Below are 72089 nucleotides of genomic sequence, written 5' to 3' on the forward strand. Positions count from 1 at the left end.
TGGGCTTGGACTTAAGAGGACAGCCAGAAAACCAGAGGGTTTAGTAAAACATAAGTGCTAAAAAAGTGCATTCAATAAGTGCTAGTAAAAAACACAACATGTTAAAATATACACAGTTTGTGAAAATAAAAATCATAAGATAAATGGGGTTAAGATTATAGTTATCATAAGAATATTTGTGCCAACATACATGCTAAACACGGATGTGTGATTGAAAATGTATCATTTAAACTCTGTGACTGACCATAGTGAGAAGCAGATGAGTCCATCGCATGCAACCATTAGTTAATGCTTTTTCTATATAGGATGAAATAACAGTGTTCACCTGTAAACCATTCTAAAGTGCGCTAAGGCCTGTTTGTCACAGACACGTCCCAGAGTGCCGGGGGATATTTTCCCTGCAGCCCGTGGCAAATGCACACTTTACTTATTCACTTTTTATTTTCCATTTTGTCTTCATTCCTTTTTAGTTCTTCTTTCAGTCTTCTTGTAACATTTTTCATTCGTCGTTTGTCTTTTTCCCGCCTATTGGCCTATTGTAATCTTTTGTCTACTTTTACTCGCGACATTAAACCTCATAACTTTTTCAAAGTTAAAGCCGAACTCTTTGTTTCTTTAGCTGTTAAGGCAATCACCTAATAATGTTTTTGTAGACATTTTCGACCGGCCATCTTTGGACCAAAATCCTGCAGCCAGCCTCAACCCATCTGTTTGGGTGAAATAGCCACCAAAAGAGCTGCTCCTCGTCTGTTACCGACACCAAAGGACCAGCCCCTGAAACATCTCTGTCCAGTTTTGGCTCTCAGCACCGCAGCTTGGCTGGTTCTTCCGGTTGGACTGCAGTGCAGATCGGAGCAACGAGTGACAGCCAGGGTCTATTTGGGTCAGTTCGGGACAGTCTGTCATCGGAGAACCACTGGCACAGAAGAAGGCATCCTCCACGCTGCATTTGATAAGAGTTGGTGTCGTAGGCTATAACAATTTCAATTCTCATTAGACTCCCTTAGTCATTAATTCAGGAAGTTAACACTACATTCGCATCCTCATTCTCTTCAAAACTACTCCTCACTATTATCCTGCTGTGGCTTCTTCATCCAGTTGTTTGTATTACTTCATATAATCCATATCATTCACCATATCATTCATTATTCATAGCTATTCTCATTATTATGCCAAATAAATAATACTTTACACTTAAATCATTGTCAGTGTCCTTTTGAGCTGGAAATAGACGATCACTGTATCAAGACCTTATGGTTCAGATGATGAGACTGATCTACCATTAATTCATTAGTTATTAATAAATCAGCATAAAAAAAGGAATAAATAAAATTCTTGAATTCTGACCTGCAAGTCCACTGCAGCAAGCTGGACTGCTCTAAAACAGGTAACAGCCTTGAATTATCAGATGTACAAGCTTCCATTTTGTGAATGACAGACAGAGCAATTGTTCACAGGATGGAGATATAATGTGACCTAACTTTACAGGTGTAACAGAACTCAGTTCTGACCATACTGTAGATATGTATAATGTTGCTTGAGGTCAGAGGCGAAATACATCTGCCATTTACAATCAATGCAAAGTAAAACTCTGCTTTAGTCTGGTCGGAAAGGGATAGTTTGTATTGTAAGTCAGACTTTCAGTAGTTTGTGGAAGAGACAACAAATACAAGAAAATAAAAATGAGTGATAATGAAAGCAGCAACAGAGAAATACTGTTCAGTGTGGAAACGAGGATAAGAATCAGAGTATACAAATTAAGTATTATGGCAGATGGAGCCTGAATGGACTAGAAGTGGGGAAACTTCTGTGGAAACTACATTTTTTGTTGTTTGCAAAGTGGTTCCATTTATTTGTAGGTATTTAGTGCTATATTACCTGATGGAGTACAGCAGGGCTCTTCAGCAAGTAGTGTCCTGGACCAGTGTGTGGACTGTTGTTTATGGTTGAGAAAATATAGGGCCAATGGAAAGGGCTGTCTGCCCCTAAAGCAAAGTGGTGAAAACATTCAAAATATAGCAAACACTTAAACTGATATTGATTATTTTAGGGGTGGCTTCTTTTAGGTGGCTAAAACATTTCCCTTCTGACCTTGTTCACAACAGTACATTGCTTGGCATCTGTACCAGTACTCCTATTACTCCACACTGGAGGTGTGCTGACCACCACCTACCGACTATGTACAACCCCATCCAAACTATCAGTCATACAGGGCAAGAAACATCAACAGTCAGGCAATCAGACCAATTGTTAACAAACAGTTTAACAGTTGAATAACAACAGCAGTCATTGAAGACTTGGACATACAATTTGTTTTCCATTTTATGTATAGTTTTACCATAAGTTTTTTCTGTGCACACTGGGTTATCAAAGTGTTTCCACAAATCAGTAACCAACCAAATACATTCAACCCTTCAAACAAGCATCATTGAAGGCATGTATCCACACTGACAATGCAGTTGTTGTTGTTTTTTTGTTTGTTTTTTGTTTGTTTGTTTTTTAGATTATTTTTCTTTGTCATTTGTGTTTTATCGAGATAGTGATAACTGGAGAGAGACAGGACAGGCAGGGGAGAGAGACACAGGGGAATAACATGCAGCAAAGAGCCCAGGCTGGTATCTAACCCAGGCTGCTGCTGTAAGGACTCAACCTTAATACATGGTAAGCAGTCCACCAGATGAGCTACCAGTGTACCCCAGTGAGCTAAACTTTAAAAGAAAACAGTTTATCTTCTGAAAGTGCTTCATAAAGTAATGTTCATCAGATGAGGCAGCATGCATTGATGTGAAGTGATCTCCTCCAGCCTGGACCTCTCTGCCCTGCTTTACATCCTGGACTCTTCTGCCTTCCTCTGGTCAGCTCTATGAACTGCTGCTGAGTCTCCGACGCAGCAGTGAGGCAGGCTTGCTTTCGGTGTCCTCTGCGTCACTTTCACATTGTCTCTGGAGAAATGGGTTAGTACAGTTGCATTCTAATCTGATGCACACTTTTGGGACTCATATACATTTGTACAACTATATCTTGTAAAGTTTACAACGTGCATTTGACCAAGACCATCAAAACTCTGTGCTCATGTTGCACAGGACTTTGACTTTCAAAATAAACCTTTTAATACAGGGAGTCTTTGTTCTGGTTTTGCTCCACCCATGACTTAGCTATTATTTTCTCCTTTTGTACCGGTTTTAATGCAGAAATATTATCAAACAACATATCACACATACTGTAACTAACCTGGGCACCATTGCAGTCAAAAACTGTAAGTAGAAAAATACATTACTGAATGGTGCTCATCATTCTGTTGCTTTAAACAAAATTATTTGCAACTTTGTGTTTTTCAACCCTTTCACTTCACTACTAATTACCTACTATTTTTTAAAAATATGGTAATACTGGACGGAGTAATTGTCTTTAAATGGAACAGATACAGCATTGTGTACAATGCAGCATGATAACACATGCTAACAATAAAACTTGACAGTATTAGGCGATATATTTTTAAGTAATACATCATGACAGGCCCTGATATACACTCATTATACCACAGCTAAGGGGCGTTCTTCGGCCCAACGCGTAGTGGACAATTGGACAGTCTCTGTCCAATGTCCTCTTAAAAATCTACTCTTTGTTGATAAACTAAAATGTAATGGAAAGCTTTGCTGCAATCCGATTACAATTAATACTGTTAGAGCATGGAGGATCACAAGGCATATGGAAGGCAGATCAGGGCTTACGTCAGTTTTCACCCCGATCACTGATAACCCTGACTTACTCCCAGGTACCTTGGACAGTTAAGGGAATTTCTTCCTTGATCTTTTTGATGGTCCCACCCTCATGACTTTCAATCAAATTATGGACAAATATGGCATATCAAGAAATGATCTTTTTCATTATGTTCAGGTCAGAGATTTTATTATAAAAGACACATTGCTGTTTGCTGATATGAATGTCACACAAACAGAAAAACAAGTGCTTCTTTCTCAGGGGGATGCTTCCATTAGAGCCTTCTATGCTGGTCTGAGGGATTGCTCAAATTTCAGTGCTCGGGCGCTGGGAGTGATCTGGGAGAGGGAACTGGGTGTTGTGATAACTGAGGAGATGTGGGAGGACATCTGGGATAATGCAAGGAAAATAACAGTTTGTAATCGGACAAGAGCGATGCCACTTAAGATACTGCATAGAGCACATGTCGCTCCAAACCGCCTCTCCAAATACAGACAGGATGTCTCTCCATCTTGTCTTAAATGTAAGGCAGGAACTAGTGATCTTACCCACTGTTTCTGGTCTTGTGTAAAAATACAAAAATATTGGAATGATGTCTTATTTGAAATACAAAAGGTTCTGAAGAAGGAACTTGAACTTGACCCAGTTCCCTTTCAGTCGATTCACTCGGTACAACACATATTGTATGGGATATCACGCCCCCACGTGGCCTGACTGAAGACTTTTAGCTCTGAAGCTTTTTTGTCCTGTTCTGACAGGCCATCATGTCCTGATCAGGACAGACAACACGACGGTGGTTTCCTACATAAACAAGCAGGGAGGGACACGCTCCCTGCCCCTATTAAAACTGTCTCACTCTCTGTTGCTCTGGTGCAGTACTCATTTTCTGTCCCTCAGGGCCACACATGTTCCAGGGCACTTGAACCTGGGGCCGGATCTTCTCTCCAGGGGAGGTCCTCTGGTGAGGGAGTGGAGATTGCACCCACTGATGGTGTCTCAGATCTGGAATCAGTTCGGCAGGACAGAAGTGGATCTTTTTGCCTCCAGAGCAAATACCCACTGTCCCCTGTTCTTCTCCATAACAGACCGCAGCGCTCCCCTGGGAACGGATGCGCTAGCACACACATGGCCCAAGACGCTGCTGTATGCATTTCCCCCAGTGGAAATGATTTTGTCTGTTCTGGAGAGGGTGCACCAGCAGGGGCTCTCCTTGATCCTGGTGGCCCCTCGCTGGCCGGCGAAGTCATGGTACGCAGAGATGATCAGTCTGCTAGCGGCAAGCCCCTGGCAGCTCCCTCTTCGCAGGGACCTCCTCTCTGGTGTCAGGACCGAAATGTACTCCCATTTCAGTGCTCTATGGTGGATGTTTTAACATTCCTTCAGGAGCTGCTGGATAAGGGTCTCTCTTTCTCAACGATTAAGGTCTATTTGGCAGCTATATCTGCATGCCACATCGGTTTTGATGGAGTGACGCCAGGCGCTCACCCTCTTGCTATGCGCTTCCTGAAGGGAGTCCGCAGGCTGAGGCCTGTGTTTAAACCCAGCGTTCCCTCATGGGATTTAGCGTTGGTGCTTGAGGCTCTTTGTGGACCCCCATTTGAGCCTATTGAGTCTGCAGATATGAAATTTCTTTCATACAAGACTGCACTGCTACTTGCTTTGACTTCTGCAAAGCGAATGGGTGACCTTCATGCTTTGTCTGTGCATCCCTCTTGTACCCAGTTCACTCAGGATGGATCTAAGGTTACGTTGCGCCTGAATGCGGCGTATTTGCCTAAGATTATCCCCGCAGCCTATAGCTCTATGGCTTTTGAGCTCTTGAGCTTCTGCCCCCCTCCTTTTGCATCTGAGGAGCAGAGGAGGTTACATTCCTTGTGCCCTGTGCGTACACTACGCACTTACATAGGCCGCACCCAAGGTGTGCGTTTATGTGACCAGTTGTTTGTCTGTTTTGCTAATCCGGCTAAGGGTAAGGCACTGTTTAAACAGCGGCTTTCCCACTGGATTGTGGAGGCTATCTCCCAAGCATACAGCAGCAGGGGTCTTTCGTTGCCCCAAGGTGTGAGGGCACATTCAACCAGGGGCATGGCGGCCTCATGGGCCTTGTTTAAAGGGGTTTCAATGAGTGATATCTGCGCTGCAGCTAGTTGGTTGTCATCGCACACTTTTGCTCGGTTTTATTGTCTGGACGTGACAGCCCCTTCAGTGGCTCACTCTGTCCTTTCTGCTGGGTCTACGATGCACTAGAGTATTGGAGGTTTGGCTCTGTTTGGTGGCTGCTCTGCAGGGCGTGTATACATGTCCCATACAATATGTGTTATACCAAGTGAATCGACTGAAAGGGAACGAAATGTTATGAATGTAACTTCTGTTCCCTGAAGGAGAGGAACGAGGTACAACACATATTGTATGGGATATCACGCCCCCGCGTGGCCTGACTGAAGACACCTCTATTCACGCCTTTACGGCAGATGACCTGTGGTGACGTATGTGAGGCCCCGCGTGCACCACCACAGTCATCCTTCAGTTCGATAACCGCTCTTCACCGAGCCCAGCTGCGCAGCGGGGCAACGTGGTGTTGTACCTCGTTCCTCTCCTTCATTCGTTCATTCACTCCTACGTTCCTTACATTCACTCCTACGTTCCTTACATTCATAACATTTCGTTTCCCTCCTTCTGGGTCTTCCCAGTGCCCGTGTAACTGATACATATCAGAAAAAACTATGTAATGTTATGACATTTTGTGCCAGGAAAAATTTTCTTCAGCACTGGACTTCAGATAAAGCCCCCTCAGTTGTGGGATGGCATAGGACAATAATGGAATATATACCTCTGGACTTTCTGACCTGTCTCCTGTACTACAAAACTAATGCCTTTGAAAGAATATGGAAACCATTTCTTGATTATATCAATGTAAATATTTCTGCTATAATGACAAGGGCATTTGTATAAAAGCTGTATTTCTCTCTATTTAGCTCCCATTGTATTGTATTGTATTGTATTGTATTGTATTGTATTGTATTGTATCTCACTTACCTGGAACTGGTCTTTCTGTTTGTGATTTTGATTTTTAGGTTGTTACTCCCAGCTTGTTTTTGTTTTTGTTTGTTCCTATCTTGTGTTTGTTTGCTTATTGATAAAAATGAATAAATACGTTAAAAAAAAATTAAGTAGATTTCTTGCTGAAAAAAGAAAAAAGAATGTTTTCATACTACTAGTATGTAAGTTGAGTGAGATAAGTGGTCTCACCTGTACCAGATCTGGATCTGAGCTGCCCTTCAGCAGTTTCAACTGGACCAGCCGATTACACATCCACACCATGTTATAGGACATCTAGGAGGGGCAGGAGGGGTGAAGAAAGAATGTGTTACCTACAATGCAACCAACCAGAATTTTTAGTTTATTTATTTTGTTAACAGGATGTGTTATACAAACATATATTTTTCCCTTCATTCTCAGTTAGATGCTTAATCCTAGATACTTCAGAACTTGTACCTGTTACCATTCTTCTTCCAGCAGATCAGTTTCAGTTTCAATGAATATACTAACCTTAGTGCTCATAGTCCATTTCTCTCTCGAACCCTCTGTTTGTGCCCCATAAGTCCAGGTGTGTGCTTTTTTGGCAGGGACCAGACCAGAGCTTTCTTTCTCTCTTCTCTCTCAGGCTTCTCTATGCTGGACCACCAGCTATCCTGTGACCTGTCTCTCCCCTGGCTGTCAGTGACTCATTCCAGATGTTTAGGATCTGGATCTTCGTCCTGCAGGAGATTCAGTCCCTCCTGTTCTCTCTCTCTCTCCCTTGTGTGCACGTTATCCTTGTCTCTCTCTTCCTCTGTTTCTTTCCTTTGTCCTATCTGCGTGAAAGGAGGTTGTACGACTGAAGTCTGTATGGCAACACCTGAAGTTGCTCAATGTCTGTCTGAATCCATTCTTCATATTTGTTTACAGTCTATCTGAAATTTTGTCATGGCTGTCCATATACAATTTTTTTTTGTTGGTCTAGTTTGTATACAAAACATTCTGTCCATCCTGGGAGATTGATCCCTCCTCTTTTGCTCTTCCTGAGGTTACTTACAGATTTTCTCCATTAAAGGTTTTTTGTGGGGGAAGAGTTTTCCTACCAAATCAAGCATCTAAGGATATGATGTGCAGACTGGAAGGCCCTTTGAGGCAAATTTGTGATTTGTGATACTGGGCTATGCAAAAAAAAAAAAAACTGACTTGATTGCAGGGACTCTGGCTTGGTTGCGCATTGCAAAGACAACTGGCTATATCTGCAGAAAGGAACAAGGTTCCCTTGTTCTTGTACTATTGGCTCCTACTGGTCAGTTGGGCCACCTGCACAGTAAATGTTACACCCCCTGTGGAACTGGGGAAAGTCTGACCCACCCATACGTTATACCTGTTGAAGCCAATTGATGGAAGGTGCAGTTGATGGAATTGATTGAAGTATGCAGTTCAGCAATCCAACAAAGACTTCATCTGAAACATACTGACAACTGACAACTTTAGCAGTGACTGTCTCTGGTTTAAGTCTGGCCTGACCTTTGTTGCATGTTGTTTCTCATCTCTCCCCTCATCTGTCTACTGCCTGCTCTCTAATAAAAGTAGAAAATGTGCAAAATTCAAATTATTATTTATAACATATTCATTTGGCATACATATCCGGACTCACCTTCCATTTCCTTCTGGCGTTGAACTTCTTAAAGTTCTTCATATTGATTGAGGATCGATTCCTATTGGCCACCTCTTTGCGTGTGATGGGCTGCAACAGCAACATTTTTACTCAGTTACATGCAGTAGCATCCAGCAGCATGATGCAGTAAACAACTAAAGCAGGTCTGTGGGCCTTAAAATGGTAGAAGACTTATAGTAACCTTAATCCATGGATGAAGCAGACACTCCTCAGCTGTTAGTCTTTCGCTGTAACACAAATCAACACATAAGTAATGACACCAGATCAGTAGAGTAGTTTTTTTATATTACATATCACATCAGGCAGCTTTTTGCATTGAGATGGAAAATAATGTTATTGGTTGTTATTACATGAAAGTGTGTTTGCCAGGGTAAGTACAGCTCATAAGCCTCTGTATCTGCACCGCCACTGGCTGTTTGTTTTACAGATCAACCCCCAAAAAACACAGACACAACCAAAACTACACATAATACAGCCTGTGGGGTTTCTGTGGAACTGAATCAGAAGCAAACTCATTTAAACATACTTCTAACTCCTCCTAATTTGAACCTTGAATCTAAGGCCACTCCCCTCAACATTCACTTCTGGCGGCAAGACACTGTCAGTGCTTTCTTGTGCCTTCTGAAATTTATTGGTGTCTGCCCTCCCCAATACATGACATAATCACTGTAGTGGATATCAAACATTCTCCTGTACTACTAGGTACTGTTGGGACCACACCACAGAGACAAACAAAGGCAGGCCTGCATGTATACTCACATGTCTGAACAAAGGCCTACATGCAGATTCCAAAGCCCGATAACAAACTCAGAACAAAGAAGTAACACCAGAATCCCGCCATGCCTTGCAAATCACACGTAACAGCCAGATTTGGCCTTGAACCAAATCCCACAACGCAGCCATAACACCATCAATGGTAATCGCCGCTCATCGCTTCCCCTCATCTTTCCAGTGCAGCATGAATTGCTACAGGTGACACCAAGTATTAATCAAACATTTGTATTTTACTAGTAACCTAGGCAACATTTTAAGTAACCTAGCAAGTAACCTAGTAACCTAGCAAGAGGAGTAACAGACTGTCTGTATTTGCTGAACACATGTGGATTGCTCAGCACATTATACTGGTAGTGTCCTGCACCATTAGGCTTTGTTGTATTTTGTGTTAGAGTTCTGCCACTGTGGTAAAGCCGCTAAGTTGCATTTTATCAGATGAAAGGCTAGTGCCACAGCTGACAGAATCTGAGCAGAGATCACTTGCTGGGTTTCTGTGTGATGAAGAGACAGTTACTGTGTCTTTCCTTGGCAGTTGGAAACTATCTTTGCTTTGCATTGAATGCCTTTCTCTCTCTCTCTTTTAGAAACACACACACAAGTTTACATATAGGCACACACACACACACACACACACACACACACACACACACACACACACACCTAAGGGCAGATAGTGGTTGTACAATTTGGTGTCGTTCACCACCATCTTCTGCTCAGAGGCCTGCAACACATCCTCCATTGTGCTTCTCATCTCTGCATCAAGCCTCGCAGTCTTGAAACTCCCATGATGTAGCCTCTGACGTGGCCATGCCCGCCATCTTGTCTCTCTCCTCCCTTTCCCCTCTCTCTCTCTCTCATTGACATTTAAGTGAACAACCCCTTTTGTGACTGTATCCACTGTTCGGTTATTGTTCCCCAATTCCAGGGTGGTGCTTCTTTTATTATTAATTCATATAAGTAAGTTTATTAACATTAAGGTAGTTATTGGTATCAATTGCTATCCTTAATATTTATTAATAACCAAACTTGCTCTGACCAAATCCCAACAGTACCAGACACCATTGTATTCGAAAGTGTACTCACAGCATCACCCATATCTCAGTCTTCATTATATTCCGCAGTTCACTTAAGGTCACAAAAAAAATAAAATGCATAGCAACAAGAATACATAAAAGATATGTAATTATAGTGATAAGGAATGCACAGTAAATGTGATCAATCAATATTTATTGATTAATACCTTGTCCATTCAAATTTAGGCTTTTCCCATTACAGCTCTGAAGGAGTGGCCCATGTGAGAACGGCTCCCATGGGAAAGCACTCCAGGCTTTTGTCACATGGAAGTGGGCAAGGTTTCACCTGAACTGAGTTGGAAAAAGATAGATGACCCTAGGGGTGTCGGAAATTTTTGTTTACCCATCAGTCACACTAACTGGCAGGGTTCAGGGGATGCAATATTTATGGCTGACATTTTTAGAAATCAGTTTCATTTTAGGAAGGTCTTTGGGTATTGTGATGTTTTGGGGTTCACTCTGCTGTTTTGTTGTTTTCTTTTTTACCATGGTCATGTCTGTGCTGATATTAAAGTGTGTACAATGTGTGCATATGCACTGTATATACTGTATGTGTGACTACTTAAGTGGAGATGCAGATGTTTGTTTGGATCAACAATTGAGTGAGAAATGTTGTGCACTTTCTATAGTTAAATGTGAAACTTATAATATAGCATATTATATAACCCATAATAATAAATAATATTACAGCAGGATAAACAATTCTATCTATATAATCAAAGGATATTTAAACCTGCAGTAAGCTCTGTTGCTGGTGGCTTGATTAAAACTACAAAATTGAAAAATATTAAATTCAAAAATGTGTGTTCACAAATGCAGAAACACAACTGGAGGTGTGGCTGGCAGGCGTATTTAGTGGCAGGCAGTGCAGCTGAATGGCACGCAGCAATTATCTCCACCAGTTTTAAGCTCCGCATTTGTTGCTCCTGGTTGTGAGATCGTTTTGGTATCTTGTATTCAGCACATGAACTCTATACCTTGTTTCGTCGTTCCTGGTGAAATTTTGCTGCGACACAGCCGCTACTTATTCTGAGAGTGTTTTTGTATATTTAGATTCCTGCCTGCCTGCCTCCTTAGTTTTGTATGGTTTCGTTTTTGGGACACTCTTAGTTATCTTGTGTTTTATGGTTTTTACCTCCAGTGGGAGAGAGTTTTGTCATTTGCCTTTTTATTTTACTGAATAAAACCATTAAATGGCTCTTCTGTGTTTGTCCTCTGTGCCTTAGCGTTTGAGTCATATTGTTAAGTGGTCTACAGACCTAACAGGAACATCTGGAAGATTACATCAATGAATGCCTCAACAGAATCTGCACCATGAAAAAGGACAGCAAAAACAACACGAAAACAGGCAAAACTAGCTTCATGCCAAGCAGCAAGAAATCCCTTTCAGGTTCACTCTCCAACCCAAGTACAACACCATTAACATCCCTGAAAACACCATCCTGCACAGAGGTAAGTGACATATTCATCTAATTCTCATCATCACTACAGTTTGGCATTCAGCACCATCATTCCGCAGAGACTAGTTGAGAAGCAATTATTCAGTTAAATAATTCTGATTTGGCCTGGTTGTCTAAAGGTGATATGTTGAGTTGTCACTTTGATGGGAATATTGTAGTTTTGGCAAAATTGGCAGCCAAGACAGTATAGAGAGACTACACAGTATTCCTTATAACAGGGCACTTCACTTATGTTAAGTGACCATCCTGGTTGTTGTTGTTGTTGTTATCTAGTGTCTTGGAAGTTCATATATGCTATATGTAATGTAATATACAGTACTGTGCGAAAGTTTTAGGAGAAATGCTGTAAACTAAGAATGTTTTCAAAAATGTAAGTGTTAAGAGTTTATTTTCGTCAATTAACAAAATGAACAGAGTGAACAGTAGAGAAATCTAAATCAAATCAATATTTGGTGTGACCACCCTTTGCCTTCAAAACAGCATCAATTCTTCTAAGTACACTTGCACACAGTTGTTGAAGGAACTCGGCTGGCAGATCGTTCCAAACATTTTGGTGAATCACAGATCTTCTGTGGATGTAAGCTTCCTCATATCCTTCTGTCTCTTCATGTAATCCCAGGCAGACTCGATGATGTTGACATCAGGGCTCTCTGGGGGCCATAAAATCACTTCCAGGATATCTTGTTCTTCTTCACGCTGAAGATAGTTCTTTATGACATTGGCTGTATGTTTGGGGTCATTGTCCTGCTGCAGAATAAATTTGGGGCCAATCATAAGCCTCCCTGATGGTATTGCATGATGGATGGAAGTATCTGCTTGTATTTCTCACACCATTAATCCTAACCAGATCTCCAACTCCATTTGCAGAAATGCAGCTCCAAACTTGCAAGGAACCTCCACCATGTTTCACTGTTGCCACTGACACTCATTATTATACCGCTCTCCAGCCCTTTGGCGAACAAACAGCCTTCTGCTACAGCCAAATATTTCAAATTTTGACTCATAAGTCCAGAGCACCGGCTCCATTTTTCTGCACCCCAATTCCTATGTTTTTGTACATTGTTGAGTTGCTTGGCCTTGTTTCCATGTCGGACATATGGCTTTTTGGCTGCAACTCTTCCATGAAGACCACTTCTGTCCAGACTTCTCCTGACAGTAGATGGGTGTACCTGGGTCCCACTGGTTTCTGCCAGTTCTGAGCTGATGGCACTGCTGGACATGTTCCAATTTCGAAGGGAAACACGCTTGATGTATTTTTCATCTGCTGTTTCCTTGGCCGAATACTGCGTCTACGATCTTCAATGTTGCCAGTTTCTTTGTGCTTCTTCAAAAGAGCTTGAACAGCACATCTTGAAACCCCAGTCTGCTTGAAATCTTTGTCTTGTCATGGTGTATGGCCTGTGACATTAAACTGTCTTCCACAACTTCACCTTGGTAGCAGAGTTACCCTAACCCTTTACCCAAACCGAACCCTAACCCAGAGTTTAAGCCTCCTACACAACTGTTTCTGTTTCAGTTAATGACTGAACAACCCACAGGTGAAATTTATGATAATTAGCACCTGTTTGATATAATTGGTTGATCATACACCTGACTACAATCCTACAAAATCGCTGACTTTGTGCAAGTGTACCTATAAGAATTGTTACTGGTTTGAAGGCAAAGGGTAGTAACACCAAATATTGATTTGAGCTAGATTTTTCTTCTGTTCGCTCACTTTGCATTTCGTAGATAACAATAATAATAATAATAAACAATTACTATTTACATTTTTGAAAGTATTCTTAGTTTACAGCATTTTACCCACCTGCCTAAAACTTCTGCACAGTACTGCATAAGGTATACATCAACAGTACAATGGCAACACAATTAACAAAAAACTATTATTGAAATCACAACATGGTCAAGTGCACTATCCAAATCCTACAAGCAGCAATTTAGGTAAGGTAAAGGTAAGGTTTTAAACTATACCATTATAAATGAAGCATTGTGGTATTACAGAAGTGCCCCGGACTAGATATCATATTCTCCAGATATAAGGGAACATGCTTGTTAAGTACAGACCTCAGCAAAAATGACATCATCATTTTTATATTTTTTTCAGTGAAAACAAAATGCAGGTCGCCGGTTCGATCCCCGGGTCGGACAGGGCCTTTCTGTGTGAAGTTTGCATGTTCTTCCCATGCATGCCTGGGTTCTCCCCGGGCACTCCGGCTTCCTCCCACAGACCAAAAACATGCTCATTAGGTTAATTGGTGGCTCTAAATTGTCCTTAGGTGTGAGTGTGAATGGTTGTTTGTCTCTATATGTTGCCCTACAATCGACTGGCGACCGGTTCAGGGTGTACCCCGCCTCTCGCCCGTTGACAGCTGGGATAGGCTCCAGCCGCCCCCGCAACCCCGAAATGGATAGTCGGTATAGAAGATGAATGAATGAATGAACAAAATGCAAAAACTAGTATCCCTACTAAATCATGACTCATCGCAAATGGCATATCTGTAAAAATAATATGAATAATAGAATTTTTTGCATTTTGTTCAGCCATTGTGGCAATGTTTTGCTATTTCACTCAGTAGGAATAAAAAAGCACTGTCACTGCCATCAGTTATTCCAGTATTCCTATTGAGCAACTAGGGGAATACGTCTTACACTGATGACAAATCCTGATTACAAATTCTGTAACTATACTACTTACTTGGGATTTTTCACCAAAAGTTTCTGGATGAAGTCTTTGGCCATGGAGCTGGTCATGCTGAAATGCTGTGCATCGAACTCATAGTTCATAGCAATGATGTTCCTCAGAGTATCTTCATTAGTTTCACCTTGGAAAGGTGAAAAACCGCTCAATCTGAGGACAGTGTACACAGCAAGAGTGAGACTACAGTTTATCCACATATTTTTGAATACACCTCTAAAAAAAACTACATTTTGACCAAAAATCTCCGAATAGCAATTAAATGAGAAGATAATTTTAACGCTGAAGGCCATAATAAACATGATGGAAAAGATCAAAAACCAGTGAGAATACATTGCAGTAGATGTTTCCATAAGATCATGAAATGTTTTAAATGTATACAACAACATATTTAATGCCTACGAGCACTCACAAGCTATCTGACACACAAAGACTTACAACTTACAGTATGTAGGTAATTACTCCGATGCTCCTGGAGGAGAAAAAAACACAAGACACAGGAAACCGTTGTGTGGTCTAAACCTTTTCACTACTATATGACAAATGTTGGACACATACAGTATTTACCTGTTTGGACATTCCCTCAGTTATTCAGTGTGATACTGTATTATTCTATTGGTATTTCAAAATGTTAGTAGAATGGGCATCCTGGCATCTGTGTAACTGAGATCTTGGGCAGTGAGTGCAGCTCAGAACAGCCACAAACATGATACTAGCACAATAATTTACTCCCTCTTATACAGAACACTCACCACATATCTGCTGTTGTGCTCAAAGGTTCATAGTTGATCACCTCAGGAGCTGAGGAGGGGGGAGAGAGAGACAGAGAGAGAGAGAGAGAGAGAGAGAGAGAGAGAGAGAGAGAGAGAACCCAAAACCACCTTGAAATCTTGGTGATTGTACAGGTCAGGTTGAAGATATGTGTGAAGCATCCACATTTTAGAATATGTAGCTTCTTGGTAGCAACTTCCATCAGAATCAGACTGATTGTTTCTCTCAATGTACTTACACACTAATAGACATACAGTCCACCACAAGCTCATTAGTTTCGTTGATATTGATATTGAGATCCCACAAGTGACTGTCATTACACCATGTCATTACACAAAGTTCTCAGTAAAACATAGTCTCTAAATGAAGACAGCATGTTTCTCATTGTAAATTAATCACATACTCAATAGAGTGATAACATCTGGCTTTTATAACATCTAACTTTTATTATTATTGTTCTAATAAAGTCTTCACTACATACAGTATATTGTAAGAGTCTGGACAGACATGGATGTAAATTTTAAACATACAACCGCAAGATGCTAATTCTAGTTATGAATTCAAGAAACTGAACTTTTATATCACTGGGTGTATATATCATTACTATATATACTCGTACATATAGTTATACTATATGTTTATGAATGACTTAGTGTGCTTTTGAAGAAAACTCACAGATATCTAAAAACCAAAACCCTCAATAAAAACATCATGTCAAATGAAGGTTTACCCATCCTTACCAATGTACTGTGGCGTACCACTTGTGCTCCTGTACTCCTCCCCCTGATGAAAATGGTGGGCCAGACCAAAGTCAATGAGTTTGATGTTGGGGTGTGGTGACACTTTATCTGACAGCATGATGTTTTCTGGCTGAATAGAAAGAATTATGCTGTGATAGTGGAAGCATATATTTTAATATAATTTCCTAACAAAAAAAGCAAAACATGAACAGAAAGCAGAGAGGCAATTTAGTTCAGTTTACTCGTACCTTGAGGTCAAAGTGAGCAATGTTCTTTCTGTGCATAAATCTTAGTCCCTCCAGGATCTGCTTCATGAACTCAATGGCCTCACTCTCCAACAGATTCTCTTTCTCAGCAATGAAGTCAAACAACTCCCCTCCACCAACACTGAAAAAACAGACGTGTGTTGTAGTGCAGTGTTTCTCTATATTTGAGAACCAGAATACATGCAGACCTTATTGATAATTACTGTTATTCCTCACAATCACACATTGGCAGTGACTCCTTTATATTTTATGTTGAACAGTTTAAAATATGGAACCTACAAACATAGTACATTTTTTTCAGTTCTCGGGGCAATTAAAAAACAGCTGGCAACAAAAACTGTGAAAATATGTTCCCTGGAGCCAGAGGCTGAATGGATTTCAAGTCCTCTATGAAATGCTTTGAGATAGCTATCTTACAAAATCTTAAAACCAGACCTTCTGCATTTCACACAAATCTGTGGATGATGCCATAAACCAAGCCCTGCAATACCTCAGCTCTCCTTTAAATACTGTTATCCCTCACCTACTGTTAAAAAAAAAGCATGCACCTCAAAGTCTCCACCTCTGTCTGTTGGAGAATTCAGAACCTCCTTTCCAACAGGAAACAGTTTGCCACATCTCAGAACCACTACACTACAGCACCGGTACCCCGCAGGGCTGTTTTCTCTCTCATCTGCTGTACTCACACTCCAACAATGATTGGAGGCTGAAGCAAGTGCGGCTGGTCCAATTTTACATTTCTATTATGAATCTATTATCACCTCTTCAGTGTCCTCCTGGCGATGCACTGCTCATTGCGCAGTGTGCAAAGAAAATCATTAGATGTTGGTTCATCCCTATGACAGAGCTGTACTTATCCATGACCAGGAAGAGAGTACAGAAAATCTTGGTAAACCCAACTCACCATCTAAGCTTTCAGCTCAGCGGACACTGAGAATGAGAGCCAAAAAAAATAGGACAGCAAGCTACCTCAACAGCTTCTTTTACCAGGTTATAACCCTCATACACAACCCCCATTTCTGTCTACCACTTGCATCCCACTACATAAATTGACACCCATCACAGTTCCTTGATCTCCTCCATTCTCTTTACTTGCACATTATGCATTCTGTACTCAAATACTGTTGCACACTGAATAATTTCACTATGTTTTAATTTAAATCGCTGATTGCACTAAAGTTTTTTGACATTACTTTGCTGTTCTGGGATATTCTCCAAAACAAAATTACTTGTTCACATGTATTTGGCAAACAAAGTCTGATTCAGATTCCTAAACACCAGTGAGCAGTGGACGTTACTGTTTAGCACAGATATCTCCAGCTGCTGCTTCAACAATGTCTGGTTAATATGCCTAGTTACGTGACTCAAGAGTCATGTAATTAGTCTAATTATGATGGACATGCAACAGCTCATGCAGGTTCCCAAGGATACTGGCTGCACCTGGACTGTGCCTTCTACTGTGCCCTGTCTGTCTTCAATTGCAACTGCTTATCAGGCATAATTCTACTATTATTAATTTTTTTTTATTATTAGTCAAATGTCTATTATTATAGCTGATATTATTACTATCATTGGTGTGCATCTCTCTCTACCTTTCTATCCATCTACCAATCTACTACTCTCCCTCTCTTCACCTGGCCTACTCTCAGTTTAGTTTTAGGGTGCGACTGCTTTTGTTGTACATGGGAGAGTTGTGAGCCTCACTTATCAAAACAAGTATAATTAATAACATTGTTTAACAGAATGTAATGTTAAAATTTACTGACACAAGTAATTGGAGCAGAGCCATCAATCACAGTAACACCTGTGCTTTTCCTGCTAAGTCCTTGACATATGATCCACAGATGCACACTGGATTAGTCCATAAAAACAAAATCTCACACACACACACGCACACACACACACACACACACACACACACACACACGTGCGTCAACTCACAGCTCCAGAATGAGCACCACTTCAGCTCGACTCTCGAAAACATCTTTGAGAGTCACAATGTTTGGATGTTGAACAGCCTGGAGAATCTCCACCTCTTGCTCTACACTGGTCCTTTCCAGACCCAGACGACTGCAAGCACTCTTCCGAATCTTCAGGAACTTGCCTGCCCAACAAGTGCCAGTGGACCGCTCACAAACCTGTCGAACCTGAGCAAAATGCCCCCTGGATGTAGCAAGAAGATAATTCATAGTAAACACCAGGTTTGAAATATAGCAACAACAAACTTTTTTTTTTTTTTTTGAGGCAAATCCCCAAAAGCTCAGCAAAACTGCACTGAATTCCAAAAGTCTCATTTAAAAAGTAATTCTTCAGACCAACATGAGAGAAAATGCAACTTCCCCCATTAATCCACTATTGCATTTCCATGCAGAAATTTGAAGAAAAGAAATAATAAAAAACCTTTTAAAAAGATTGCTAGGTGGGCCAACATCAGCGACAAAAATCACATGCAGTTGTGTCTATAAATTTTTGGACACTGACAAGTTTACCATTGTTTGTCGCTGTTCTCTAGCTTCTCGGATCTATCCTCACTTTCAGCTTTAAAAGTGAAAGTGAAATTTTAAAACTTCACATTCTTTTTGGTGACAAGTGTAGGAATAATAACTTTTTATAAACATTAAAATGTAGCGTAGAGTGCAGTACAACAATGACCCGGCTACAGTTCTTATATTACCGACTCAGTATGCATGTTACAGAACCTCCTATTAGTCACAAGCAAAAAATATATGCATTCTTCTGGCAACAGTAAAATTTCCAAAATACATATCTGGTCCCGTGCACAAAAACAATGCATATGCAATTTTCCACACATGAACTGGTATTTATAAAATAGTAAGTATGCAGAGAGAATGTGCACAACTCAAGCACACGTCAGACCAGCACATATCGTTTGCATGATATGAGGTTGGGGAGATAAAAAATTAAGGTGACTAACAGGATGTTGTTAGTTAACAAGTTTATCCTTATTCTTATTTACATTTAACACATTTTATTTCCTTGAGCTTTTCATTCGATGAAATTTCATTTGATGATTGAGGTATCATTACTGCTGAAGATGGCATCCATGAATGATAATACCAGTTCCATAAACAGCCACAGCTGTGCATGCTGCTCTTGTTGTTAAACAACCTCACAGATGTAAAACAACCAGTGAAACTGCATTTTATTGTTCCTTTCATTAAAAGACTGCTGTGGAAGACAAAGGTATTCATGTGAAAATATGTGATTAAGTGCATGTCTTTGTCCATTTATGGTTATCTGTAGAAATGTGGGAAAGTCTCGAGTTTCAGTGGAATCACATACTACTTTATAAACTTTATATACATATATTTTAAATTACTTAGTTACATTTGGAAATACTGGATGTTATGGGGTTGGTTAAAAATCCAAGAGACTGTCTAATTTGGCTTGTGATGGCTTTTTTTGAATGTTTTTTTGGATGAAACTCAGCTTAGTTTTTTGTTTAGTTTGAAAATGAGCAATTTACCTACATAGTCATTGTTTCATTTATAATCCAAGGTGCTGGTGTACAGAAGAAACACAACAACAAAATCTATAAATGACCAAATACTTAATGACTGCATTGTGGTAAACATGGCTTGATACTGGTCGAGCTTAAAAACAACCAGCCATATCCATACCTTCCGAGAATTTCCCCAATCTCATAGAAGTCTGCCACATTTTCAGGCTTGAAGACTGCCATGTTGATTTGCTTCACTTTGATCTCTTGGTCCTTTGTTGGTCCCCTCCTGGTTATTTAACAGTCATCTTCAAGTGGCTCATGATCCTTCAAATTGTACATACACCAAAGTTGGACCTGAGTATGAATAACAGATTTAAATTACACACAATATGGTGTTCATTTTTTTATTTTATGGTGTACATTGTTTTCTTGGTGTACACGCTGTTAACATTTAACTATTCTGAGAATAAGGAAAATGACAAGATGAGACAGCAATTAACCCGCTAGTCTCCCAAGGGATTCTTTAAAATCTAAACTCTGGTCTCATTGGCTCACACATCTCTTTGAATAATAACTAATAATAATTGACATTAGAAACAGGACGTGAAATCTGAAGTTTTATAGTTTTAGATATAGTGGTTTATCATTATCTAAAAGGTCAGAGATAAGAGATGAAGATAAAGTTTAGAAAAAAGTGTATGTTTCCACACTACAAACAGCAGCCCAGATATAGAAATCTGCTCACATCTATTTAAAAAAAAAAAGAAAGAAAGAAAAAAAGAATCAATATGGTGTACCTCCTACCTGTGTACAAACCTCCCATACACAGGCAGCCAACTGTCACTCGCAGAGTTAAAAGATGGTCAAACCAGCCTGATGAGGCTTTGAAAGACTTAGAATACGACAATGTGGGAATTACTCTGAGATGCTCATAAGAAGTACACTGGCAGTCTCACAAACAACATAAGTTTATCAACTACAGCGTGGAGAATGCACAGGACTGTACAGTGTTTTTCCAACAACGTACCCTAGATTAGTTCTAACATAAAGGCCTAAAAGAGGGCTTATAGATCAGGAAACAAAGATTAGCTGAAAAATCTGCAGAAGGAGCTGAGGAGGAGAATGAGGCAGGTAAAAAAACATCGACACGAGAAATTAGTTGAAACAGAACAACATTAGCGGAGTCTGGAGGGGCCTTACAATCATCTCTGGCTACAACGAACTCAACTACCAGTCAGTGGGGGGGGGGGGGGGGGGGGGGTGGATGGATGGATGGATGGATGGATAGATAGATAGATAGATAGATAGATAGATAGATCCCCAAGGGAATTTCACAAATGCCAGCATATTCTACAAATTAAAGTGAAAGGCCTGCAATAAATAATCCAAAGGCACAGCAAGCAAAGAATTACAAATTAAAAGTATAAATGTCCAAATGTCCAGTGCAAACAGAATTAAAAGTGAAAATGTCCAGTGCAACAGAATGCAAGTTTAAATGTCCAGTGTTCAAATGAGTTTAAATAAGATGTCCAGAGTTCAGAAAATTGAGGAATATTGACATTAATGTTTAACGTGTGCCCCCCCCCCCCCCAGGACAGTGCCTGTCACTGAAGCTGCTCCAGCTGTGCAGCAGGAGCTCTGTGTCCACAACAGAGCCTGCCTTCCTCACCAGTTTGTCCAGATGTGTAGCATCCCTCTTTTTGATGCTGCCTCCCCAGCACACTGCTGCATAGAATAGACTGTCACCACAGTCTGGTAGAACATCTGCAGCATCTTTTTGCAGATGTTCAAGGACGCCAGCCTTCTGAGGAAGTACAGCCGGCTCTGTCCTCTCCTGCACAGAGCATCTATGTTGGCAGTCCAGTCCATTTTATCATCCAGCTGCCCTCCCAGGTATTTATAGGTCCATACAAACTCCACACAGTCCCCTTTGAGGGTCACAAGCTCCGGATGAGGCCTGGGCCTCCTTAAGTCCGCCATCATCTCCCTGGTCTTGGTGGTGTTGAGGTGTAGGTGGTTGGAGTCGCACCATGTGACAAAGTCCTGGATCAGTGTCCTGTACTCCTCCTCCTGTCGACTCCTGATACAGCCCACGATAGCAGTGTCGTCTGCGAACTTTTGCACGTGGCAGGACTCTGAGTTGTATTGGAAGTCCGATGTGTACAGGGTGAACAGGACTGGAGACTGGTCCCCTGCAGTGCTCCTGTGCTGCACCCCGCTTTGAGCTGCAGCCGGTGATGATCTTCATCCCATCCCACACCTCCTTCATGCTGTTGTTCTGCAACTTCTGCTCAAGCTTCCTTCCGTACTGCTCCTTCGCCTCCCTGAGCTGGACTCTTGAGTTCCCTCTGCATACGCTTAAGCTCCTGCTGATCACCATCCTTGAAAGCCCTCTTCTTCCGGTTTAGAAGGCCTTTGATGTCACTCATGATCCAGGGCTTGTTGTTAGCACAGCAGCGTACAGTCCTTAAGGGAACAACAACGTCCATAAAGAAGTTGATGTAGTTGTGCAGTTCACAGCCCCCTCAAAGTCCTCGCCGTGTGACCCCTGCACTACATCCCAGTCTGTAGTTGCAAAGCAATTTCTCAGAGCCTGTTCTGCCTCAGGAGACCACTTCCTGAATGAGCGTGTGGTTGTTGGGAGCCTCCTCACTCTTGGTTTGTAGTGAGTTTGAAGCAGAATCAGGTTGTGGTCTGCTGTCCCCATCGCAGGCAGCGGGGTGGCGCTGTATGCGTCCTTTACATTTACATACAGTGGGTCAATAGTCCTATTTCCCCTGGTGTGACAGTCCACATACTGGAAGAAAGCAGGTAGTGTTCTGTCCAGAAAGTACAAAAAGGTACAAAATAGCAAATGGCAGATATGACCCGGTTAGCAAAATCTGGTTCCTAACACATTCTGGGAACATTATTTGTTTGGTTGTGTTTATTGAACATTCCTATACAACATTTCCCAGATGTTAACACTGCATGTTTTTCAGACCTAAAAACAACATTATTGTTATGTTCCCTGAGTGTTCTGGGAGGGTTAGTTCAATGTTCAAGGAAGGTTACTTGAATGTTTCCCTTAACACTGTCTAGATGATAAAAGGAGAGTTTTCAACACAGAACTAACATGAATCTACAAGAAGTTTGTAACATAAAGCTTATTCAACTGACCCTCCAAGAACATTCAGGAAATGTAACAATAATGTTGGTTTTACATGACAAAACTTACAAAATATGAAAGGGACATGTTCAAGTAACATTTCTTAAACATTCAGCTCACCTCCCCAGAACGTTCTGGGAATGTAACAATAGCAGTCCACTTTATTATTCAAGTGAGATGATGTACAACTCCACCATCCTTGTAGACAACTACTGCATGGCATGCTCCTCACTCAAAAAATTATGCAGAAGATGGCAAGATTTAAATGGTAAAGTATAAGATAAAATATGTGTGCTTCCCATTATCAATTGACTTGCAAATGTGATTTGTGGTGGCACGGTGGCAACACTGTCGCCTCACAGCAAGAAGGTGCAAGAAGGTCCCGGGTTCGATTCTCACTGTGGGCACCGGGATGTGTCCTCCACCATGCCTTCGGTGCCTGCTGCTCAAGGAAAAAAAAAAGGGCCTTTCTGTGTGGAGTTTGCATGTTCTCCCCGTGTTCACCTGGGGTATCCTCCGTAAAATATACCGCCACTAAAAATTTGCAAGAAGATCACCACCTGACCAATGGTTTCCAAAAAGGGCGCTGCTTGCATGGCAGCCCACCGCTCCTGGTCTGCCGTGGAAGAAGGATGACCAGGATGGGAGAAATGCGGAAGACAAATTTCACCTTCGTGTGCAGTGTCCTGCATGTGCATGATGTGTGACAATAAAGGGGAATGTCTCCCCCTGATTCTTCTTCTTCTATTTTTAGGATAATGCACTATTTGATTTTTGATTGTTTTGGTACAGCCCCATTTCCCAAAAAGTTAGGACATTGTAAAACGGAAATAGAAACAGAATGTGATCATTTGCAGACCACTAAACCCCCATATTTGATTGAAAATAGCACAAAGACAATGAGAAATTTCATTACCTTTCAAAATGATGTCCTCATTTACAATTTGATGCCAGCAACGTGTTTCAAAAGTCGGGACAGAGTCATGTTTACCACTCTGTAGCGTCATAACTTCTTTTAACATACATGGGGAACACAGTTCATCACTGCATCCAAAAATGTAAGTTGGGGCCATCCAGCTTGTTTATCAGCGCACAGTTCAATCCTCCATGATGGTATAGGGGTGCATTAGTGTACACGGCAAGGGTAACCTGCACATTTGTGAAGATGTTATTAATGCTGAACAATAGTAGACCACACGTTTTTCAGGGAAGGCTTTGCTTATTTCAGCAGACAATGCCACACCACATTCTGCATACATTACAATAGCATGGCTCCATAGTGAAAGAGTCTGGGTGCTAAACTGCCTACCTCCATTCCAGGCCACTTGTTACCCATTGAAAATGTTTGGCGCATTATGAAATGTAAATTACTAAAAATGAGACCCCAAACTGTTGACCAGCTGAAATAGAACATCAAGCAAGAATGAGAAAACATTCCACTTTCAAAATTACAGTAACTGGTCTCCTCAATTCCCAAATGCTCAAGGTGTTGTTAAAAGAGGTGATGCATCAGAGTGGTAATCATGACCCAGTCCCAACTTTTTGGAAATGTGTTACTGACCTCAAATTCTGAATGAGGATATCATTTTCAAAAAACAATGACATTTCTCAGTTTCAACATTCACATCTTTGTACATTTTCAGTTAAAGAAAAGGGTTTCAGTGTTTTGCAAATCATCACATTCCATTTCTATTTACATTTTACACAGTGTCCCAATTTATTTGGAAACTGTTACAAATTTGAGGTTTAAATAACTTGTTTTACATGTCTTGTTTATGTAGGAAATACAATACTCATTTTACAAGTTGTAGCATGTCTGTAAATGAAGTATCCTGTCAAATATGGTTAGTTTGGCATTAAATAAGAGTTAAAATACACTTAAGTCTCCCACCATCTGGTCCATGGTTGACAGGACAAAGTTTTTTTTTCCGTCCTTGTTGTATCATTCGTTACGTCAAAAAAAAAAAAAAAAAGTTCAAAACCCTAAAGTCTTAAATGAGTGCAATAACACAATACATAATCCCAAAAGTCACATAGTTTAAGGCGAAAGCTAATACCTTCCAATATTTCAGACTATAGATTCGAAGTAAATGCGTAAAAATCAACTGAAAAATATTGCTTAACAGAAATGTAGAAGTAACGTTGGCCTCAATAACAAAGCCACTGAAACAGAACGTACCCACTTACTGTGACTGTTCGGTTTCTGGACTAGATGTTCCCATGAACAGTCGTCTATCCGGTGAATGTGTCCCAGTGCCGCACGAACTTGTCCTGTGTGAGTTGTACCCTGGAGCTCACGGGCGGTTCGGGAATGCGGAAAACACCCGCATTCACAGTTTGACGTCATGTCCGTTTTACAGTAAATACAAGTTGAGTGACCTGGAGAGGCGTTCACGGCACCTTCTCCCGACGCGAACACACAGGAACTTGCCTTGTGTTTTTAAATTCACTTTTGACAGGGACACGTCAAATTGATAAATTCTATAAAAATAGCACTTCCTGTTTCAGACTTCAAAATAAAAGGGGAAAAGTTCTAAAGTTACAAAATGAAGTAGTTTTTTTTATTCAATATCTTGATAAAAATATATAAACATCGCATCGCGTGTGTAGTGTAGTGTGTAGTGCGGAGCTACAAACGCAGCAACCAAAAGCGTTTCTAGTCATTTCTGGGGACTTTTAATCATAACATTTCGGACAAAACTCTTCCAACATTCCACCAATTTATTAACTGCCCCCACCAGAATATATATATATATATATATGTGTGTGTGTGTGTGTGTGTGTGTGTGTGTGTGTGTGTGTGTATGTGCAGTCTAATGCAATCCAATACAACAGCTCTGCCATGCATTCTGCTTTGACTAAGCTTTTGAAAAGAAAGACATTTTCAGTCCTTGACATTGTCAGAAAGATGATAATTAGACTTGTTACTGGGGTTGTGGTGGGTGGTGCTGGTGTATTGGAGTGCATTACATTGACAAGAATTCCTAATATTTTGGCCACTCTATTAACATACATGGGGGGGGGCAAAATATTAGGAACACTTGTCAATATAATGCACTCCAGTACAACAGCACCATCCACCACAACCTCAGTAATAAACATTATGTAGAATTACCACCTTTCTGACAATTTCAACAAAAACTAAACATGTTGAAGCTTCATAAAAGTAGAATTTACATCAGAGCTGTTGTATTAGATCGTATTAGATTGGTGTCCCAATACTTTTGTACATATAGTGTAGATCCTGAATAGTACTTTTCAAATATGCAGTGAAAACCTTTCGACACTCTGAAACAGAGTTTTAGCGTTCATAAAAGAAATATGATATTCATCAATCAGATATCCAAGAACGTTTAACACACACACACACACACACACACACACACACACACACAAACACACACACACACACACACACACAAACACAAACACACACACACACACGCTCAAAACAACTTTTGGGAGAGGTGTCCACTCAGTCCATTGGCTCCTCCAAATAATAAGGGCACCCTGAAAATTAACAGATACCATTTGTGATATTAAAACAATGGTCTAAAACATTCAGACACAATTTTATAGTGTTACAAGGGATGAATAAGGGAAAATAACAAAACAATATTATGCATACATTATTTTCTACTTGCCTAAATGATGAGAATAATGTTCTATTCTGCTTCCCGTCGATGGACAGAAACATGTTAATAAGACTTTTTAAAAAAAAATTAACAAATTACAGATTAACTTCTTGAGTATAACAGTTCAACCTAATTACGCTTAAGTTTAAGGGACGTTTTTACAAGACTAAACTCGCACAAGGAACTTTTCGTTTGGTTTATGTTCAGCTAAGATACATATACTGGCAAAGAGCAGCAAAATTAAAAAAGGTAGACTAGAGAATTTTATACTGTTGAGAGGTTAGCTTCATGCTCATCTGCAGTTTCCTGCAGTAGTGGTCCCATCTGATAGATATAAATGAAAAATAAAATAAAAACTATTACTATTTAATTATCTGTTACCTCCCTCTGCCCTGCTGTTATAGTAACTTGTGCATGTATTAACATTAGTCAACAGAGAGCGATGCCATGTATCTGCAGAACAAAGACCACCTGCAGCTTCTGCCATCATTACGCTGCACCTCTCCTGCTCTCATCAGGTCTGAGTTCAGCCGCGCGCGTGGCGGAAGCAGGAAACCGGCGGTGATGTCTTGTAATTAGCGACATAACTGTCCACTGTGACGTAAAAAGTTCACCCCAAACTAGTGTAGACTGGTGAAAGTTTAGACACTATGTTATGAGTGTCGATAGTAAAACGGACAAGTTTGGTATCGAAAGTATCGATCCGCACATCACTAAGTTATTGCTGGTTAGTTAGCTAGTTATTGGCTACACATAGAGACGATGAGATTCGCGTCTAACCACGCATGCGCAGATTCAAAACACCCTACACTTTCAGAGTGAAGTTTATTTGGTATTTCTAAGTTAATGTACATTAAACTATTAAACATGTAAATAGTACGAGGAAAACCATTAAAAAAACCTTACTCTTCCCCCACAATTCATTTCATATGTTAATAAGATGTTTAATTTTACCTAAGAAATCTAAGAAATTCTAGTTCTCACTGAATCTTAAAAATACGAGGAAAAAATTATGAGTTACTCTAATAGAGTTTATTGCACCAAAAAGTCATGTTTTTCAGTACATCATAGTCTGTGAACAGACTATACTGCCAACCTGGAGAGTACGCTGCTTTCCCAACAACAAGCCCTAGATCACCAGTGACCTGAAAAGTCTGCTTAATAGGAAGAAACAGGCCTTCAGGTCAGGGGACAAAAAAAGAACTGAGGAGTGTTCAGCATGAGCTGAGGAGAAGCTGAGGCTGAGCAGAGATGCCTACAGGAGGAAGCTGGAGGCCAAATTTCAGAACAGAGCGACAGATGTGTGGACAGGAATGAAGGAGATAATGGGCCTGAGCCTGCAGAGAGTCCCGATACAGACATCCTGTGTGGTTCCTGTTCCGAAGAAGACGTCTCCATCTGGCACTAACCACTACAGACCCGTTGCCCTTACATCATTCATGATGAAGGTGCTGGACAGGCTGGTCCTGGCCCACCTCTGACAGCAGGTGAAATCATCACTGGACCCTCTACAGTTCGCCTGCCAACCCCATCTGGGTGTGGACAACACCATCATACACCTGCTGCCGTGTGCTCATTCCCACCTGGATTGTAGCAGCAGCACTATTAGGATCACTTTCGTTGATTTCTCCAGTGCATTTAACACCATCCAGCCACTGTTCCTAGAATCTGCGAGTGATGGGAGTCGACGCATCCACTATTTCCCAGATTACTGACTATCTGACAGACAGACCACAGTTTGTTCGACTGGGCAATGTTCTGTCTGAGACCATGGAAAGTAGTACAGGAGCTCACAGGGGACTGTTTTGCCTCCTTTTCTCTTCACCTTGTACACCTCAGACTTCCAGTACAACTCCTCATGATGCCACCTACAGAAGTTCTCGGATGACTCAACGGTGGGAGCGTGTATAAAGGATGGACGAGAGGAGGAATACAGAGCAGTGGAGGACGATTTTGTGGAATGGTCTGGTAGAAATCACCTGCTGTTTAACGTGGCCAAGACCAAGGACATGGTTATTGATTTCAGAAGGAACAGGACGACCACACAACCACTGTGTATTCTAGGGGAGAATGTCACAGTGGTGGAGGATTACAAATACCTCAGAGTGCACCTCGACAACAGACTGAACTGGAAAACCAACATCAACCCAGTCTACAAGAAGGGGATGAGCAGACTCTAATTCCTGATGAAGCTCAGATCATTCAATGTGAGCAGCAAGATGTTGGAGATCTTGTACCAGTCTCTTGTTGTCAGTGCACTCTTCTTTGCTGCAGTGTGCTGGGGGGCCTGCATGGGAGCCGATGAAACCAACAGACTGAACAAACCAAACACCATCTTCACCACTTCGTGGACAGACAGCGGAGCCCCTTTTAAAATAGACTGCTCCAGCTCCGCTGTCACAAGGACCACTTCAGGAAACCATACCTGCCATGACCCAGCATTCAGTACAATAGTAATTTAAAAGGTCCCCCAAATAACACCTCAAATCTCAGAAAAAGTGAGTTTTTCATAATATGCCTTTAAATAGTTAATCTACCAACCTCACAATACCCCAATATTCAGTGTTTACATATTATTTGCACTACTGTAATATTGCACAATACTGTTAATTGTTTACATTTATTTATCAATTGCAACTTGCATATATTTTTTCTGGTACATACTTTATATGTACTGGCTCTCTCTCTAAGAAACTGAAAATTTCTCAAAGTCATGCTGAATCAAGTAGCCTACTGCTCACCAACAAATGAATTGCTCCTCTTACTTTCTTGTCAAGCTTTGGAATTCAAAAATGAACAGCAGCAGCTAACTGCAAACTATACTGTTGGCCTGGACAGGATATCTATCAGCAAAAAGGAGTGGTATTCCAAGGTCACAGATATCTGGAAAAAAAAGTGAAGCTGAAGCCTACACTGAATCTTACCATTTCAAGATACCCTCTAAATTCCATTAATTAATTCATGCTTGTAGATGTCTATATTTTTGTATCTATAGACATTACAGAACAGCTTGAATCTCCCTGAGTGGAAATTTTAAGAGAGTAGAGTCAATGATACATACAAAAATGCACATGAGGAAAAACAAGCCTGATGGAAGCAAATTAACCTGTTTGTCGAGGTATGGGGTGTTTTTTTTTTTTGTTTTTTTTTTGCCAATGATTACCTCACTTCACAGATAACCGTGGCAATTAAGCAATGAAGTGTAGTACTGTGTATTCATTTGCACAAGGAAAACATTTAATGATCATAATGCTAATATCCCACTTTGACAATCTTTCAGTATGTATGTCACTACTTTTGACTGCTCTTAGTATGTACTTAACTGTAGTATTGCGTACATACAATTATTTCAAATATCACCTGACTGGTCAGACTAAAGCCAGGAAACATCATCTAGAACACTGAAAGGCTGCATAACTGTTGCCTACACACAAAACACCTTGTTTGTTAACAATACCTTTCTGTTAGAGGACTGAGCTGTTTAACTACTTGATTCAAGTAACATGACTCCATGTTTACACACTCTTGTTGCAGATCAAGGAAAAATCTTAAAATGTCTTTCAGTGTTTCCACGGAATGTAAAACCTCAAAAATTAATCAAACACAGCTTTAGGAAAAACCCAGCTTGTTTTTATTATTTTGAAGTTCAACAGTTGGCTGTAAACTTCACATCTGAGTTCAGTTCATTACACAGACAATTACAAAAATAAAAAAACCTGTTACAATAGCAACTGCCACTGTAATTGTAATGTAATTTCTCACATGAACTCATTTGCAAATATGAAGGAATGACCAGCAGCTGGTGAAGCTCAGGCTGTAGATGTACATGCTCATGGTTTGATAACCACACTTAAGTTGTTTATGTTACTTTTTCATCTAATTCTTATTACAGAGTTATCTTAATCATGCTGCTTGTTTGATCAAATTGCAATCATGTTCCTTGGTCACTGTTCTTCTCATTCAACTTTCACCCCCAATATGGGTTATTAAGTTATCCAGAGATAATGCCAGTGAAAACCTTTGATTTCCTTCCCCACCCTTCCCCACCCCACCCCACTCCACTCCACTCCACTCCACTCCACCCCCAGCTGTGCCTTCTCAGTTCTTCTTGGCCTTTGGGGAGTCGTACTTCCTTTTGCTGGAGTACCAGAGAAGCAGAGGGATGCCAATGGAGGGCAGAGTCATCACGCCGAATGCAGCCCAGTCAAGCTACAAAAAGGGAGACATGGGGAAGTGAGTGAGGTATCGAGGAACAGTCCAAAAAATAAAGAGGAAAAACATTTGTCATTTTTGAATTTCAGAATCACAATTTTAAAAAAACAACTATTTTTATTACCAACTCTGTGTGAAATTTGCCTGTACTGCAGACAAGATATTGGATAGATTAGCAGTTTTCCAAGAAAGGATTCATAAAAATACTCTAATTTGCCAAATTATTAGGCACAGCTAGCTTAAAAAAAAAACTACTACTACTACTACTACTACTACTGAAACTAGTGCCTCTGTCTCTGCCAGCCTTAGACCACCAAAATTTTAACAGTTCACCCCTGAGTCCAAGAGAACGTTTGTGTCAACTTTGAAGAAATTCCCTTTAGGCATTCCTGAGATATCGTATTCACAAGAATGGGAGAGACCTGAGGTCATAGTGACCACAACCTTTGACCACCAAAAGCTAATCAGATCATCCTTGCCAGTGCAGAAGCATGATTTTTTTTTTTCACTGTCCTGTGCACTGGAAATCCATGCAAACTACTAGTCAGTCAGGAGTATGACTGAGTGAGTGAAAAACACTATTTGAATGTAACACTCACATAGTGTGGCGAGAAGCGCCGGTCAAACTCCCTCTGAGCCAGGATGCCTCCCTGGCCAGGGGCGCTGGTATAACCAACCTGCAGGAAGGACAGACATATCAGCTTCCTTCACTAAACACTTTAACTGCTTTGATCCACCAAAATAATCAATTGGTTTTACCACAACTTGTCCTCCCTCTTGGGCAAGGTAGCTGACAGAAGCAGATGTGAAGTTAAAATAACCAGCCTTCAGGGGGCGCAACACCACTGTGTGAGAGACATTGCTTGCTCTGAAAGTTACAGGGTTAAAGGACAACTTGAAAAGGATGAAGAGTTCATCACTGCATATTTAAAACCAATTCAAAATGATAATCTCCTACAGTGTCTGTGAAGATTCTCAGTCACCTAGGTCATGGTTATCCTAACCTCCTACAGTTTGACCATGACCTTGACCCACCTGGGTTGACCCAAGATAGATCCCTGGCCTTGGCAGTCTACATGCTGAAGTATCCTTGGCCAAGATACTGAACCCCAAATTGCTCAAAGCTCGTAATGAGCAGGTGGCCTAGCCATAGTTGTATGACTGTGTGAATAGGTGAACACAGACTTGCATTGTAAAAGTGCTTTAAGTTGTCTAATGAGTCAGTGACTAGTAAAGTGCTATATAAACATAGTCCATTTACCAAAAACTCCATTTACTTCAACTGCAATGCTTTGATTAAGTTTCTACTTCTCCCATAAATTACAAACTGTCTCATTATCAGTTCGACTGTGTTGTAGATTCAGCTGACTGGATCAACAACTGCAAAGTGAGAGGATCATGAGAAAGACTTTAAGACTCAAGGATACGGTGCAATCCTGTCCCATTTGACATTCAACATTCCTGAAACGATTCCAAAGTCTTCAGGAGGAAAAGAATCATCCGACAGCTCCACCTCCAGAGCAGCACTGTAGAGACAGAAAGGAAGAGGATACAGTTAAAGAACTGCATATGTAACGTGACAGAGTTTAATTAGATTTTACTGTATGACAAATGTCTCCAGAATACAGCAGGGTGTTGTCCGGTACCAGAAAATTAATCAGAAAACATCCTATTTACATTTAAACAGTTGTCCCAATTTTTTAAAAATGGGGTTGTAATAAAAAAGTAAAGTAAAAGACGTGGATCAGATTTCTGATTGTCATAACGAGAGCATTTACACGATGCCATATAAACAGAGTTGGAGACATTTCCTTTGGACAGTTCAACATCCAAAAATGCATCCAAGTTCAGTGGTTGCTGACCGCCAAAGAAAGAGAAAGAAAGTTATGTGCAGCATGTGTACTAACTACTGATAACATTATTTTTGGGCAAAGCGGAGTTTACTGTTAGGCACAAAGTGACATGAACAGTTGTTACCACTTTGACCAAAGAAGCAAAATAGAAAGAGGGGCCAACTCTGAGGCTGCAGAAGGGCAATTTTTGCTTCCCAGTCAGACTCCAAAAAACACAATATAAATGAATTAATATAAATGAAATTAGATGATGTTGAGCCTGATATGCACATGATCAGCTATCCTGCTTCAAATTCTACAGCTTGCATGTGTATTTATGCATCCATTTTGGCCTATTTTAATCTTTGATTTTGATCATCAAAGTCAGTGTCAAGTTTTCACATTGTGCCTTTGTACAATATTACAATTACAATTAGTCATTTGGCAGACGCTTTTATCCAAAGTGATGTACATATGAATTCACACACCAATGGCACAGCATCACAGGCAGCTTTTGGGGTTCAGTCTCTTGCCCAAGGATACTTCAGCATGTGGACTGCTGAGGCCAGGAATCGAACCACTGACCTCCCGATCGGGGGAGGACCGCTCTACCTCTTGAGCCACAACCGCCCCCAATATAATTGTCCACAGCCAGAAAATGAACAAATAGGTCATCTGTGAGCTTTCTGAGATTTATTTTACATGTACTAATAGTATTACATGATTCATTATCATACTGTTGTGTGTACTGTTTTTGACAGCTCACATGCCATTAAGTTTTCAAAAGCGGTCAAGAGGTTATGTTACACACAGTCAATTAACAACTTCATAGTTGTTATAGGAGATTTTTCTTTCAAACTCAGTACAGCCCTGACCTGGAGCCCACATTGTAGATGTTGTACTGCAGGGTGAGGTCACGGCCCTCCACAGCATAGCGGTTCAGCAGGGATTTAGAAGCCAGCAAACGGGCTCCCTCCTCTCCTGAGCCCAAACCAAGCAGAGCCAGGACCAAAAACGCATGCAGCATCTTCATCTGGAAAGAATACAGGCTGCAAAAATCTACACAAAATACAAATAGTGGAGAGATGGGGTAGAAAAGCAAATACTAAGGCTCAAAGTATGTGGACACCTCGGTCACAGCAGCCAGGTTCCAAAATCTTGTAGAAAACCTTTTAAGGAGAGTAGAGCCTGACATAGCGGCAAAGCATTCGCCATGGTTTTAGAATGACATGTCCATATAGCTGTGATGTTAATCTAGCCAACAATTACATTAGATATATTATCAGATATAATATTAAATAGATAAAATATTTCCATGAAATAAAAACACTGAACTATGTAAAAGCTTGGTTTTCGCTGAAGAAAAAGGACAAATTAGATTCAACCCGGTTTAAACTTAAATAGAGTCATGGATAACAGTTAGCTAGCTATAAACGGAGCTAGCGTTATAGTCATTTAATATTAGCTTTATTTACAAAAATAATTGTTCGAAAAGTCGAGTGAATTTATGAATAGAGGAAGCAAAAAGGGTTACATTTTAGCTTGTCTTAAGTCAAAGTGCTGAACAGCGATTGTTACAGATGCTGACGTGGACCTAACGAGACAGATCTAGTTTTCAGTGACAGGATTAGCGTTACACAGTACTCAAAGTCTATATTTACATTACAGAAATGAGGGAGTAATGTTGATGTATCTAATTCTAAAAAATAAAGTCAACACATTAGTGCAGTTTGCACAGTTAAGGGAAGTAGAAATACATACTGTTGCCGTCCACTTGTGCTCTTCTAGCGGCGGATGTTGAAGGAGCTAGAGACGCGCATGCTCAGATGCTAAAAGGTACTGTTGCATGACGTGTACTGACGGACAATTTAAGGAAGTCTCCAGACAGCGTAGCTCCCCTAGTGTCTTGGAGGCTGTGTTGTTTCCTCGTATTGAAAGGGGGGGGGGGGGGGGGGGGGTCATTTTGAATATAGGACGGACTTGTAAAGTATTTTTGCACTGTTGTATAACTACTTTTAGCTCAGCAAATAATCTGAATACTTGATCCACCATGTATATTTTCATGTTGAACAACAGGATGTGTTTCAGTTGCAGCAGGATGACATCACTCGAGTCAAAGGGCAATAATTTGTTTGGGCTTTCAGTGACTTTCTAGGACAACCCAAAGCCTCCACCCTGACCTCTGTGTTTGGAATATGTACCCTATATGCTGTACAGCATAGATAACAAATGTGTTAATTGTCCACACCCCCAGAAACTAGGCCCTGGGTTTTCTGTGTCAGTTAATGGTGGGCAATTTAATTCATATCAGCCCCCTCAGACTGTCAGCATTTGAAATGATTTTTGTTTCTTGGACTATTTATTCTCCTAGTCACCTTTCTGAATACAGCTGTACAAAGGCACTTACTTAGACACTTACATATATTTATTCCACAGGTCAGATAAGATATTGGCACCAGTCAAGGTGACAGAATCTAGATAACATTTTAGAAAAAGTATAATACTTATTTCTTATACACTTGCAGGTGTGTCTCAGTAGGTAGAGTGGTCACCCACTTATGAGAAGGTTGTTGGTTTGACCTTGGCAGTCTACAGGTCAAAGTGTCCTTGGGCAAGATACTGAACCCCAAATTGTGCCATCGGTGTGTGTGAATTCTTAATGAACAGGTGGCCAGGCTACCATTGTATGAATGTATGTGTGAATAGGTGAATGCAGACTTGTGTTGTGAAAGTGCTTTTCGTGTTTGTCAAACTAGCAAAGCACAATATAAATATAGTCCATTTACTATTTAATATCTGGCTATGATAATCAGCCTTGAGTGGTATCTTTAACACTGTGATCACCTTGTGAATTTACCCACCCACCACAGTAAATTTGACTTTTAGTGCTGGTGTATGTCCTCATTTAGGCTGGATTTAAGGACCGACCTTTATTAATGTTTTAGTAACTATGTTTGGTATTACTTTAGATGGTATAACTTTTAGATGCTTGGCTTTCATTAAAAGCCATTTGTGTCTCTATGTGACACATAACTGTGTACATTATCAGCATATTTTGTTGCACTGTATTGTTTATCTGTATTGTTTACAACATACAGAAACACTTGACTTGGACATTTTATTTATGTTGTTGTTCATTGGTGGTTTTCATATATATTAGGCACACATATTATTTCACTGAGCCTATTTGTGTTCAATAGTCCTGTCTTTTTTTTGTTCAGTCATGGCCTTACTCTTAGGTACCATGTCTATTCCTGTCTAAGCATTGAGAGCACTGAAAAACAGAATAAACTTTTTTACAGGCCTATTTGTAGACATACTTGGCAATTAAAGCTGATTGTGATCTTTGCCCATCTTCCCCATATCTATATTGACAGTCTATTTTGTCTTATTTTATTTTGTGTTTACTAAATACAAGCATCCTGAGTTTAACATGAAATATATTTCATATAGGTAAAGCAGCTCAGTAAAAAATATTGTGATGATAAACATTTAGTCTCTGTAAGCTACACCAACCATAGTCTCTATGCAACAGATATTCAGTCAGTAGGTGGAGACAAATATTCTTCTTTTTATCCTGCAGTCACACAAATGCAGGTGCTACCAATGTAGCCACCACAGTCAGTCAGAGAGATATATGATTTAATTGGACCCACAATTGGTTACACAGACCAAGTTTAAAACCTACAGGAAATGTAGGGAAGATGAGGGGACACTAGTACACTGTGGGCAATCCAACTGTTCTGAATAAAGATTCACTGTTACATTGTGAACATCATAGGTCTGCAGTTTTTATAATGTCTAAAATGTGGTATTGTGGAGTATGGTAATATCTTTTTTTCCACGATCATTGAAGGACTGGATACAGACAGCCATAATGATTGGCCAGCAAATTAATTTTGACCCAAGACCACTCCCTTTTCATGACTGGGTGAGAAAGTCAAAAATGTTGCTGCATATAAAAGATTGTCACATAGGATGATATTCCCTTCAGTGGCACTAGTGTATAATTCTTTACTAAATGCATAGAAAACATTAGGTGGAGGCACATTGTTAAGATAGATTTCAATGTGGGAGTTATGCTTTTGTACTTTCTCCTAATGTTGCTCGTTTTTCTCTTTATTTCTAAGAAGGCAACATTATATTTTGATTAAACCTTCCTTCTTGGGCTGTACCAGCTCTACATGGAAAGTGTCATGAGACAACTTCGGTTGTGATTTGGCGTTATACAAATTAAATTGAATTGTTTTGTGGGTGGGAATGGGAAGTTTGAGTTTGTGAGAAGGCTCTTTTTTGATATATTTCAAAATAAAAGACTGGAGCCCACCTTAACGTTGACTGACTGTCACGCAGGTATGCAGAAGCAACCTAAACAGTGATTCGACAAACGACCAAAGCAATATTTGATGTAGACGCAGAACCACTCGGTTGTAAAAAAAAAAAAAAAAAAAAAAAAAAAAAGGTCCTACAGCAAGTTGCGAGTTGCGGTTCAGGTGGGTGTGCGTTCGTAAAGCGTCACAGTGGAGGATATATAAATCAAAGCTCCAGCACGTTAGTCATTCATCAGGTGGAATTTTGTTTCTGAAAGCAGTAATCAGATCATCAGGTGCAGTTATGCTCCATCCTGCCAGCGGACTTAAATTCCTCGCGTTCCTGCTGCTGCTGGGCACGAGCAGCTCAGCTGTTCACAACGATGCCACAGAGTCAGTTATTACTCAGCTGGCCCCCGACACTCATGACGAGCAGTCTAATGAAGACACTAATCAGGCGAGCAACGGCGGCAGACGACTGACTGACGCTGTGCGTAATGGTGAGTCCAAACCGTTACGCATGGCGTAGTTACAGTATCATTTTGAGGTAAATTTGTCGTCTTGCTCAATAAACCATGACACATAGTTTAAAATTGATGTCTGGGTGATTGCTAACCACTGTATATAGATGGCATTATTCTCTCTCAGTGTAGAGTAGTGTGTAGCAAGTGGGTTTTCAAAACGCTTAAAAGGAAATCTGTTCTCCTTGTTCTTAGAAATAAACTTTTCCTAAATTACAAACTTTTCAAATACATGGAAAAATTACATTAATCGTTCAGCATCAGAGCTCCTGTAAGGTGATCTGCGGTTATTGCTAAATGCAGTGGATTTACATTCATGCGTTACTTTGTAATGTGTTACTCCCAACGCTGCAAATAATAAAACTCCTACAAGCCCTTCACATAGAGATGTAAGGCAGGGTACTATTATTCATGTGGCACATTTAATGCATAGTAGCAACTGAATGAGCTTTAAATTTACTGAAGAATTAGAACAGGATAAGACAAGAAATGGTAATTAGAAAGATCTATCTTTCAAAGTAACACACTTAAAATTAAATCAATAAAAGGGTGAATAGTAAGATCCAAAAACAGACAATAAAGTAATATGTTCATAATTTAATGTTTTTGTTAAAATTCTGGCAGCTGTATTTTGACCAAGTTGTAGTTGCCAGAGAAGGCTGACCTTGTCTTTTTGGAGAGCCTGCCATGTGAGCCAGATTGAAAAAATCAAAATCAAAATCAATTCAGCTGAGGGTCAGATGGTGCCACATCTGAATGAAGTGGAGTGTACATATCTGTAATTCAGTTTCCATGTCTCAGGTCCAGACCAGAGCCAGGTGGGCTGCAGGGAGCTGAGGTCCACAAAATACATCTCTGATGGCCAGTGCACCAGCGTCAACCCCATTAAGGAGCTGGTGTGTGCTGGGGAGTGTCTGCCAGCCAACCTGCTGCCCAATTGGATTGGGGGTGGAGGTTACACTGGTAGGTACTGGAGCCACCGTGATGCCCAGGAGTGGCGTTGCGTCACTGACCAGACCAGGACCCAGCGGATCCAGCTGCAGTGCCAGGACAGCAGCTCAAGGACCTACAAGATTACTGTGGTGACCTCCTGTAGGTGTAAGCGCTACTCCAGACAGCAAAATGACTCAGGACACAAGGACACATCTGTCCACAGTGGCAAACAGAGGAAAAATCCACGGAAGGCTGGACTCCCTAAGGAGAGAGCTGAGAGGCAGTTTGACAACTAAAATTGCTGTAATCTTGCATTACAAAAGAAATCTCCAAACAGACAATTAAGCAAAAAATTAACCAAATATTTATGAGGCACGCCAAATAGGGTTAGTGAATAGTGTAGATTTGCCTTCAGGTTTAGATTATTGTGACTGGTGGTGACCTCTAGTAGCCATAGTAATTATGATGGGATCAAAGGAGGAAGTCAGGTGATGCAGTATAAAGAGCAGCAAAGTTCACCTAGATTGCTGTTTGTGTCCTATTTGTAACCAAAAGTCATAGCTGACTTTTTATATATTTTAACTGACGTATATGTAAGTTAAGTCACCTACATAACCAAACTTATTAACATTATTAACTTATTTTTACAGAATCCAAACCTAACCAACTAGTTCTGTTGTCTAAACCTAACCAAACTGTGATCATTTCACAACATTTACATTTGTCTGATATGCCTGTTGCTCATACTCTGGAGCGGTCATATATGTTACTTTGGGAGTCATTGGGAAACAACCTATCATGTACTCAGATTTATGACAATTAGACAAATTGTTGCAGAGTTACAGACTTCTCCTGCTCAGCCACACCCTTTGCAAACTTTTTCAGTTTGCCTTTTTTGGCCATGTTTTTGATAGAATAGAAATGTGTATCTCAGTCCTGTAATGGTGTATACCCATTTTGGTGCTGATACAGGATCCAACAAGTTTTATTCATGTAGAGCTGAGCTGGGCTTGTGTGTCCAGTTTCAAGTCAGTTGGGCTTATGGTGCAACAAATATAATAATAATAATAATAATAATAATAATAATAATAATAATAATAATAATAATAATAATAATAAACCAGCACAAACACTTCGGTGCTTGAGCCCTAATAATTCATTAGATAATACAAAGGCTCATGCAGACATTTGATTCAAGACATGCAACACAAGATGTTACCATGATTCATAAAACTTTCAAATGAGAAGCCAGATTTTTATAGTACATTAATGCTTCATAGCCTCTAGTATGAATGTACAATACGTGGGTTTTATGGTGTTTTTTCAGAGTGTATCATCTGTTATTTATTTTTGTACTAGTTAGAACAGCTCATGCTCATTTCTATTTTTTTTGTCATTGTTTGAAATAAATAGTTGGATGAAAATTGTTGACAAGGCTGTGTTTCTGACATAATGGTGCAAACAGTCAGACAGGATCACAGCAAACAGAAACTTCCTGACAACAGAGGTATTAGTCATTGATGAAACTGATGAATGCCCTATTTTGTTTTATTGTTAAGGGGATGCCTTCACCTCTAGGGTAGTGGGGCATGTTCCAGCTGCAGCAACATGTTAAGGCACTTTATTGTCTCTACCTGAAAGCTGTGGGCTAATGTAGGCAGTGAATAGAATCACCTGCACTGGATGACAGCAGGATGTTTAACTTGCAGGTGTTACCTGCAGAGTAAAAAGAATTGATGTCCCTTTGTTCATAATATCCTATCAGTACAAGGGGCACCAGAACAATGTAAAGTCTTGGAATGATGATGGGCAGGTGTGGGAAAAACACGTTAAAACTTGAACAGGATTTATGCAGTTGGTAGCAGAAACTAATTGCTAAAGGTTGCAATAAATACATTTACATAAATATTCAAGACTTTATGCTTTTCTTGAATTTCTCTAAATTTCAAATGGAAATATTCCATATTAACCCCACAAACTGTGGCTCTATTTACATATAGCTTTAACATCTTAAAGGTAAAGATTAACTTGCGACTATTAACTGCTTTAATTAAACATATACATCTGCCTGTACATCTGCCATACACATAAGAATTTAAGGCAGATGTACAGGTATTTCTAGCTATGACACTGAAACAGCTTACAGGCTAACAAATTAAGCAAGTTCATACCACAACAATGACAGCACCAAAGGTTGTTTGGCTAATGTGTTAACAAACATTTGACCAGTAGACACAGAGCAACAACGGTACAGGACACTTTCCACTAAACCTGCCTCTAAAGGTATATAAAAACATATTAGAAGAGAATTTAACTACAACTCCATCAGTTTTCAGTTAAAAAAAAAAAAAGTAACTTGTCATGGTGATGTAATTTAGGGCAGCACCTGGGCAGTCGTAAGTGCTGTGTCTTCTCATCATTTCATCTTAATTTTTATCTTTAATATTTTATCATTCGTCACTATTCAGACGCTACCACTACAGTGCTGCACTGAGCCAAAAAATGCATAGTACAGTGGGTTGCCAGATCATTCGGTGATGTCTCAGGACCAGCTTTTTCACTGTTCATCATAACAGTCAACTTTTTGCAAAAAACACACAAACATTGCAACTTTATATGGATCTTAACTGTAACACAATGAAGAGGTTCAGTGGCAAGAGCTGAGTAAGAACATTGGTATGTATAACTCAGTGGCACCTTGACACTGGTGGTGAATAAACCCATGGCTTAAATATACCCGTGAATGGGCTATTGAGTGGTGGTTATATTTAAAATTTTATATGGTGTTATATTTAATATGCAGTGAAATATTGTCCACTCTGTCAGATGTTGATCAAAATTTCCAGAGGTAGTAGTTCAAATCCCTGAATTAGCTACTGGGACATTGTGGGTAAATGTCAAAGTGCACTGAACTTTGTGACCCTGGTTACTCCAGCAGCTACAATCTGTTGCTTATTCAGTCATATGCCAGTGGCTGCCGATTTGCCACATATTTGCAACTCTTTACTTTTTTCCGGGTCATGAAGCTTCCCCTACAAGCTATAATTACATGTCTATTGTTGTACCCCGTATGCACAGGCTTAAAATACTTTGTCTGAACAGACTCCACATCCTCCACATCTTTTATTGATACAGCAGATACATGTTTCTACTGGCAGAGTTCACCCATAACTGAAGGATTACAGCACAGTCAGTGATACTGCTGGTCTCTTAAAAGTCATGTATGTAACATCACAAGTGAGTACCAGGAAGTAATGTGGTAAGAATCCAGACCAGAACAAGCAGCAATTAATAATGAGATAATATTATATCACTGCTAGATTACAGCCACACTATATCTTATAAAGTCCCTGTACCTTAAGTAATAACCTTCCTCTTTATTTTTCACATTATGATACTAGGTTATTAATATATATATATATATACTCGTATTCTGAATCATATGAGGAGCATTTGTACTGTATTCACCAAAGAAAGGGCAAAAGCCACATCAAAAGCTGAAGAAATTCATCTTCTGCAAACATGCTAAGTAAGTAAAGACCGAAATAGGATCATACAAAAGTCCATTTTGTTGATTGTCCTGAGGCCTGAAGCTGTGAAAGGTGCCTGCTGCTGGGTGTCTGTCTATATGTTCGTTCTGAAGTCAATAGCCTCAAAACTGTCAAAGACAGACACACCTGTTTCATTCAGACAGGATGTTAGTGAAGGATGCCCTCATAGCCACAATGCTCAGAAAACCCTTGCTAGACAAAGAAATTCTGTATTTCACAGCCACACAAGGATCACAAGCCTTCCCTCTCCACTAGATCCAAATATAATGCTGTTATACATGTTCAAGCAGCACAAAGAAGAAATGGACAAGACAAAGGAGAAGGAAAGTAGAATGAATAGCATAATTTCAGTTCTGTTTGTATTTTGCGAAAAAGAAAACTTACCTCCATATATACATATATTGTTTTTTGAGCAGGTTGGTCGGTAGGTGGAACCTCAATATTGCATAAAAATATATTAAAACATGTAACTTAACATTAAAATTATGAGGCATTATTATGCTTTTTAGCTTTCCCTCTTTCCTTTAGTGTGTTATATAGCTTTTATGTGCATTTAAAATGTCTGCAAAGTTACAAAGTCCATGCCAAAAAATGCCTGAAATGCCTTGTTAACAGTCCAGCCTTCCATTACTTGTCCATGTCACTTTGTAACAGTATCACATCCATCTTTAGTGACCATCCTCCACCTGAGTAACGGTCCCAGCTGTTTCCGTTGCTATAAGAAGATGTGGAAGATAAGGTCATGAGTAAAGCAGCCACTTTCTCTTTTGTCGGTTGCAAGAAACAACACAAGTCTTCATCTGCTCCCACCTTCTGAGGATAGATGCAGGGGATTAACTTCATTTTTTGATGGAAAAGTGACAGGAATGTCCCCACAATGACTGCACGAAGCATTTCACTCCAGACTGCTTTGAGGGCCAGAACAAAGCCAAGAGTGAAGCACAGGAACTGCTCTGTTGCTGGTTGCAAGTACCAACACGAAAATCTTCAGTGGATAAACTTTGTTTTTGATGGAAATGTCCCCAAAACAACAGCAACTGGAAAACTCTTATACTATATGTGTGCACTAATCATTTTACTTTGGACTGCTTTGAGGTCCAATACAAAGCAGGATTTGTTTCAAAACTGAAGCTCAAGGATGGAGCAATACAGACTTCAAATTTAGAAACTGTTAGTTTGACCATTTTTATGTTCCTTTACTATTTATTTTACAGGTTAGCTTGCTGAACTTGGTGTTGGCACATTCCGATGCTATTGTGGCATGTAATACCTATTGCAGACCCTCAAGCTGGACCAGTGTTTGAGTATTTAATATTGAGGGACAGTCAAGAGAAATTGTATGAACATTAAGGCTCATTTGAAGGTTGGTAACTCTTTCTTCACGTTGCTTTTTGTGTTGTGTCCACATAGCCAGACCTAATGTTATCGGCACACTTCACACTGCAACGCAACCGCAGCTGACTTTGTTGTTACACGAGATCCTCCTCTGTATGTGTATCTGTTGCTCTAACACGTAAATTTACTTGATACTTGTCACTTCCCGTGGTATCTATCTATTGTACTTAGATAGCAGAATTTGGGTTTTCTGCCAAGTAAATGCTGTTGAGATGCCTAATGGTACCCCTTGCCTAGCTGAGAATAAACAACAATACCTTTACTGATTAACCTACATTAGACTTTGGCAGGCTACTCCTCCTAAAGCACATGGATGCATGTTTACCTCATTTTATTATTTGGAACCATAAACACATGTTTTTTTTTCTTTTCATGATTTTTTCTAAGGAACATATCTTAAGGAGGTAGAAGCATGTTTTGAGTGGAAAGTCCTTCTACTTTTGTAATATTGTGTTATAATGCCTGCAATTTAAAAAAACAAACAAGCAAAAAAAAAACAAAAAAAAAACAAACTCCATCCCTTGGGTGTACTCATACATCTGAGGTATTCTGTCACACTTTCGTTAGCAAATCAGCTTGGTTTCTTCCCTGATGCCATCTGAGGATTGTCTGGTCAATCAGGTTTCCTATTTATATCCAAACATACACACAACTGACACACAGTGTACACAGGAGCTTGTTCTATAAACAGTCAAATACTAATTATGTCTCTGTACTTTCTCTATTCAATTTTGGGGCAGATGTGGCTCAGCATGCTGAGCAGTCATCAGCGTATCAGAAGGCAGTTCAATCCCTGGCCATGGCAGTCTACATGTCAAGTATCCTTGGACAAGATACTGAACCCCAAATTGCTCCTGATGCTGTGCTCATCTGTTTGTGAATGGTTAAAAAAAGCTTGTAATGAGCAGGTGGTGGCCTTTCCACTATCATATGACTGTGTGTGTGTGAATGGGTGAATGCAGACTTGTGTTGTAAAAGCGCTTTCAGTGGTTATCAGACTAGAAAAGCACTATATAAATATAGTCCATTTTCCATTCATTTACTTGAGCCAGCAACTACTTGATGAATATTGATGAAAGCACAGAAAACACATCATACCTGGAGTGGTAAGGACCATGTGCCAGAAGCAATGCATCTCATCTTTGTTTTTGTCAACAACACAGTGATAACCTGGTCATTCACAGAGATGCCTTTTAGTGACAAATGAACAACAGACGGTGCCATTGTGTCCCTAGCCAAAAGGTTTTCAAAAGTCAGGTGACTGAGTGAAAGTCAGACACCTACTCTGACATTTCTACACTTGTTCCCCAAAGCAGAATGCAGGCTGTTAAGAGCTTCTAAAAGTTGGTTGTTCTTGTGTTGAGGATAATGCTGAATACTCTTTATATGCCTCACATGACATGCGTTTTTAAGTGTCTATAAGGCAGTGTTTTATTATGACAACAATCACATCAACGCCTACATTACAAAGAATCAAAAATTTTTACACTTATTATTACTGTCACTGTCTTTGGTTTTGAACCACTGAGTTCTTTTCAACTTCTGTTTTTCTGTCTAACCGGGAACACCCAAATATATAGGTAACTAATAATAATATTAGTAATATTTTTTGTCAATATTGCCTCTTTACGACTTCTTTCAAACTTGCAGTAGTTGAGTATTTTGTTTTTTGTTTGCTCTCAGCCTAGTCATTTGATCCTGCTAGCTTAACCAAGCACCTCTTGGTGCGGCATTTATTTATTTATTTATTTTCACCTTGACTCATCAAATAGGTTGTTTGCACATGATGTCAAGGCACTCTTTTGTGGCGCTAACTGCAGATGGAGGGCCAGAAGTGATTTTCTGCATAGGAAGCATTATAACACGCACTTCAAAATGTCTATGTTTTGCATCATTTACGGTTGCTTAAACTGATCAAACCAAGAAACCACGAGGATGTCACATCTGGTGACTCCTTACCTGCTGCCACTCTCCCTCTCATCGCTCACCTGCTCAGTCAGCACTCTTCACTAGTCAACCACAACTGCCTGCTCAATCAACTGATGCACACCTGGGACTCATCACTAATCAGTGCAATACTTAAGCGGCTCTCAATCACTCACTGGCAGATTGTTCTTCGCCCTCATGCAAGGCTCTCCAGCAATTATCCTCGGATACATTTCCCGGTATCGACCCAGCCTGCCTTTGACCTCACCTGCTCTCCTACCCCCGGTGACTACCTCTGCTTTGTGAACCTGTCCACATCTCTTGTCTTGCCCTTCCTGGATCTGATACTCTGTGAGATTGTTTATTGTTTGGCATTCCAAACAATTCCTGAAGCCATTGTTCGCCTTTAACTGATGTGGCATCACCAGGGGACATGTAGTGGAGGAACACTACGTTCCCATACAGGAGCAGCTGCCACATCACAAAATGGCCGGCGTGGCACACACCACAGCTGTGTCCCAATTCAGCGGCTGCATCCTTCGGAGGACCCAGCCTACGCGGTCCCCGGAGGCTGGGTCCTTCAGAGGATCCTCCGTCGGCCGCATCAACTATCGCTAAATGGGACGGTCTAGCCTTCGGAGTATTTCCTGATTGCGTCACGACATCATAACTTCTTCCCTCCTAACCCGGGAAAAACACACGCACGGGGTGCAGAGATGCGCCCGTACAGCTCCTATCGCTTGTAAGAGGCGCGAAATGTAGCCTATTATACAACTTACAAATTCACCTGATGTGAATATCTAAACAGCTTCGCGTCGGACGGTTCACACCTCCGCGTTGTCCATTCATTTCTGATAATGGACACCTCGAAGGGCATTATCCCGCTTATACCATGGTCCCTTACAAAAGAAATAAATATTAAATCAATTATTAATACGTTAATGCTGTTTTTTTACCATTAAAATCGTAAGTTTTTCACAAGACGCGGCTGAGTGGACTATTTAATATTGCTCGTTTTGACGCGTTGCCAAGGTAACCGGCTGTGGCCACTGAACCTGCAGCTCGGTCGGCGCAACTGTTATATCAGACCTAATCAGTGGAGGGAAGTGACATGATTGCTTAACGTTATGTTACGTGATACAAAGTATCATTTCAGAGGGCAAGTGCACCTCTTACCGCTTGTGTGTGTCCAGAGGATGATGCCAAATTTTGTTTCAAAGACTCAAAGTCCACAGATAGTTTCCTAAGTCATTTTTATTGCAAGAAATATTATCCACCATTCACTCTGATCATTAAATGTGGTTAAAGGAAACTATAAAATCACTCATGTTGTCTACTGTCTTGCCGTTGTGAAAAATAAACTGTGAAATAACGTATGTTCTGAGTTTCTGTTGCCACGGTTACCAACTAGCGTTTGAGCCAGCGCAAAAATTTAGAACAATCAGGCTATTTGCCCGTAACTTTTTTATAGTTGTCCTACAACACTTTTTAACGGACACCCTGCAGCCAAGATTTGTCACTGCATTTGGAGGATCCTTTGAATTTGGACGAATTGGGACAGCCTTCGCGCAGCGTTATGACGTAATCGGCCTTCAAATCCATCCTCCGAAGGATGCAGCCCCTGAATTGGGACACAGCTCACATCTCACACAATGCAGCGGCCACATCACAAAATGGCTGCCATGGCACACACTACATCTCCCAGGAAGCCTCACCACTCAGACAGGTGTAGGTGCTTAAGCCACCTGATTGAAGCAGGACTAAAAACCCTGAGCAGTGGCAGAACAAGGGGAGCAGGAGGACAGAGAGCAAGGGGCTGGAAGGAGCTGGACAAGCAAGCAGTGGGGAAACCCCTGAACACAAGAAGGAACGTTGAAAGAACCCACCTTTGAAGGGAAGTGGACACTTTATGTTGGACTTTTTTTTGATAATCCAGTTAAGTTTAGAATAACCGGTCACTCTGTGGGGATGCTTTAAGTTGGATCTTGGACATCGTTTTGATTTGAAAAACTTAACTGAGTTACCCTTTATACCTGAACCTTGGACAATAAAAATTGTTCTGAACCCAGAAGTTTGCGAGTCTCTTTGTTAAGGCGGGCTTGGTGCTCAGTGCCTCAGATGAGGCAGTGCAATAATCTGGAAAAACAGGCTGTTTTTCCAGATTATTGCACTGCCTCATCCTAAGCCTGCCCTGGTGACCTCTCATGACATTACACTGAGCACCAAGCCCGCCTTAACAAAGAGACTCGCAAACTTCTGGGTTCAGGTAGTGCTGCTTTTGGATCATGGTAATATCTATTACAGTACAATCTGGCCAGTTATGAATCCAGCGTGCTCAACTTCTCCTCCCAAACGAGAGGATTGGGGAGTCAATATCATCCATCGCCATAAACCACCTAACTGGAAGAGTTTGCCTGTGGGGAATGGCTGAGTAGAGAGGAGTACTTCAGCCTGCGGGTTTTTCCAGTCATATGGAGCAGAGCTCTGCAAAGTCTTCAGCCTGTGGGCACAGAGGGCCACCGCATCCCGGGGTCTCCTCAGTCTCCAGCAGGGTGAGCAGTCAGTGGTTGACTGTATTGACTTCCGCACCAAGGGCCAACAACGTGGCCTCCCTTCATGACGCCTTCATGCATGGGTTGACAGAATATGGAATATGCAGAGATGATCTCACAAAGATAAAACAAGAATGCTTGAGAGTCTGGCATGAAGCACTGACAATCTGGCACTGAGCTGAGGAGAAGCTACTCCTTAAATACCCGAGCTGATGATAACTAGTTGTGCAGATGAGCAGGTGAGCAGGGTGTGGCTAAGGAGACTCCGGTGACAGGTAAGAGCAGAGATGGATTGTGACAGGTCATAATGATTTTTGGTGATGTATATATTGCCTGCAGGTAAAAAAGAGACCATCTCTCCACTCCGTTACATATTCCATGTGTCCAGGGTAACTCTTTAAGACACCTGGCAAGGAAACAGTGCCACCTAAAACCAGAACGCCATGTGACACCAACGAACTATTTACAAATTTACACTATTTACATGCCAAGCGGGTCGATGCCCCACAAGGCACAGAGGCCAAGCCTGAAAGGCAGAAGGGCTGCTCAGGTGGGTCCGCAAGACGCAAGACCCAATGCTAGAACACAGGTCTGGCCCCGGCAGGAGCAGAGGCCAGCTCTGTGCGGATAAGCAGCCCAGGTCAGCCTGCAAGACGCAAGGCTAACCAAATAAGAGCAGGGCCCGGAGTTATCTCTGAGTCTGAGCCACACCAAGTACCCACTCCGCGGAGGAGGGTGTAGCTACTACATTCAGGCGTTAAAACCTGCCGAATGTGGAGTGAGAGGACCATGTGTCTGCTGTGCACATGGTGGCGAGAGAGGCTCCCCACCATAAAGCCCAGGAAGTAGTAATGCTACGGGTTGAGTGTGCTCGAATCCTGGAGGAGGCAGGAGTGCCCGAAAGGTTGTATGCTTGCTGGATGGTGTCTACGACCCAGTGAGAAAGCCGACTCTTCGACAGCGGTCTACCCAGACATCCAGGGTCAAAACACACGAAGAGCTGGTCTGACTTTCTTAGAGATGATGGTGTGGACTCTCTGGCAAACACCAAACACAAATTGTGTGGTGCGTCCACGTGCTTACTGGTCAGCTGAGCGTGGAGCATATCCCTGTAGCGCGTAAATGGGCTGACGCGCGCAATATGCTGGTAGGAATGAGGCTACTCCACCGACACAGCAGGGGAAATGCTTGCTTTTGCAGTACCTAAGTACAGACTCCCACAACTCGTTTAGCAGAGGCAAACGATGTTGTAGCTGCTCTGCCGGTAGCCTGGCAGCTCAAGTTCACTCAGGTGTGGTGGTGAAAAAAAAAAAAAAAAAACGTGTTTCACAATCTATGCCGTATTCTACGGCGTTTCAACAGAAAGATTCTTGGTTATATTGTGGCAGTACTGGCTTGCCATATGCTTTTTTTTTTTTTTTTTAAGAAAGGGGGTAGAGAGAGAGAGGACGACATGCAGCAAATGAGCCGCAGGTGGGAGAGCTATAGAGGCGCCCCGACGTCATCCACTAGGATTCACCACAAGGAATTGCTGCACCCAGTTCCGAGCGACCGCTGGGCGATCTGGGATTGGTAGCAAGCTGGAACACCGTTCACCTGCCTTCAGCTTGCCGAGGCACAGCCTACTGTTGGCAGGGCGTCGCACAGTGCGTGAGTCGTGGGTTTCACGTACAATACACTGTCAAGACTCTCACAGCTTTGCGTTCAGCCAGGGAGCGGAATATTCACAGTATGGCTGGAAAAGGAGTCAAACATTTACAGTCGCCATGTGAGAGCTGTTGGCGAAGACTCCTACGGAGGTCTACTGTAGCCGGACTGCAGCAACACACCGATACGGAGTAGGACACCGGCCTTGGTAATCACAGAAATGTTTGTCACCTTGTCTTTAGCCACTGCCAAGCGAGGGATATGCAGCCAACGCGTGAGTCGTGGGTTGCACGTACAATATGCCGGTGTAACTACCAAGCCAAAAAAAGGATTATTTCTTTTACTTTGTTTTACGTGATCCAGGGAGGCTGCCTGTGGACAGACTCCTTAACTTACTCAGGTAAGCAGATACAAATGCTGTAACCCACATGCAAATATCTAACTCATAACCTCACACGGTACCATTCACAGTGGAGATCAAACAATCATTGATTGCACGCCTACACAGGTGTTTTATAAGTTCGGGTATGGGCGTGACCGGGCAACCGGTGTGTCTTAAAGCCTATCCACACACGGTCGCACAGTGATGACGTCACACTAGCACGTAGAATGCCAGGCCATGAAGTAACTCGTCAATCTTTGTGACCAAATATCTTTTCCTGATTCAAATCTAAGTTAGCAAAACTAATAATCGATTAAACTGGAGCCAAACTCTGCATTGGCAGCACATCAAACCACCTTTTTCCAGAATGAATCCCTCCTTGGATCATACCTGCAGTTTCCAAACACTGCAGCAACAAACAAGGATATGAGTTCTCCAACCAAAGCAGATGCTGATACCCTCTTCAGCACACCCAAACCCGGTACCCAACCCACCACATTTGACAGACATACAAGATCCGAAAAAAGGAAGCATATGTCCAGTCAAGAGCTGCTACAATCCCCAGATTTAACTGATATGGAGCACAGCATTGTCCTGTTTGTTGATGAAAAACTGAAACATCTGGAAAAACTAAACAAACTGGACATTCTGGACACGCTCCTGAGCGACGTCACAGAGCTCAAAAACATTGTTTCAACCTATCAAAAGGAAACAGATGAGCTTAAAAATACTGTGGCGACCCTGCAAACAGAAATCACACACGAAGAATGAGAACAAGCTCCTGAAAGAATCTCTGCTGGACCTTAAAACCAGGTCAAAGAGAAATAACTTAATATTAAAAGGAATACCAGAACAAAACGACGAAAACCCAGAACTGCTGAAAACTTTCTTCGTAAAGGATCTCAACATTTCGGAGGAGATGGTGACCGACATTACTTTTGCCCGAGTCCACCGGATTGGAAAAAAGAGGACATACGCCAGCGCACTCCAAAACTCTGCAGCTCCCATGGGACCCAGACTGATTGTGGTAAAGTTTGAATACTTTAAGCAGCATGAGTACATCAGAAGTCTCGGGAAAAGGCTCAAGGATAAACCTTTTGGAATTAATGAACAATTTCCCCCCTTGATCACGGAGAGGCGCAGAGCTCTCTTCCCCATCTATCACAACAACAGAAGAAACGGTCATCAGGTGAGTCTGATCGCTGACAAACTATACATAGACAACAAACTATTTTAAAGATCCGAACATCACTCCCTGGCTTGAATAACTTCAAATAACCTGGACAGGTGACTGTCAAGGCTGACTCGTAGAGAGCACCGATAAGACCAGCACTCACAAAAGTATGGGGGTGGGGGGTGCGGGATTGTCTGGGGGCCCTGGGGAGCGCTTGTATATGTGCGGTCTCTAGGGTAATAAGATGCCTGACAGCTCTGTGTAGGTGCATGGGTATCCTATGTGTTAATTGTAAGTGTGGATGTGCGCGTGTGTGTATGCATATGCGTGAGTGCCTATGTGTGTATGTCTGGGTTAAATGTTTCCATGTAGGTGCGCCTGTATTAGGGAAATATCCGCTCCATCTGCACAGGCATGTCCCTCCTTTATGAGCTTTAATTGTGATTATAGCATTTAAAGTTGTAACTGACCAGCCACCACAAAAATCTAGATCTTTGTGCCTAGATCTTCTGCCTAGATCTTTAGATCTAGGCAGCGATGACTGTCCCCTTAATCTATACTTACTGCAGATGCCAGCCCTTGTGCGCTGGTACGCTATATGTGTATGTGTACATGGATTTGTGCTATGTGTACATGCACATGTGTACATAGGTATGTGTGTATGTATATGTATGTGTGTTTGTATGTGGGTGTGTATGTATATGTACATGTGTAGTAGGCCTATATATTAAATTATCTGAGTGGTTATCTGAAGTTGTGCTGTGGTACTGTGGTACTATCCCATGAGCAATTATTATAACTATGGGGCTACCACCTCCCTCTTCCTCTTACTCCCCCCTCTCCTTACCCACTCTCTCCTCTAACCCACTTTTTGATTAGAACCAGATCCATGACACACATTCCAACTTTAACTCCTTAAACAGTTGTTCAAGTATATTTGTATTGTCATTTAACTCTACTGTGTTGTTATTATTGTTATCATTATTATTATCTCCATTTGTATTTTGGTGCTACTGTAAGCCAACCTAGCAATATTAAGTCATTTTTGATTAAATTGCTTAGCAAAAGTAATGGAGACAATAATGGTAATAACTGATAACTCTTCTTCTCCCTCCTTCAATTTATAAATCCCTCCCAATCAAATAGATGCATCCATTCTTAAAATCCCACCTCAGGACAATAAATAAAATATTCAAGTCTTCATTGGCTCTACAGTTTTACCCCCACCTCATAGATACACCAATGGTTTATAGCCCCAATTCTGTGTTTTTATGTTTTTGTTACATGTTTATTTCGCTTTACTTTGCTGTACACTGTATGATCAAATGCGGTACACAAAACTAACAAACTCATGCTACTACCAGTAAAAATAACATCATGGAACATAAGAGGAATCAGCTCCCCAGCAAAAAGGACAAAAACAATTAACCACCTACACAAACTTAAATCTGATATCTGTTTCTTACAAGAAACTCACCTCACAGAGGCAGAGTCTGAGAAAATCACAGCTAGATGGATTGGCCAAACATATCACTGCACTTACAGTTCCAAAAAACAAGGTGTTTCCATATTAATCAGCAAAAATACTTCATTCACTCATAACTCAACTGTAACAGATCCAGAAGGCCGCTATATCAGGACTCTCCGAGGTCGTCTCCACAGCTACGGCTGTGTCTTCATCATCAGTTATCAGACGGCAGAGACAATGGGTTGGACTGAGTGGAGATGAAGTACACGGGCTTACACATACACACACACGAAGACACATATGACATGCACACAACCTCCAACTCAACGCCTTCGTGGCTCCCACCCCCCCCTCCCTCCCTTGTCGCAGTTGCGAGGCACTTAAATGTGGCTGCGTGCACGCGCCCCCAGTGTCTGTGCTGCGACACCTACCCTCCCCAACTCCCCCCACCCTTCCCACATGTGCAAGTCCTTGAGATTTTGTTGTAATGTCTTACTATGTTGCTTATGTGCCGAGGTGTTTTTTTCCTAATCCCACACTGTGCCCCCCCTACAGGAGCTTAGTTTGGGAGTTGCTTTTTTTTTACCCTCTTCTTCCCTCTTGTTTTTCCTCTTTCACATCTAAGTAAACGGGGCGCTCTCCATGTGTGCGACCCACAGTTCTCCCGCTCCTGTCCTCCCCTGTTGTGTCACTGTCTTTTTTTTGTGTTTCTTGGACGGGATGTAACTGAAATGGAATTTCTCCTTCGGGAGACTAATAAAGGCATCTGATTCTGATTCTGATTATATCATCATCTCTGGAAAAATTGGAAAAGACACTTTCACACTAGCAAACATCTATGGTCCCAACATAGACTCTCCCCCCACTCATGAATACTCCTACTTTTCACCTTACCATAAATCATACTCCCGTATAGCCTATTTTTTAGTTAATAATTCCCTCGTTCATAATATATTTGACCCTACCATCAGGGTTCTAAATTAACTTTTTTGATCACCAGCCAATGTGGCTGGTGACCTTCTAAAGTTACCAGCCAATCAGAATTTCCACTAGCCAAATTTTTTCCCGGTGAAAATAAGAGATTATGAGTGCCACTGAATACATTTGATCATTTTATTTACATTGTTGGCATGAAAAATGCACAGAAAGTACAACACATGAAACAAAATATACACAGAAAGTGCAAACATTTAATTTATACAAACAAAAAATGCTGTCAGATTAATTATTTTATAGAAGACATTTTTCCAGTAAGTATTTAGTATCATTACATTCCTAATAAAATGTATTTTTCCTTTCAACTTAAAGTGTTTCTGCTTTCCTTCTTTAATAAGAAATATATATAAGTAACAGCCATGACTTAAACACTTGCAAAAAATTGCATTGGTAATAAATTGAATTATGTATGTACAACTAGAAAACACAAATAGTGCAGCAGTCAGTATTGCAGACTCCTTAGGCTCTCCTGATGACTTCGGGCACTCTCATGGTCCTTTACTGCCTCGACTTTAAAAGTATTAGTCCCCACCACAAAATTATTCGTCTTGTTTTTTTCTTTCATGTACATGGGCAGTCCTTACAAAACATGACGGCATTTTCGTGATCAAACACAAGCCATTCACGACCTGTCAGCCATTTAGCGTTAAACTTTCTTTTCTTCGTTTCGCACGCTTTGTCGACATTCTCATCCCCTGCCTCCTTCCTCTTCTCGCCCCCAGACGTCTGTCCCAACCACGCATTTAGTTTAACTTTACTTTTTACTTTTAGCTAGCTCAGTCTCCTTTTTTACAGTTCATACGCCGCCGTTCAGTCTTCTTCTTCTTCTTTGTGTTTGCGTTTCCGTGGTTTCTCGCGCCGGTTGCACTACAGACTGTAGTGTGCCTGCGCACAGCCAATGGGCGTCTTGTACGTCATCACGTAGCATTACGACAGTGTTCATGGGAAATGTAGGACGGACTGTCAGGGGGACAAATGACCGAGAACTGTAGAGCGGCTCTGACTGACATGATTGCCTAATGCATTACCGGCCAAATTGGCTAGTAAGTTTTTATTTACACCCGCCAATATGAATTTTAACCCGCATTTGGCGGGTTGGCGGGTGTTAATTTAGAACCCTGCCTACCATCCATACAATTATCATATCAGATCATGCCCCGGTCAGTATCACTATTTTAACACAACACCAATCTCTTCCCCCCTCCAGGTGGCGTTTCAATATCTCACTCCTAAAAGATAAACAATTTCAGGAATATTTCAAACAGGAATGGGCATCCTTCATTAAAACCAATGACACGCCAGAAATATCAGCATGCACACTATGGGAAACAGCAAAAACTGTCATGAGAGGTAAAATAGTATCATACTGTGCATACAAAAAAAAAGGAAGAAACAGCTAAAGAAGAAAAACTACAGAGGGAGGTGAAGAGATTGGACCTCCTGGCCTGTCAAACGCCTTCTGATTCAATTATAAAGGAATTTCAGAGAACCAAACAAGAATTAAACAATATAATAAACAAAAAAACAGAATATATTCTCCTTAAACTTCGACAGCAAAACTTTGAATTTGATAATAAAACAAGTTTTTAGCAAATCAATTAAAACAGCAAACAGAAAAATCACTAATTACTGCCATCACAGACTCTTCTGGAAACATAGTCCAAGACATTTCAATAATAAATGACTCATTCCGTTCCTCCTACTCCAATCTTTACACCCCGGATCAAGAAACCTCAGCAGAAAAAATAGAAACCTTTCTGAGGAATGCCTCCCTACCCAGACTAACTAAAACACAATCAGAACTCCTAGAAAATCCTCTCACCTTAGAAGAAATTACCAAAGCACTCCACCACATGTCCAACAACAAATCACCTGGCCCCGATGGTTACCCAGCAGAATTCTATAAACACTTTTGGTCACTCCTCTCACCTCTATTCTTCAAAGTAGTCGCTGAAATCCACCAAAACTCAACCATACCTCATCATATGAACACTGCCTATATCACACTGATCCTCAAACCAAATAAAGACCCCACTCAATGCACCAACTACCGCCCCATATCACTGATCAACTCAGACTCAAAAATTATCAGTAAAGCATTATCTATCAGACTTGAATCAGTAATCTCCTCCCTTATACACATTGATCAAACCGGATTCATGTAAGGGAGACATTCCTCAGAAAACACAAGAAGACTATTCAACCTCATCAATCTCCATAAAAACACAGCCTCCTCAAACAGTCCACCATTCATTGCAGCAACCCTTGATGCTGAGAAGGTGTTTGACAGGGTAGACTGGTCCTTTCTCTTCGCCTCCCTTAAACATTTTGGGTTCCCACCATATTTTATTAATTGGATTAAAACTCTGTACAACTCACCCACTGCATCTGTCATAACCAATGGACTAATATCAAAACCGTTTCAACTCCTCAGAGGTACTCGACAAGGATGCCCATTATCTCCACTACTGTTTACACTTTTTATAGAACCCCTGGCAGCTTCCATCCGACAATGTGACCATATTACAGGCATCCAAACCAAATCATACCAACACAAATTAAGTCTGTATGCTGATGACATTTTACTGTATATAACTAACCCCTCATCCTCACTTCCGTCAGTCCATAATCTGATCAATAGTTACAGTAAAGTATCTGGCTACTCCATCAACTGGTCAAAATCTGAGATTCTGCCTATAAACACACCACGGTGGGGTGCTGAGGCTGAGGATCGCCTTTTGAAACAAATAACAATCACTAACTCTATCACATACCTTGGAATCCATATATTATCAAATTTAAATGAATTATTCAAGCTCAATCATATCCCCTTGTTGCAAAAATTAAAAGACAGTCTGGAAAGATGGAACAAATTACCTATATCCTTAATCGGCTGAATCTCCCCAGTCAAAATGAAAATTCTGCCACTAATCAATTACCTTTTTACTATGATCCCTGTCACCCCAACCCCAGCTGGTTTTCCTCTCTCAACACCACAGTCACTAGTTTCTACTGGAAAAATCAAAAACCACGAATAAAACTATAAGCCATCCAAAAACCCAAACAATATGGAGGACTTGGAGCTCCACATTTTTTTCATTATTTCCTCTCACACCAACTGCAGTACATCAAACACTGGACAAACAACAGCAATCCACCTTGGTTAGATATAGACAGTTTAACTCAAGACCTGGAAATTCATACCCTCCCATTTATAGATAAATCCATCAGCACTCATAGTTGCTACAAAAATAACTCTGCAATCAACACAGTTCTTTCTGCATGGTGGAACTCTAACCAATTTCTCAATTACACTTTCTCACAATGTCTCCATACACCTCTCTGGCACAACCCTATGTTTCAAAGCAATCACAAACAGTTCATTTTCCCCATCTGGAAAGAGAGAGGAGTAGCCAGCCTGGGGCATCTTCTCAGTGACAGCCTGCTCATGACCTTTGACCAAATCCAAGAGAAATATGACATACCGGCTCACTGTCACTTCCAGTACATTCAGCTTAAAGACATAATTTGTAAAAACATCAACACCACAATCTGTAATGACCTTTGCTTCAGCAAAACTAACACATGCTCCCACTGTCCAACCACCACTGAAAACTACTTTCATGCGCTCTGGACCTGCCCACACATCCAGAACTTTTGGTCGGAGGTCATGAGCAGGCTGTCGGAGATCCTCAGCCTCAGCATCCCTCTCTGCCCCATTACTGCACTACTTGGTGATATCTCCACTTTAACCATTCCAAACTCCCTTAGACCATTCATACTAATATCATTAACCACTGCAAAAAAAAGTCATACTATTAAACTGGAAAGACCGAACTAAAATGTCCATAACCCACTGGTTTAATTTACTGATTGACCACTCTAATACACACTGTCCCATCCTTTGAGAAAACCTGGTCCCCCTTTTTGCACTACCTCCAAAAATGATTCCTCTATGTCCCTGCTCCTGTTAAATATGTGTACCTCAAACCAGAATTCATAATCCAAAATGTGTTTTGATATGTTAAAAGTTATTCTTGTTGTATTTCTTGTGTCCATTAATGTGTTTACTTCTGCCTATGCAATGTCCCTTCTTTGTACTGGTTGAATTTTATTTTATTTTATTTTCAAATGTCTCTTCTGATTGCCCAATCTCAATCATTATTGTGTCTTACTACGTCTGATAACAAACCCCATGTTTTCACAACGTGCAGCTTCAATATTTTAAACTCTAACTGTTTGCATTATCCTGCCTGTTAAGTCTCATCCTGTCTGTCCAACTTTGTCCTGTCTGTCCAAATTTGTTCCGTCTGTCCAATCATGTCCCGTTTGTCCATATTTGTCCTGTCTGCCTAGTCTTGTCTTGTGTCTTGTTAAGTTTTATCCATTTAGTCTTGTCATGTAACGTCCTGTATGTGTTTTTGTTCATTTATTTTTGGTTTATTTTTATTATCATTATTATTCTTTTTATTTCTGTTATTCTCTATGTTTTTCTTTTCCTTTCTCTTTTTGTTTTTTCACATGGTAATAGGTATGTTATACATCATATTTCAACAATGTACAAACTTATAAGCACAAATAAAGGGAAAAAAAAAAATTTAAGCCCATCCACGGTCCTTAGCAGACATGGAGATTATATCCTGTACATATGGAATATGTAACGGAGTGGAGAGATGGTCTCGAGACGAGAGAACTATCTTTACACAGTTTAGAATTCTCAGTTTTTGCTGATATTCAAGCTGAAATTTGTTATTTCAATTATATGTTAATTGGGGAGGCTGTGGCTCAGGAAGTAGAGTAGACTTCCATCTATCAGAAGGTTGGTGGTTCAATCCCTGGCCTCAGCAGTCTACACGTCAAAGTATTCTTGCCAAGATACTGAACATCAAATTGCTCCCATTGCTGTTCATTGGTGTGTGAGTGTGTTAATGCTCATAAGGAGCAGGTGGCCTAGCAACCATTGTATGAATGTGTGTGTGAATGGGTGAATGCAGGCTTGTGTTGTAAAAGCAATCTGAGTGGTTGTCAGACTAGAAAAGCACTATATAAATACAGTCCATTGACCATTTACCATGATTGAGGTCATGAGGTTGAGTTGTACTGGACTGCATCATATTGAGGTATTTCTAATATTTTGCCCTTCAATATTATGTAAAGTGTAATGGATTTGTTTGCTGTAGAACATACACTATTAATGCCAGATATTAAAGTTACACTACCCCATGATCAATGGGTTTGAGGTATACTGTGAGCCACAGTGAAGCACAGATGGTGGTTGAGGAGTCAGTGCAGAGAAGGTTTCTTATTTGTCTACAAACACTGGAGTCCTGGTTGTAGGTGCATCTGTCCCTTCATTAGCCTACTGCAGTATCTCCCAAAACCTGATACCACAACACCACCACATGAAAATAAATTAAATGTATTTGCTGTGCAAACAAAATCACCTAGCATAACTAGACTCCAGGGTTCTAATGTTAGGAAACTTAGATTGCAAATTATAAGCTCTCATGTGGCAGGATGGTAATGCTGCTTAATATCAGCCATTAAACCAGCTGGTAGGCTCTGTAAGATATCTACACTATGTTACAACAATACATACTTCCCGCATTGCTTCTCATTATAGAAATCATTATGCTGACTAATCTGGAAGTTAGTAAGCCTGAGAAAACAAGACTTATCGTGCACAGCTCACATTTTCCACCAGTGACAGTCGTGTGTGTACTCAGGAGTCAGTACTGTGTCATGTGACTCATGCTCAGTCACTAGACTCAAAGGAGTTACAAGCTGGAACAATGGGAATGGGCACACAATTTTTGTTTATTTATTTATTCAAAGTCGTTCAGATCAGACCAGGGTAAAGTTGCAGAGAAGGAAGACTGCCGATTCATTAAGTGCTTGGAAAGACTTAACAGTGAGGTGAACAATGTGGTCAAACAATGGTAGAAGTGTAGCTATTCTGATAGTGTTAGTGTTAGTTAACATGATTTCATAAAGTTTTGACTTCATTGTTAATACGATCATCAAGGTTAGCTAACTGAATAGAATACATAAGTTAGCTAGCATTAATAAACAACTCTCTCTTGACAGGCCAATCTGTCTCCTTTTCCGGTTCAGTCAGCATGGCCGAGAAATCTCTGCCGCAGAGGGCCATGGCTTAGTACAATAAGCCTTTTTCCCTCTTTGATCTCCACATCATTCTATTTTACAGTAAATATTTATTGTTTAAGTCAGTGTTTTTCAACCACTGTGCCGCTACTGAGATACTGTCAGGTGTGCCGTGGGAAATTATCCAATTTGTGTGCCTGTGTGGTCTAGCGCCTGGCAGAGTAATCATGTAGTACTCTTCCATACCAGTAGGTGACAGTCAGGTAGCTAATTGCCTTGTGCTTGGAGACAAGCGAATTAGTGACGCATGGATGCAGCAACAGGTGTTGTTGACGGTGGCATTGTGGATAGCAGGACGACGGTGAAAGTGATGGATACGTTTTTGAAGAGGAAAAATGCTGACTCTGAACTGGGCCCTGTACAAAATCCGGACCCAGATGAAGGCCCTAGCATGAGTGGAGGTCAAAAGAAAGCAAAGACAGTGATGTCGAGCAAAGTTTCTGGCACGAGGCAATACAACGAAAGCTATCTTTCATTTGGATTTACTTTTACCGGAGATGCAACGGCACCGACTCCGTTGTGCTTGGTATGTGGTGAAAAGCTCTCCAACAGTGCTATGGTCCCAAGTAAGCTTAAACGCCATCTCCAAACGAAACACCCTTCACTTCAAAACAAAAATGTTGAGTATTTTGTTCGCCTGCGTGAACACACGGAGAAACAGGCAACTTTCATGAGAAAAACCGCAAAGGTAAACGAGAGAGCCCTTAAAGCTAGCTACCACGTCGCTGAACTTGTGGCTAAATCAAAAAAGTCCCACACTGTGGCAGAGCAATTAATACTTCCCGCCTGCAAAGCCATTGTAAATGAGATGCTCGGACCCGAAGCGGCTAAAGAAATAGCCAAAGTCCCTCTCTCGGAAAACACAATTTCCAGACGTATCGATGAGATGTCTGCAGACATTGAAAGTGTGGTTTTGGACAAGATCCGTATCAGTAATAAATTTGCGTTGCAACTTGATGAATCTACTGATATAAGTGGACATGCTCAACTCTTGGCCAATGTGCGTTTTGTGGATGGAGACACGATCAGAGAAAACTTTCTATTTTGCAAGGCTTTGCCAGGAAAAACAACAGGAGAGGAAATTTTTCGGGTCACATCAGAATATCTGGAAAAAGGAGGATTTAAGTGGGAAAACTGCACGAGTGTCTGCACTGATGGAGCTGCAGCCATGGTCGGGCGCACCAAAGGCTTTGTAAGCAGAGTGGAGGAAAAAAACCCAGATGTGATCATTACGCACTGTTTTTTACACCGTGAAGCCCTCGTAGCCAAGACTTTACCAGCAGACCTCGTTCCTGTGTTGGATGATGTTATGCGCATGGTAAACTTTGTGAAGTCACGACCTGTGAAAAGTCGCATATTTGCGGCTTTGTGTGAGGAAATGGGAGCGGAGCATAAAGCCTTGCTGTTTCATACGGAGGTCCGATGGTTGTCACGGGGCAAGGTGCTGGCCCGTGTGTATGAGCTGCGAGAGGAACTTAAAGTGTTTCTGACAAATGAGGGGTCCGATTACGCAAAGCTGCTTGCAAGTGATGAGTGGTGTGCAAGGCTGGCATACCTGGCAGATATTTTTCATCATCTGAATGAACTGAACACACGAATGCAAGGCCGAAATGAAAACCTGCTTACAAGTACAGATAGAATAAATGGATTCCGTTCAAAGGTGCAACTCTGGCAGCAGCATGTGGAAAGTGGCAATCTTGAAATGTTCCCACTCACCAATAAATGGCAAGATGTTAATACTGCTGCACTGTGTGAGATAATAGTTAAACATTTGAAAACTCTTGAGAAGAAGATGTCATTTTATTTCTCTTCAGCCTCCACGGAGTGCCTTGACTGGGTTAGGGACCCATTCAGCTCAGCATCAGCTGTTGGAAAGGACATGACTTTACAGGAGCAGGAGGAACTAACTGAACTGAGACAAGATCGTGGTCTCAAGCTAAGCTTTGCTGATCTACCTCTGGACAGTTTTTGGTTGGCAGCTGCCAAGGAGTTCCCCATGCTGGCCAACAAAGCTATTTTGACATTGCTCCCATTTTCCACAACATATCTGTGTGAGGTGAGCTTTTCAAGCCTGACTGCTGTAAAAATTAAAAACAGAGAAAGACTGAGAGCTGTGGAGGAAGAGCTTCGTGTGTGTCTTTCATCGATTCCTGCCAGGACATCAGCTCTGTGTTCATCCAAACAGGCCCAGGTTTCACAGTGAGTATAAATATGAAAGATTATAAAATACTTTTTTCTTTGTGTTTATTTGATTCCTATTCAAGACTTTATAATATAATGTCATTCTTCAATGTTAAAAAAAAGCTTATATTAACAATATAACACTTATGTTGTTAATATAAGCTTCTTTTTTTTTCACATTTTCAGCTGGTGGTGTGCCACGGGATTTTTTTAATGAAAGAAATGTGCCTTGGCTCGAAAAAGGTTGAAAAACACTGCACTAGATGATGGACAACCGCACGACTGTGTGGCAGTCATAAATGAAACCTGTTCTCCCAGGCCCGATCTGCAGGACACACCTTTACAGAATGCTGACCTAGAACTGTTTGTGGACGGTTCAGCCTTGAGAAACTCAACAACCGGTAAAAACCAAGTGGGCATTGCTATTACAACACTACATGACACAATTGTTGCACAGCCACTCCCCTCAAATTAATCTGATTGATGATTTTGGCCATCTTTGGGCCAACAGGGATTTTTTAACTTCCACGGGCAAATCCATTGCCCATCACACCATGGTTGCTGTCCTCCTTCCAAAACAGGTCGCTATCTGCAAATGCCAAGCACACACAAACGATGATGATTTTGTTTCACAGGGGAACGCCAGAGCGGATGCTGCAGCTAAGGCAGCAGCACAGCTAGATAACACTAGAAACAACATGCAATGTCTTGCCATTGTTGACTCACCATTGACACCCACAGCTGATTTGCAGGACCTGCAGGCCAGAGCCGGCCATGAAGAGAGGCTGGCTTGGAAAAAAGCAGGCTGCTCTTTTTCTAACAAAATGTGGTACTGGCCAAATGATAAACCATGTTTGCCCAAATATTTGTTTCCTCATTATGCTAAGTTGACACATGGAAGAGATCATGTGTCAAAAGGGAGTATGATGAGTGAAATACAGAGATATTGGTTCACAAAGGGTTTCTCTAACTTCTGGCAAAAATTTTGTCAAAGTTGTGTGACTTCATTGAGCTAACACCTAGCGAGGGAAAGAAATACTGTTTGGTTTTTGTTGACATGTTTTCCAAGTGGGTGGAGGCTTTTCCCACTTCTAAACAGGATTCAGCAGCAGTAGCAAAAGCTTTAATCAGAGAAATAATTCCCAGATGGGGAATTCCAGGTAAGATCTCATCCGACAATGGTACACCTTTCATGAGCACAGCCCTGAAGAGCGTGGGTGAGTATTTTGGCATTGACATGAGGCAACATTGTGCCTATCACCCAGCAAGCGGGGGGGGGGGCAAGTTTGCTAAATGCTGTGACAAAACTGGTTTAACTTGGACAAAAGCACTACCAATTGTTTTGATGCACATGAGAGCTAGGGTCAGAAGCAGAAACGGCCTCAGCCCATTTGAAATCCTCTTTGCACAGCCAATGAATACAGGGATTGGACCGGCTAAGAGGCAACTCCCTCATACCAGCCAGTGCGAAGATGAAATGTTACGTTTTTGTGCAAACCTGTCCTCTGCGCTTTTTGAAATCCACAAACAGGCAAAAGGTGCCCTACCGAAAGCCACGGAGCGAAAACTACACGACCTAGAACCAGGAGATTGGTCGTCGCAGAACGGGCCACCTGGATACACGCCATTGCATTAGAGCCGCGCCTGTGAGGCTTGCGCCCTGTCCTCCGGGTTGCTGCATAGGCTGAACTATTGTGGTATGTATTAATCTACTTTCTCAAGTTGGCATCAATTCATTTAATTAATTTATTTAACATCAGGTTTTGGTTTTTTCCTTTTTTGTTTAGCGGTCCTGTAAGCGGCCGGCCACAGTCATCACACCTGGAGGCGGTGCTGCTGTTTTGAGTTTCTTTTCTTCGTTTTGGTTTTGCGTTATCTGTTTTGGTTTCCGTTCCTTTGTGTTAGTTTTCGTTCTTTTGTGTTGGTTTCCGTTTCTTCGTTTTGGTTTTCTTTTCTTGGCTTTGGTTTTCTTTATTTCGGTTCTTTTCCCTTTTGTGTATTTTGCATTGTCCGGCGGAGCAGACTATGTTTTGGGGCCTGACGCTGACCGTCGCCTTGTCCTGCTCCAAGACCAAGTTCACGGGCTGTTATGGGGCCTAATTGATGACCCACGCCACGTGATGGATATATTTTAAATCCTTTATTCATTTGTCTCTTTTGTCTTTAGTTGCTATTATTTGATTAGTTTACGTAATCTCTTTTCTTGTGTCCTTTATTGTGTTAGATTGATTTAGTTATTTCTGTTTCTTTCCAGATTGTTTAATTACTCATTAAATTCATTCTTTGTCATTTCTTTCATTCTGTTGCACCTACACCACTGTTGTGAAGCCCCTGGGCATGTTTTATTAATTCTGTCTTGTTTTGTTTCAGGTGCTGGCTGCTGACAGCGGCAGTTTAACCCCTGGTGGTGGTGCGTTCCTCACAGTCCCCTCCCGTTTTGCTTTTGTGTATGTGTGTGTCTGCAGTGTCACGTGTGGTTCATTTTGGATCCCTTCTCCCTTTTTGGATTCCTGCCGCATGGTAAGCGCCAGCCCTGACCTTATCTCCCCCCCTTCTTGCCCAGGTGTCTGTTTTATTGTGTGGTGTGTGCTATTTTGTTCTTTTCCTTTAATTTGGTTAATAAAGTTTGTTTCCTTTTAAATGATAAACCGTCTCGCCCGTGGTATTTTTGAACCTGTGTGACCTTGTCTGGTTAAAATCTAGCTTAGCATTTCCTGGGGTGCAATTCCCCAGGTGGCGTTGTCGGACACTCTGGTGATACACCAACCAACCCCCTCCTCGTGCCACACTATGTCTGCACACAACTTCCTCACGGAGTGGGGGACGCAATACCTGTGACACCATGACCACTGAACATTTCTGAGACCTTAGGCGTCATGCTAGCCTTCACCCTGGTGGTTTCCCTGCAAAACAGAACTGTGACAGACATGACTAAGAGCATTAACATGTGTAACATCAGCATCACCAATTATGGAGGTTCAATGGCTAGATTCTGAAACATGACACAAGTGACACAACAAGGAGTTCACCAATCTATCATGACAACAAACCCCACCAAACAACAAGGAACTGTCTGTTTCACTAGGAAATGCTTCACTGAGTGGGAGCACTTTCTGGGGGTATCACCGTGCAAGCAGACAGTCATGGTCACCACAGACAGTAGGCAACATGTGTACCAGTCTCTTCGTCCCAGACGGTGTGGCACCTGCTCTCTTGCAAAGCTGGTGTCATCTGTTACTATTCTCCCCACACTAAGCCACTTCGACACTCACTACACCCACTACTACATACCACATAGAGCAAGACGTGACACAGAAAGAGTTCCACGGTGGCAGAAAGGAATTGGAGGGTTCCTCCCCTGGTGGGGAACTATAAACAATGCCTTTAAGATCGACGACCTGGCAGTGGAATTAGAAAACCTGACGGCCTTAGTGTCATCTGGGTTTTCTGCCCTCACCCCCACTGTCCAAGGCATCCGAAATGTGGCACTGCAGAACAGGATGGCAATGGATATGATGTTTGCCAGCCAAGGAGGAGTCTGCCACATTATAGGTATGGACTGTTGCACTTAGATTCCAGACATCACAGACAACATGACTCATGTTGTATCACACCTAAATAACCTGCTGCATGAAGAAAAGACCAAAGACTCTGAGAAATGGAGTCTGTGGTCTTGGCTGACTGACGGAGGATGGAAAGTGACATTGCTGAAAATACTGACACCCCCTCTCCTTTTCCTGACAGTATTTATGGTGGTAATCTGTTGTGGTATACCTTGCATCAAAGCTTTGATCACTTCACTGGTCAAATCCTCTGTAGGGCAGTTCATGATTCAGTCGGAAGATGATCACTGTCTGGAATGGGTTCCACCCAATGCTAATCTTCATGATTTTTAACACTGTTGTTTAATCTAGCAATATTGCTTATGTTGATTACTCTCTTAATTGTTAATCTAGACTTTATTTACTTTATTTCATTTCAGTTTTCATTTTTTATTTTTTATTTTTTTTAAATTTTCATAAAATGTGAGTTTCAATGATTAATTCTCATTTGTTGTGTTAATTTATAATGTTAATTTGTGAGCGTAATACGCTCAAATGGGGGAATGTAATGGGAATTCTTATTATTCATCTTCTCTGTACTCAATCATAAGTATTCACTGTCTTAAAGCCAAATGAACAACCATATCATATGATTAGGTGCGTGCGTGTGTCATAATCTGCTAACCATGTTACCACATACGGTATGTTATTATGCACTGATTAAGTGAACCTTGTATCCTGATTGTACAACACATTATGACGTGCCTATTGTGCTGACATTGTTCTGATGATAGAACAAAGTCATCCTGTCTACAAAGATAATATATTGTATATAATCTATCAACTTCTCCTGCTCTGGGTTCTTTCTTGCCATCTCACACTCGAGACAGCAAGAAGGGAGTCCGTCTGCAGGCGTCAGAATAAACTCACAGAAAGACAACGAACGACTCTGTGCTTTTTAGTACAAACTTGCCAGAACACCAGGAAAGCTGCTTTCCTCCTGCAGCTGCATTTTCCCCCAATATGAGAAGCCAGATTCTGGCAGGTCTTCAATCTGGTAAAAATCTTGCTGAGCTCTGAGATAAGCGAGAGACGAATTGTGGATTGCGGGGACATATCTGTTATGCTGAAAGATAGTGCCCCAAGACATTCTAAAACTCTAACCTTGGCCAAATTGATTGTTGTTTTTGTTGTATTTGGAGTCATCATCTGTGAAGTCTATCCCAACCACAGGGTTGCCAATTATTTCAGACCTGGCCATGACCTATGGAGGAACATTATTTTACGACTATCATAGATGATGTTCTGCAAAATCTTCAATGTACAACCAGAGGTTCAACCAGAGACTGGACTGATTAGTAGTTTACCTAGCTCTCATAAGAAGACATTTCACAGGACATCAAGCTCTTTACTGCTCAATCTGTGGCTCATTCTCTCACTCCTTTAATTTGTGCCCAAAATCTGTAACCATTAACCAATCATTTAAACCTGTATCAAGCCCCCAAACTGGAGAGACTAAGGTGACACCATCTTTGACTCCTATGTGCTATTATATATATATATATATATATATATATATATATATATATCCATAGAGTGTTTTAAAAAATGGTGTGGGAATTGGATCTAAAAGGCAGGTTGTAGGGTTTACCTGGGAGAAAACTCGACCAAGTGTCCTTGCGTCAACCAGGGCAAAACTCTCCAGTGTTTCCTCAGGTAGAACCTGTGATCCAGACGTGTTGGTAGTTAAAACCTGTTGAGATAAAAGACTGGATCTGATGTTATCAATTTTGTACCTGAAGTGGTCTGCAAAGTCTTCACACAGGGTATTTGTTATTGTCTTATGAGATCTGTTAAAATTACTGTTTGTTAAAAGATCAGTGGTGGAGAAGAGAAATTTGGGATTATTTTTGTGGTCGGAGATTAGTTTTTTGAAGTGAGAGATTCTTGCCTGTTTAATAGTGCTATTGTAAGTTTTGAGGTGTTGACATAAAACTTCATAGTGGACTGTTGGTTCTGATATTCTCCATTTCCTGTCAGCACTCCTGGAGTTTCTTTTCAGTTGCTTAATTTCCTCATTTCTCCACGGAGGTATAGATTTTTTCTTAATTGTTTTTGTTAAAAGAGGAGCCACTGAGTCCAGCGTTGACTTCAAATTGCTGTTCAAATTGTCAACGATAAAATCACAGGGTGCTGGTGAAATCTCTGCAGGAGTGCTCTGTAAAATCTGGATAAAATTTGCAGCCACTTCAGGAGTTAGGTAGCGTTTCCTCAGATCCACAACAGAGAACACACCCACGGACAGGCCATAAGTTATGACCAGATCCAGGATGTGTCCCCTGTCATGGGTCGGCTGCATAACGTGCTGTTTAAAATCCAGACAGTTTAAGAGGTTTAAAAATTTTCTGGATACTGGGTCCGAGCTGTTGTCTATGTGTAGGTTAAAATCACCAGGTATTAAAATCCTGTTGTAGGTGGTGTGAATGATTGATAAGAATTCAGAGAATTTGCTGATAAAAGACGATGAATACTTGGGTGGTCTGTAGACCGCTATGCAAAGAATAGGAGGGCTGCTAAAAACAAAGGCATGGTGCTCAAATGATGTAAAACTGTTAAAAGAGACTGCATTTGCAGACATTGTAATTCTTGTGATGGATGCAGTTCCGCCTCCTTTTTTGCCCCCCCAGTAGAGAATAAAAAGTTAAAATTTGGTGTGGAAGCCATCCTGCTTTCTCCTTTTCCATGTCCCGCAACAGAACAAAGCAGTATCCAACTGACAACCAATACAGAGCATACAAATATAGCAAGGATACAAGGTGCTTGTTAGATAGTGAGTGCTTACAAGAAAGTCACAAAGACAGGCTAAGCTGATCTGGGGAATCCACGTAGCAAGGACAATGATAGCGTTGGTCCAATATGCTGCAAGTAAGGGTCCCATACATTACAGGAAACATCTATTTTGGTGTGAAGCATGCATGTGATGTATTCACTAGGAATGCAGTCCATAATAAAGTTGTGCCATGATTTTTTTTGTTGGGCCAGCATTCTTGATCCAGAAGAGCAGAATGTTCTTTCTAGCAGGAAAAGTCAGTATATTGAAAAGTCTCCTGTGATTACTGTCAGTGATCTGACCATCCGGGAGACCAAGTATAAGGTTCATAGGGTCCATTCATATTGAGACACCAAAGATAGCAGACAGTTCATTCACAATACCGCACCAATACCATTGTAACTTCACACATGATCAGAGGCAGTGAACATAATTACCCGTCCCAGAATTACATTTTCAGCAAAGCGAGGAAATATTATCATCCATTTTGTTCTTGACAACAGGTGTTATATGCGTGCGATGTACAATTCTAAACTGTGTGCATTTGGTTCAGTTATACACAGAAATGTCCATAGCCTGGGACCAGACTTCCTGCCAGGCAGCATCATCGTTAGGAATGCCTAAATCTTTCTCCCAAGCTTGCTTGGTGGTTTGAGAGGTAAGAGGACAATTGGAGTTCAGGGCTCTATACAAAAGAGTAATGCATTTCTTACTAATCTGTAGAGACAGGGCTTTGTCCACACACAAAGAGGTATTATTAGTCATTTAGGTGGTGTCTTTACGAAATTTCTAATATGTAGATATCTGTAGAAGTCACCTTGATTAAATAAGCCAAATTGCTGTTGCAACTGCTGAAAGGATAATAAAATCTTGCCTTTAAATAGATCACCTAAATTTTTTAACCCTTGGTTGCCCTATACTTTAAAGCCCAGCAGCCTCATTTATAAAACATTGCGTAGAATCCAGACTAAAAGTGTGCGCGCGCCCAAAAGCTGAAAATGGCGTACGCCAAAAAATATTCGGATTTATAAAACCGTGCGTACTCACACCTGCACGCAATTTTCCCTTTATAAATCACACTCCACCTGGAAGATTGCGCAGGTGGATTCACCTCACATCCCGTCCCCGACACACCCACATTTTGCCATGAATGGTCAATGCAAAGTACCTCATGAATGTCTTTGCATATAAATATGCCTGCTGATCAATGGCATTTTACGTTCGATCATGGCAGAGAAAAGAAAAAGAAACGGGAGACTGAAATCGAGGTGCTTGTGGGTGAGGTGGAGGCCAAAAAGGCTATTTTGTTTGGTGGTCACAGTAGTGGCGTCACGAATAAAATAAAAAAAATGAGCGGCAGCACGTCGTCACCGCAGTGAATAGTTCCAGTGCCACAGAGTCTGTGGCAGAAATGAAAAAGAAGTGTGTTGACCCAGGCCACCGTGCCACTACATTTGTCAAGATCATGTCCGAGGTACAAATAATTTGTACATTGAGTGAATGCACATTTTTTCGGTTCACATAAGCAAATTCATTTTCACTCGGAGCCCTTATAGCAATGTGAGTGCAGTCAATTGCGCCAATTACATTTGGGAAACCAGACATTGCTGCAAATTGCCTTTTAATGTTGGCCTGTTCACCCACAGTGTAAGGAAACCTGTTGTATCGACTGGTCATTTTTATAATGCCATCCAAAACGGCTGGCATTATGGCGCTGAGGGATGGCTGCGATATCCCAGACCTAAGGACATAATTTAACTGAATTATATCATACCCAAAAGGGGCTTTAGACAGACAATGTAACATTATATAATATTAATCATATAAAACACTTACCTGTCGGCTAATTCTCGCTGAAAGGAGCCAGTCGCCAGAAACCCCAGAGTGGTCAGCACCTGGATATGCACCGGGATGGCGCGGTTCCGGCGGGTGGGTCTATCTAACACTGGGCCCAGTTCAGCACATAGATCCAAGAGCACCGCTCTAGGAATCTAAATTGGCTTATTAGCCAGTCATCATCATGGGCCAGGGAATCTCCGTTGTCCCTAAAACTTCTCTCCATCCTGATCCTACCATTTGCGTGATCTTCCAGCAGTGCCAGCGCATCCATTGTGCAGCATTACGCACGAGTGTCACCGCACTATTTATATGCTTACTCAGCAAATTGAATGATTGTTACACACCTTGTCACAATTAATACTAATCCATCAGTGCCATCCACCGCTCTGTATCATTTGAAGATGGAAGTATGATATATGAACATTGTGCATACAGTAGTAGGCCTAACAGCTCACTGAAGGAACACATCTATAACACTGCAGACTTGGGTGTTTATGATTACGCAGCTCTATAAGTCTGATATGTGATGACATTAAATGTATGAGATCAATCTGGCTTCAATTCACCACCTCACCATCTGCACCGCCAGTTCCCCCTGTCTCCAAAATATTCGTACGCAAGCATCGAAGTTGACGTACTGGTGCACACATTCTCACGCTAAGTTTATTTTTATAAATCACAACCTTTGCGTAGAAAGTTGCGTACGCAACTTTCAAACCCCGTTTTGTGCGTAAGCAAGTTTTATAAATGAGGCCCCTGGTCCGTACAGCCTGGCAGGAAGTCCGGGTTATCAAGAATGGTAGTGAGAGGAGATGATATCTGCCTGGCCTTCTATAGAGTGAATGAATCTCCTGGCTCTGATGGTACTGAGAGTAATAGGGTTAGTGCAGAAGGGTTTTTAAAAAAAAACAAACAAATTCAGGGTTATTCATAAACAACAGATTCAACAACTGAGGGAATTCAATACCGTGCCAAGTCGAGGCTGGATCACACTTGTGCCAGCTTGCAATCATCCGCAGGTGTGATGCCAGTTACTAAAATCAAAGATTGGGTACATCTAAACCTCCATCACAGCCTGCCATTTGAAGTTTTGTCATCTTCAGGCAGGTCTTCCTTTTGCTCCAGATGAAGGAGCTTAGCCAGCCTTCAAGCAACTTAATAGTAAATGGGGCATTTAGTTGTAATTTTTGATCCTTCATAGCTTTGGGGAGTCTCAAATTTGCAAAAAACTGACTCATAAGGGTCAGGGCATTGTCAGGATGTTTGGAATTATATAGATTGGAATAAAATGATGCAAAATGTTTATTAATGGTTCTGGTATCGAATGAACTAACCCTGTTAGAATCAGTAATAGAAACTACATTTTGAGAATCTGCCCTCTTCTTGACAAGATTTGCAAGATATCTTCCAGGTTCATCCCCAAACTCATATAGTTTCTTCCTGGCAGATTTACGGGACTGTTCAGAGTCCTGAATCAGAAAAGTATTCAATGCAGTGAGTGCAGATAAGAGTACCTTAAACAAATCTGGACTTGGACTAGATATGTGACTTCTCTCCAATTCAGCTAGTTAAGATTTGAGAAGTTTATGCTGTTCATTCTTCCCACATCTTTTGGATGCATCAAATGACATAGTCAGTCCATCGGAGTATATTTTACACATCTCCCAGAGGACAGAGGGATTATCTGTGGATGGTGAGTTGATAGAATAAAAAAAAATTAAACTCTGAAGTAAAGTAGGAAAAAAACTTGTTATTTTTGAGAAGATAAGGTTGAAATCTCCAGTGCCGTGACAATGCCCTATCCTCAGCGAGAGAGTATACCAAATAAAAGGGGGCATAGTCTGATGACCCAATGTTGCCTGTTGAACATGATAAAGCAAGAGACATTTTTGAGGAGATGAAAATGTAATAAATTCTGGTATATCTTTTATGTGGGGCTGAAAAAAAGTGAATCAGTAGGGTGAAGCTGCCTCCACACATCAGAATATTCAATGTCATAACATATATTAGTGAGCACCCTCGCTTGCTTAGATGGGGGAGAGATATCAGATGGAAATTTGTCAAGAGAGGGATTAAGGTGACAATTGAAATCTCCTCCCACAAGAGATAACAGATAAAAAAGACACATTACCAATAAAATAGTAAATAAGATAATAAATTAATGAATTAATGATGTGCACAATTTAACAGTT

General features: G+C 41.1%; 4 protein-coding genes across 11 annotated transcripts; 2 read left to right on the forward strand and 2 right to left on the reverse strand.

The window, feature by feature from the left end:
• Window positions 1-1318: 1318 nt before the first annotated feature.
• On the reverse strand, window positions 1319-25140 carry LOC143335355 (death-associated protein kinase 2). 6 transcript variants are annotated; one of them, XM_076754730.1, is made up of 12 exons: window positions 24994-25140; window positions 19837-20012; window positions 18137-18358; window positions 16178-16316; window positions 15930-16059; window positions 15171-15219; window positions 14864-14890; window positions 14419-14571; window positions 8598-8643; window positions 8396-8485; window positions 6970-7053; window positions 1319-2942 (listed from the first exon to the last, which is right to left on the reverse strand). In XM_076754730.1, the coding sequence occupies exons 2-12, from the start codon at window positions 19896-19898 to the stop codon at window positions 2862-2864; spliced, it is 1083 nt and encodes a 360-aa protein (XP_076610845.1). In that variant the 5' UTR covers window positions 19899-20012; window positions 24994-25140; the 3' UTR covers window positions 1319-2861. The 6 variants fall into 6 exon arrangements, with proteins under 6 accessions (XP_076610845.1, XP_076610843.1, XP_076610848.1 ...); XM_076754728.1 differs by having other exon boundaries at window positions 24986-25128; XM_076754733.1 differs by having other exon boundaries at window positions 6970-7091; window positions 24986-25128.
• A 4909-nt stretch (window positions 25141-30049) lies between these two features.
• ssr2 (signal sequence receptor, beta) lies at window positions 30050-34320 on the reverse strand. Of its 3 annotated transcripts, none has more exons than XM_076755383.1 (6): window positions 34247-34320; window positions 33361-33534; window positions 32081-32179; window positions 31413-31521; window positions 31253-31330; window positions 30050-30650 (listed from the first exon to the last, which is right to left on the reverse strand). In XM_076755383.1, the coding sequence occupies exons 2-6, from the start codon at window positions 33516-33518 to the stop codon at window positions 30540-30542; spliced, it is 555 nt and encodes a 184-aa protein (XP_076611498.1). In that variant the 5' UTR covers window positions 33519-33534; window positions 34247-34320; the 3' UTR covers window positions 30050-30539. The 3 variants fall into 3 exon arrangements, with proteins under 3 accessions (XP_076611498.1, XP_076611497.1, XP_076611499.1); XM_076755382.1 differs by having other exon boundaries at window positions 33361-33544; window positions 34247-34295; XM_076755384.1 differs by having other exon boundaries at window positions 33361-33518; window positions 34247-34286.
• Window positions 34321-37099: 2779 nt separating this feature from the next.
• On the forward strand, window positions 37100-38545 carry LOC143335232 (sclerostin domain-containing protein 1-like). Its single transcript, XM_076754496.1, has 2 exons — window positions 37100-37295; window positions 38118-38545. Exons 1-2 carry the CDS (start codon window positions 37100-37102, stop codon window positions 38543-38545), a joined length of 624 nt encoding a protein of 207 aa, XP_076610611.1.
• Window positions 38546-59752: 21207 nt separating this feature from the next.
• On the forward strand, window positions 59753-63322 carry LOC143335233 (zinc finger BED domain-containing protein 5-like). The gene is made up of 3 exons (XM_076754497.1): window positions 59753-61133; window positions 61320-61561; window positions 63218-63322. The coding sequence occupies exons 1-3, from the start codon at window positions 59753-59755 to the stop codon at window positions 63320-63322; spliced, it is 1728 nt and encodes a 575-aa protein (XP_076610612.1).
• Window positions 63323-72089: the final 8767 nt, after the last annotated feature.

The sequence above is a fragment of the Chaetodon auriga genome, chromosome 17 (assembly GCF_051107435.1).
Source record: "Chaetodon auriga isolate fChaAug3 chromosome 17, fChaAug3.hap1, whole genome shotgun sequence".
Lineage (NCBI taxonomy): Eukaryota > Metazoa > Chordata > Actinopteri > Chaetodontiformes > Chaetodontidae > Chaetodon > Chaetodon auriga.

Coding starts and splice junctions, on each gene's coding strand:
- LOC143335233 (XM_076754497.1), top strand. CDS start 59,753: ATGGATGCAGCAACAGGTGTTGTTGACGGTGGCATTGTGGATAGCAGG. Junction 61,134..61,319: donor AAATGAAAACCTGCTTACAA/GTACAGATAGAA, acceptor ATTTCTCTTCAG/CCTCCACGGAGTGCCTTGAC. Junction 61,562..63,217: donor CCACAACATATCTGTGTGAG/GTGAGCTTTTCA, acceptor ATCCACAAACAG/GCAAAAGGTGCCCTACCGAA.
- ssr2 (XM_076755383.1), bottom strand. CDS start 33,518: ATGAAGATGCTGCATGCGTTTTTGGTCCTGGCTCTGCTTGGTTTGGGC. Junction 32,180..33,360: donor ATCTACAATGTGGGCTCCAG/GTCAGGGCTGTA, acceptor CTGTCTCTACAG/TGCTGCTCTGGAGGTGGAGC. Junction 31,331..31,412: donor AAGAGGGAGGACAAGTTGTG/GTAAAACCAATT, acceptor TCCTTCCTGCAG/GTTGGTTATACCAGCGCCCC.
- LOC143335232 (XM_076754496.1), top strand. CDS start 37,100: ATGCTCCATCCTGCCAGCGGACTTAAATTCCTCGCGTTCCTGCTGCTG. Junction 37,296..38,117: donor GACTGACGCTGTGCGTAATG/GTGAGTCCAAAC, acceptor TCCATGTCTCAG/GTCCAGACCAGAGCCAGGTG.
- LOC143335355 (XM_076754730.1), bottom strand. CDS start 19,898: ATGGCAGTCTTCAAGCCTGAAAATGTGGCAGACTTCTATGAGATTGGG. Junction 14,891..15,170: donor AGCACAACAGCAGATATGTG/GTGAGTGTTCTG, acceptor TTTCTCCTCCAG/GAGCATCGGAGTAATTACCT. Junction 8,486..8,597: donor TGCTTCATCCATGGATTAAG/GTTACTATAAGT, acceptor TTGCTGTTGCAG/CCCATCACACGCAAAGAGGT.